Source organism: Camellia sinensis, chromosome 15 (genome assembly GCF_055761805.1).
Source record: "Camellia sinensis isolate YWXY chromosome 15, ASM5576180v1, whole genome shotgun sequence".
NCBI lineage: Eukaryota > Viridiplantae > Streptophyta > Magnoliopsida > Ericales > Theaceae > Camellia > Camellia sinensis.
The window spans coordinates 124,977,920-125,050,008 of record NC_138975.1 but is presented as its reverse complement, the minus strand read 5'-3'; the positions used below and the strand labels follow the sequence as shown (position 1 = coordinate 125,050,008).

Below are 72,089 nucleotides of genomic sequence, written 5' to 3'. Positions count from 1 at the left end.
GGACATCTACCAGCACCTGTAATATTATATAAAAATATTCTCTATACACATCTTTTTAAAAACAAAAAAAAATCTCAATGTACATCTTTTAAGTAAAAAACATTAAACAATAATTTTTCCATTATTATTACTTTGCTTGCTACACATTCTATAATTTTCTATTGTTTGCAAAGCGATATTCTCATAATGACTCTCATATTACTTTAATTTCTAAGTTTATACCCTATTAGTGAAGAAAATATTAATTTTGTCGTACATAACTACTTTTTTTTTTCTTTTTGCGATTTTCAGTCAGACAATCAGTACCGAATTATTTCACTATATTCAAACATCAACTGCCTAAAGTTTTTTATTTTTATTTTTTTAGAATAAATTTGTCGAACTAATCACTTTTATTCGAAAGTTAAGTTTTGAATTAAATGTCCAATTTCGAAAAATTAGTACCAAAATCCCCAAACCAAAAAAACATTAAGGTGCCGTTTGGTAACACTTACGTTTTCAGTTTTCTGTTTATATTTACAAAAATTTTAAAAACTCAAATAAAAACTTGTTTGGTAAAATTTTTGATTTATAAATCAGTGGTCTCAGTTTATAAATTTGGCCAAAAAATGAAAACACAAAAAATGTGTTTCCATTTTGAGTTTTCAGTTTTTTTTTTTTTACCACCCAACACTAGCCACCACCCGCCACCATTTTCCACCATCGTCTTCCGCCTCCGCCACCCCCACCCACCCCCACCACCACCACCACCACCACCACCACCACCACCACCACCACTACCCACCACCCACCACCCACCACCCATCTGCCATCCAACCGCCACTACCGACCACTCGCCACTACCATCTACCGCCCGCCACCACCACCTACTTGCCACCACCACTCACCAGCCACCTGCCACCACCAGCCACCAGCCACTCACCCGCCACCACCACCCACCACCCACCACCATCACCATCACCTGCCACCCACCTGCCACCACCACCCGCTACCCGCCACCACCACCCACTCGTTACAACCTATCACCCGCCACTGTCACCCACCTACCCACCCACTACCACCACCACCACCACCATCCGCCACCACCCACCATCCGCCACCCACCTGCCACCACCACCCACCACCCGCCGCCACCACCACTACCACCACCCGCCACCATCACCCACCCACCCACCATCACCACCCGCCATCCGCCACCCACCTGCCACCACCATCCACCACCCGCCACCATCACCACCACCACCCACTGGTTAACACCCACCACCCGTTGCTGTCACCCACCCACCCACCCACCATCACCACCCGCCACCACCAACCACCACCAGCAACCCACCACCCACTGTCACCACTTGCCACCACTCGCCATTTCTCACTCTTTTTATATTTTAAATTTTTTTTAAACATTTTGTTAATTACCAAACGCGTTTGTAGTTTATGTTTTTCTAAAAATAAACAAAAAATAAACAAAAACCAATTTATAAAATTTTAATAAATATAAACTGAAAACGTAAACTTTACCAAACACACCCTAAAAAAAAGAAACGAGTTTTATGACAATGATGTGCACAGAGATCTAAAAATGGTAAATGCAATAACAAATTGGAAAGATGTTTCATCTTCAACAATATTTTGGAGGGTTTTCAATGGTGTTTTCAATGGAAGATTTTGTCTTCACTTCACTTTAAATGGTCTTCACGTGGGTCTATAATGGGTCTACAAATCTGAAAGTAAGGTCACTAAACAAATGTGTGAAAATGAGGGTTGAGTGGTGTGTGTACAATAGTTATTAGTGAAAGGTATAATTGTAACTTTTAGTGTGTGAATTGAGAAAATTAATTAATAATAAAATTAATAAGTGTGTGTATTGAGAGAAGATGTGCATTGAAATAATTAAGTGTGTGAAAATAGAATTTCCCATGGGATTCTAATGGATTCTAATTCCACTATTTCTATCCCACATCCTCCCTGGCACACTTCTTTTATTTTTTTGAGTCACATCACCTCTTTATTTTTTTATACATCTTTTCTTAAAAATCTAAAAAATATATTTATTTAGCACTTTTCAAACAACTCCTTAGTTGCCTTTTGTCAATATTTTTTTGAGTAGTGATACATAATTCTAAAATAGTAGCTCTAATGGGAGCTCTAATGAGATGAAAGAGAGAGAGTAGAGAGAGATAGAGAGAGGAGTGTAGAGGCCCCCATATTGCATGGGCACTCTCCACAACATTCGACCTCTATTAGAGCTCTCAAATTACAGCTCCCAAACATTATTGTATTTTATTTTTTTTGCCTAAATAAGCACAAAAAGATAAAATAGCAACCATTATCATTTTATTTTTCTCTCACAACCATCACATCAAAACCCCCCCCAAAAAAAAAAAAATCTTTCCAAAAGGAGTTAATATAACCAAGCTAAATTAATTAAAAAGTCAAAAAATCAAACTAAATCAGTTTTTTCCAAACGAAACCTAAGTATGTTGTGATTGGTGAAATAAAAATAGTATAAATTAAATTGATGAAGTATAAGATTTAATTACTAATTTTTTTTTAAAAAAAAAAATTTAATTCTAAGTTCATAAATTTGAGTTTGTAGTGTTATTATTAATAAAGAGGATAAAACGCATGATTTTATAAGTGATTGAGAAATAACAGAGAATATAATGATTTATGATTAGTAAAAAAACAAAACAAAACAAAACAAAACAAAATAAAGAAAAAAAAATTAACCACGTGATATCCTCAATCACGAAATAATTTTTCAAGAAACCAAACTTTACTTGTACTTATAGTTTTGTGCTTATATATAAAAAGGAAATGGAAAATTTTAATATATACATTTTTAAAAAGGATGTATCACATGTATTTTTAATTATGTTATTTTTTTTAATTATAATTATTTTTTTTTCTTTAGTTATGATATTATTTTAGTTATAACTCGTGAAATTTTTAGTTATACCTTATGTTATATTTAGTTGAGACATTTTTTTTATAATTATCACTAAAAAAATATGAAATTAGGTTTTTTTTTCTTTTTTTTTAGTTATAAAATGCATATGTATACGTTTCCCATAAAAAATAGAATTATTGTGTTTGGTTATTAGTCTGGCTTGGGACAAGTTAAGTTTTTTTTATTATTTTAGTCTGGTTTAAAAAATTGTGTTTGAGATAAATTTTGAGTTTTTTATGTAGTTGATTTGATGATCGTGAAAAAAAAAGTGAAATGTTTATAATTTAGATTTGATATTTTATTGACTAAATTAGTATGTTTTGTCTTTATTAACTAGTTCAGCCAAAATAGCTCAAGTCAAACGAAGCCTGATGTTTTGGACTTATTTCAAGTTCAAATAGAATTTGCCAGGATGGTTGTCAGGCAAATAATTTGAATTATTCATATTATAAAGTACTCAATGTATATTATCGATAAAAAAACTAAATTGATCGAATAATCATAAGATTTTCATTTTATCATATTTGTCTTTTAAAAAATGAATGATAAATATATTTTTGAAAATTGATTATCTATTTTTTTTAGAGACAAGTACAATAAAATAAAAATGCTACGATTATGAAATCAATTTAGTTTTTTTCATAAATAATATGCATAAACAACCTTAAAAACTAAACTACCCGGATTAATAAAACGGAATTCCTGCCCATCCAATGCTCTGAAATTCAAATTTTAACTTTAGTATTTTTTTTAAGGTGTAGTTAATGTTGTTAACATTAGTACAATAATTCATTTACTAGTTTTTACTTTTTTAGAGATGAATTTAGGTGCACAATAAATAAATATATATTTATTTATTTAAGGCAGTTGAGTTTCTTTAATATCTTAATTTAAGAAAACTTAAGGGGCCTATGACATCTATTAGAGCATCAGTATCAATCTTTTCAAAATTTTAGTCAAATTATAACTTAAAAAGTCATTTTTCTATTTTAGCTAGTCACCCCACTGCATCAAACTCTCTATTTTAACTTAATCTTATTAAAATATTTGTTATTTTTTTTTATAATTAAATTGATAAGTTATAAACTAAACAATTCTTATATTTTACAAAAGGTAAAACTGGAGAGGGGGGGAAAAAAATTGCCGTTAACCGGTTGATCGGCCGGACGTCTGGTAACACACAACAAGCGATGAACAGTACCTCGCTACAACAAGCGAGGTACTGTAGCGCTCGTATATTAACGATGAACAGTAGCGAGACTGATACAAACTATTTTTGATGAACAGTATCGCTAATCTAACTAAAAAATGAGCTTAGCTAGTTTGATATGAATGCTCTTACGGTTTTGTTTTGATTATCTGAACTGTTTATTTTGTTAGAGTCTCAATGTATATCATCCATAAAAAAATTAGTTTGATTCGATAATAATAACATTTTCATTCTATCACATTTATTTTTGAAAAAATTGAGTATAAATATATTTTTGAAAATAAACTATTACTATAAAATAAAAAAAGTTACAATTATTATATTAACTTAAATAAATAAATATATATTAAAATTTTTATAAAATAAGTAATTTGAATTCTGAAAACTCAGGGTGAGTTCGTCGTACCCCTCAAATCCTCTCAAATTAAAATGCAAACATGAAAAACGCATAGCTCCTTATTTAAAGTCTTTGGTGGAAGTAGCTCTATATAGGTTGTGCCCGGACCAAATGAAATGAATCTTGGGATAGGTTGAGCCCTAACCTTACGATAGGATCTAAGGCCCACAAGGTTAGGCCAGCCAGTCTGTACATATTGTGCTTGGTACTTGGCCCAACTAGCCCATACCCTATTATAGTATTATACTCACCATCCTCAACATGATTAAAAAAAAAAAAAAAAAAACTCAACTCTCAATTCATTTCATCTGGATCATAATGTTTGGGTAAATTACATTCACTTCTTGAGAAAATATAATGGATTTTATAATTTTGATGTAATTATATTTGACGCCCGTAAAGTTTTAATTCACTTAATACTCAATTTTATTTTTATCAGCAATTCATTAGTTGTATGAATAAAAAAAATAAAATTATCATTTTTTTTACATTGAAATATATGCCTTACCTTACTTATTTTTGTATTTTCATACTTTTTGAATTAGTTTTGATTTTTTTAATCTTATTCAAATAAAGGTTGATATAATTATATCAAAATTATAGAAATTGTTATATATTTTATAATTTTCAAGGGAAGTCGATGTAAATAATTAAGTTCTTTCATGAATTTTAAAGGTGTTAGAGAATATTATTATCAGGATATTTTATTTCTTATTTTTTTTTCTATAAAAAATGATTTCCTCATACAATTTTTTCTTACTTGTCAGAAATCCATTCGGGGGATTGGGGAGGAGGAAATTGCATGAATGTAGAAGTATCCTTTTCTTATTTCTTTCCTTAGGTTTCTTATTCACTATTCTTAGGTTACTTTATGGGGATTTTTTTTAAGATTCTTGATATTAAGATTTTATAGCATAAAGGGCATCTAATATTTTCATAATATCTAAGGTCTTTCAACATCAATCCAGAAAATTTCTTTGAACTTCCCAGAGAATTTCTTTGTGCTTTGACTAATTTTTTTTGGTTTGCTCATAATTTTCGCCGTGTTTTTGATCAAATCAGAGAAAATTGAACACCCACCATTTTCATTTTGACCAATTTTTTCTAGACTGTAAGACATTCAGATAACAGCAAACTAGAGAAAATTGGACGAACACCATTTTCATTTTAATCAATTTTCTCTAGACTGTAAAATATCCAGACAACAACAAATTAGAGAAAATTGAACAACCACCATTTTCATTTGCTCATAATTTTCTCTGTGTTTTTTAATCAAATCAAAGAAAATTGAACAACCACCATTTTAATTTGCTCATAATTTTCTCTGTGTTTTTTTATCAAATCAAAGAAAATTGAACAACCACCATTTTCATTTTGACCAATTTTATCTGGTTTGTAAGATATTTAGACAACAGCAAACTAGATAAAATTGAACAACCACCATTTTCATTTTGACTAATTTTTCCTGGATTGTAACACATTCAAACAACAGCAAACCAAAGAAAATTGAACAACCACCATTTTCATTTTGACCAGTTTTCTTTGGACTGTAAGACATTCAGACAACAACAAACCAGAGAAAATTGAACAACCACCATTTTGACCAATTTTCTTCGGACTGTATGACATTCGAACAACAGGTACACCAATGTCGATCGAAGTGATCTTGTTTCCAGTGTACGCATCAAATTTTGCACATACAAATAGAGCAAATAGGAGTTACCTCGTCAATTTGGGCGAAATGACGAGATCCATTCCCAATTACGATGTGCAATACACAAATCGATCACTCAAATAAGCAACAATAACTACAACCAATACACACACACACACATATATATATATAGAGAGAGACTCATTGAAATAAGAATTTCTCTAGGTTCAAACCAGAGAAATTCAGAGAAAATTGAAATTTCTATGGCTTTGTTCATAGAGAATTTCTCTGGCTTTACTAATAAATTTCTCTATATTTGTTCACAATTTTAAACTAGAGAAAATTACTTTAACCAAACCAAAGAAATTTTAGCACAATAATTTTCATTGGCCAAACCAGAACTTCATCACAAATGTGGGTGAATAAACAACAACAACAACAACAACTACCAATATATATATATATATAGAGAGAGAGAAAGAGAGAGAGAGATTTATGTAATTGTTATAAACCTGTAGACGTCCCCGAACGTTCCGGGAGGAAATCCCCCCTGTTTTGTTCATTGGGCTCACTACAGTTCAGGACTCGAAGTCACGGTCTTGTATCTAATCTCACAGAGTGCAATGCAAGACCGATGAATCATCAAAGAGTCCAAATCCGACAAATCGTTTTTGAAAACAGATTTTTTGAAAGAAGTACCAAACATAGACTGTTTTGCCAGATACAGAGTCGCCACCTAAATATTTTATTTTGAGAAATTTAGGAAATCTTGACTCGTTGCCTAAGGCCACGTGTCCTTCATCACCAAAATTGCCTCGGCTCGGGAACTTGGGTACGATTGGGAAAGGTCACTTCGTGAGCACCCCTGCTCGCCCGATAAAAGATCGGCCTCTACTAACCATGATATCTAGTTTTGAAAACATTATGCGTTCTTATTCCGGTTATTAGCCTAGATTTACTATGTGATGCACACAGCATACAAGTATAGACTGGATCGCCTGAATTGGAACAAAACATCTCATGTTTGTTTTTTAAAACGGTTTGCTACTCGCAAGTAGGCTAAAATGTGGATTTGCCACCCTCAGGTGGGCTTAGAAAACAAGGTGATTTGCCACTATCTAGTGGGCTTAAAACTCATAATTGATGAATTGTTCCAATCCAAATAACCCAACCTTCACCCACAGGCATTCAGGTAGGTATATTATATAAGCAAATAGCCTCATGGTAAGCATGCTATCATAGCAGTCACTCACACACATGCAAGGATGCTAAAGCATAAAACTTACCGAGTACTCCAAGCCAAAACAGAAGCTATGTCAGAAATCCATGCATGATCCTAACTATACAAAAATGTCTAATGCAACACATGTAAAATACAACTAAGATAGGCTCGGCTATTCTAAAGATGACATATGAAATGCTACAGCTAACAAGTATTTAACTTGGAATTGAAATACAAATGCAGTTAGTATGGTGCGCCGAGCCTGGTGCATGTAAGATAGATGAATGATGCAAACATGCTATCATACTGTATGCTAATTGAAACATGCCCTAATCTAACCATCATAAGCTGGTAAATAAAAGGGAGAAAGACGTGGGGTTGGAAGACACACACCACACTCACGCACACTTATTACAACATTGCCCTCGCTCGGAGGGTCCGAAAGAATAATACAGTCCGCATAAATAGAGAACCCTAATTAATTAACAAAATAATCTAGAAAAGCAAGTAAATTGGCACGCAAATCCATGGACCGCCTCAGCTCTGTTCCAAATGATGAATGATGCATGCTCGAGTTGCCTTGCGTAGAAATCCATTACGATGCCCTGGTTTGCTTCTGTTTGCAATTGTTTTCGGAATATTGCGTAACGCTCCAGAAGGCCGCTGATTTCTGATTTACTGCAACAGAGAGCAACAAAGGGGCATGACAAAGTATTTCACATATGTATGCATGACTACTCTTCAGGGAGTGTAGTCCTCGATCCTCGTGCCACCAATCACGCATATCGATGCATGATGGCCGAGGAGCCGAATTGCACGACTCAATATGAGATGAATGCACATGAAAACACAACAAGACCTAAACTCCATCATGGGTAATCCAGAGTGTCGGCGACAGGGAAATGAGACACGTTCCGTCACTCGGAGTACGAAACGTCCCTCGTTTCCCGTGCTCGGGCTAAATCCTATCCCAAACACAATGCAAATGAGATGGCACACACAATGCGACTAACATATAACCTAGCATACGCAATGCTATGAAATGACATACACAATGCTCGATGTAACATGGCATACACAATGCTCTAACATGCAACCTAGCATACGCAATGCTATAAATTGAAAAGGCATACACAATGCATAATGGACTTACACCAACATGAGTGGACCTCAGCCACACTCACATCAGTGGCCATTAGATGAAAATGAGACAACCGAAATGTGTACACACATGCACGAATACCAAGGACCGAACCTAAGGCATCAATTTCTAGCACTGAAATATGATAAACAATGGTCCCGAATTATGCAAACATGGCACACTATGCAAGCTAGGGGGCCCGAGTACCGAAACTAGTGAAGTGCGTTACCCTTGAGGTACCCAAAGCAATGCACAAATGACAAAACCAACCCCAAATAGACCCTAGGCAGGTCTGAAACAGTGGGAAATTTGCCTAAAATGATGGCTCGGAATGTAACGAAATGGAGCTCATTCAATGGTCGGTAAATGAGGCATACAAGCCCGACTCTCAAATGCATTTAAAGAGATGAAAACATGGCAATATGGCATTCAAACCAGCTCTGAAATATGATGAAAAATGACCTCAAAACATGAACATCCCTCAGCACATGCATGCAATGGACCTCAAAACTCAAAGTTAAGCATGGGTATTGAACTACAAGCATGCAAAACAAACATCATTCGACCATGAGGCCTAAAAACAGAGCTAGGGTAGTCCAAAATAAGCACATTATCAGTTTATGACATGGCCAAAAAGTGCTAACATCAAGGGTCCACAAAGCATGCAAAGAAAGCTAGTGAACCATTAGTTGTTCTACAGCTATATGAAGCATATGAAGGCTCACCCAACCAACCAAAAACATAAGCATTTCATGCCAAAATATGCCCAAATACCCACTAAAACTCAGTCAATGCATGCGAAAATGAGGGGCTCCTTTGGAAGGCCATGCAAGGAGGTATTCTATACCTATATGATAGGTAAAAAAAAGGGCAAAACCACCTCTTGAAATGAGTTATGACAACCCTCAAAACCACCAAATAGGCCCTGAAATCAGTCTGGGAAACATGCAAAGAAAGGTCCCTTTGAAAGGCCTTGAATGGGATTGCTCTACACATGCATCATAGACATAAAATGTGGCAAAATGAGCTCTTGAAAGAGCTTAAGCAGACCTTAAAACCCAAAAAATGAGGCCTGAAACATGACTTCAATGCATGCAAAATAGAGTCCCTTTGGAAGACCAACAATGCTAGTAAAGAGAATGAGGGGTGAGAGGGTCACCCCTCTATGATTTTGGAGCTCAAAGACACATCAAGGCTACTGAAAATCCACTGGATTTCAGTGGCTAAGAGGCCAAGACAAGGCCAATGCAAATGCTCACATGCATGGCTCAAAGCATGGGGAAATGAAACATGCAAGGGAGAATATGACGCCAAACAGAAAAAAGTCCTTAAACAAACATGTTTATAATATCAAAACAAGACTTTTTCTAGTTTATGTCGAAGTCCAAAAATGCTTTCAAGTAAGGCTAAGCTAGGATGCAAAAAACAGCCCTAAAAGAGAGATGAAGCATACAAGGGAGTAGATGACCCTTAACAGAAAAATGCTCTGAAACAAACATGAAGAGGAGCCCAAAATAAGACTATTTTCAGTTTACACCAAGACTCGAAAATGCTTGCAAGTATAGCTAATAGATGAAGCAAGATAATGACCAAAAAAAGGGAATAGGAGTGTTACCCTTGTAGCCAATGACTCCAGCAGCTTTTGAGGCCAAAAACTCAAATCTTAGGACTTCTCAAGACCTTCCAAGAAGCTTAGGTTGGTATTGGAGGGGTTAGGCTAAGAGATGTAGTGTAAATATGCAAGAAAAATGGACTTTTTAGCACAAAAGAGAGAGATAGAGAGGGATGTATGTATATCTCTTAACCAAAAAACTTGAACCCTTACAATGGAAGAAGAGGCCTCCATTTATAGAAGAGAGGGGCTAAAGCTTCTCAAAGAAGCTATAAAACTAGGTTAAATATCCTCCATACACGTGTATGGAGGATGCAGCAAATGGCAAACAGCTGGCACAACTGGAATACACTTACTGAGACAAAGCTGGCCGACCAGTTAAAAAGGTCCAAGGTGGTCGGCCGACCACTTGGCCTGGTCGGCCGACCAGGGGTCAGAAGGTTCAAGCCCCAAAGATGGTCATCCATGAAGCCCTTGAAGTTAGCTTTCCAATGCCGCAAACCTTGCATTAAAATTCCTCCTGTGCAAAAAGTTATGCCAGTTTTGGTGAAGCCGCGCAGATTTGGTCCAAACGGACTTCAGCCAACCATATCTCCCCCACCCGGACTTGTCCTTAGTATATTCTTGAGTGAAAAATGAAGCCCCAGAAGTACTCTTTCCAACGGTGGTGGCCTCCTATCTTAATTCCTCCTGTGCAAAGAGTTATGCCCATTTCGATGAAGCCGCGCAGATGTTTTCTCTCCTTCCCAGATTCATGCTGAACCACTTTTGACCAAAAAAAGCTGGTCAGCCATCTGATTTTCTCGTTTTCCATATGATCACATTGAAACCCCAAAAGTTAGCTTTCCAATGGCGCCAACCTCGCATCAAAATTCCTTCTGTGCAAAGAGTTATGCTCGTTTCGGTGAAGCCGCGCAGATTTGGTCCTACCCGGATTCATGCTGAACTTCTCCCAAACTAGTTTTCCTTTCTCTTCTCCTCTTTTCTTCAACTCCAAACCCCTAGACAAGGTGTTTTGAAAGATTTTTCAAAGATTTCATCTCCCTTTCGTTCATTTCCACTTTGCCCTTGCTCGGTTTACCAAAAAGTGCAACATTTGACAAAATGCGAGCCTCGGAACATCGTAAAAACTTTATTTCAAAAACATTTTGAAAGAGAGGGTTTTAAAGTCTAAAATATTTTGATAAGATTGTTTTGGTCCAAAAAGGGGTATGAAGTTGAGATTTGACTCTCCTCTTGCCGAAGAAATCGACCTTTTGCACTGCACACCTTTCTCCACCATGTAAACCATCAGTCGCGTCCAAGTCTTAAGGGCGGTCAAAAATGGGGTGTCTTCAGCTGCCCCTCTTTGACAGAACTCAGAAGTCAAGAAGTGACGGGAGTGAATGTCAAAGCCCAGAGACGACCGATTTTTGACAAGGCCGTAGACTTGGACAAACAAACAAAGTACAGACAAATAAATGGTTGCGCCCGTAGGCTGCCTACGTATCCCTCTGCAAGGAATCAAACCAGCGTAGTTCAGGGGCAGGATGCAAAATGATATGTAGAAAGATTTTGATAATTAGACTTATATGCTACGCAAAGCTGGTTTGAAAATTGGACTTATACGCTGCGCGAAGCCGGTTTGGTAATTGGACTTATACGCTACGCGAAGCCGGTTTTGAAAATTGGACTTATACGCTATGCGAAGCCGATTTTGAAAATTGGACTTATACGCTACGCGAAGCCGGTTTGAAAATTCAGGATTTATGCAATGCACTGTAATGACTAAAACGCAATGTGATAGCTAGGAAAAGGGAGGTACTTTACAGGGGCAATTGGCAATGACTTACCTCGGCAATGTCCTACCTCAAGCTGATGTGGGAATCTTCCTCTTCTTCTCAATTGAACCACAGTAATACTTTTCTCCCTGGCTATGGTTACAGCTTTCCCTATTCTCCAACAGGGTGGCATACTAGGTTGGCTCAGTATCCAGAATTGAGGCGCATACACATGCTATCTCAACCTATGGGGCTGCCATATAGATTTCAAGCCGAGGATACATCCCTGGGTATTTAAACCAGACTTTAGTCTCGGAAATCCTGAACCTTTGCGTTCTAGGCATGAGCCATTCGAACTCTAGTTTCCACCGTCTCAGTTAGTCTCCTAAGAACTCACCGCTAACACAGGCAAGTGGCTATACTAGACCATTAGAAGTCGTTCGGGCACGACAAACACCAAAGGAATTGCACCGTTAGAGGATTTAAGGTCTCCTAGACTGGAGAGTGCACAAGACAGTGCGAATGAAGATGCGAGATTTAAGGTCTCCTAGACCATACGATAAAACAGATATGATGCAATGGATGTAACAGATGTGATGCAATAGATAATAGATGCCATGCAACAGAGAGTACAATAGATGCAAAGGGTGACATACTCCAACCACGTTGGACTCGTGAGTGGAGGCAGAACAAAGAAAATCAATCAGGAGCGTGTTCCACGCAACCTAAGATAAATTCCAAACACGCTGAAAATCGTGTGAGGAAAGAGATACTCTAACCACGCTGAAATCGTGAGAAGAGGTGCGAAAGCAACCACTCGGGCTCGCACTTCACGCGTCCCGAGATAAATTCCAAACACGCTGGAATCGCGTAAGGAACGGGACACTCAAAGCACACTGAAATCGTGAGAGGAGGTCCAACAATCCACCCAGCGTGTCTACAACGCAACCTGGGATAAATTCCGAACACACTGAAATTGCGTAAGGAATGGGACACTCAAACCACGCTGAAATCGTGAGAGGAGGCCTAAAAATAACCGCTCAAGTGCGTACACAACGCAACCTGAGATAAATTCCAAACATGCTGAAATCGCGTAAGGAACAGGACACTCAAACCAAGCTGAAATCGTGAGAGGAGGTCCAACAATCCATCTAGCGTGTCTACAACGCAACCTGGGATAAATTCCGAACACGCTGAAATCGCGTAAGGAACGGGACACTCAAACCACGCTGAAATCGTGAGAGGAAGCCTAAAAACAACCGCCCAAGTGCGTACACAACGCAACCTGAGATAAATTCCAAACACGCTGAAACGCGTAAGGAACGGGATACTCAAACCATGCTGAAATTGTGAAATGAGGTCCAACAACCCGCCCAACGCGTCTACAACGCAACCTGGGATAAATTCCAAACACGCTGAAATCGCGTAAGGAACGGGACACTCAAACCACGCTAAAATCGTGAGAGGAGGCCTGAAAACAACCATTCAGGTGCGTACACAACGCAACCTGAGATAAATTCCAAACACGCTGAAATCGCGTAAGGAACGGGACACTCAAACCACGCTGAAATCGTGAGAGGAGGTCCAACAACTCGCCCAGCACGTCTACAACGCAACCTAGGATAAATTCCAAACACGCTCAAATCGTGTGAGGAACAGGACACTCAAACCACACTGAAATCGTGAGAGGAGGCCTAAAAACAACTGCCCAAGTGCGCGCACAACGCAACCTGAGATAAAATCCGAACACGCTGAAATCATGTGAGGAACGGGACACTTAAACCACGCTGAAATCGTGAGAGGAGGTCCAAAAATAACCCGCCCAGCGCGTCTACAACGCAACCTGGGATAAATTCCAAACACGCTGAAATCGTGTGAGGAAAAGAACACTCTAACCACGCTGAAATCGTGAGAAGAGGTCCGAAAACAACCGTTCAAGTGTGCGCACAACGCAACCTAAGATAAAATCCAAACACGTTGAAATCGCATAAGGAACGGGACACTCAAACCACGCTGAAATCGTGAGAGGAGGTCCAACAACCCGCCCAGCGCGTCTACAACGCAACCTGGGATAAATTCTAAACACGCTGAAATCGTGTAAGGAACGGGACACTCAAACCACACTGAAATCGTAAGAGGAGGCCTGAAAACAACCGTCCAGGTGCGTACACAACGCAACCTGAGAAAGTCCCGGAGGACAACGATCCCAAACGCTGCTCAACGTAAAAGGATAAATGGTAGAAGATAACACAAGATGAAAATAAATGCAAGTAAGGTCTGCACGACAATACAACAAGTGTGCGTGACAACGCAAGTAAAGGTGTGCATGACAGTACCAATGGAAGAATGCATAACAATGCGGGTGGAAGGGTGCATAACTTTGAAGCAGGCTTGACCTTGCGCTTGAGGTAGAGGCACACTCATACTTCGGAGCATTGACAAGGCTTGAAAAGGTACATCCGGAATACAATCACGGAATTTTCTGAAGTTGAAGCACACTCAGATGCTTCAATTTTTCCTTTTTTATGTTGCTTTGCAGTCTGGAACCCACATAGCTTTAGATAGGTCCTTGTTTTACTGTTCATACTTATCGAGGGTGGACCCTGCAGTTTTATGAAAGAACAAATACTGTTTTGCACAAATGTGGAGAATGGCACAACACTCTGAGCACAAGATGATTTTTTTTTTTTGAATATTGAGAAATGAGTTCTCGACCGGGTATTGAGCCTACAACTGAATATAGCGAAAAAAACTCAATAACGAAAAACAAAAAGGTAAACAACCTAAACACATCGAGACACACTCGGAACGACTCAAAGCAAGAATCGAGACAAACAAAACAAAAGACATGACACACAGACGTGTTACAAAGACGAGAGACCTCTCAGTGCACGAGGAGCCAGTTTCTCCAAGTATTATTTCCCACCCTTTCTCATTTGTGGTTCTCACATCACTCGGCCCTCAGGCTCTGTTTTTCTGAAAAAGACCTTTTCTCACTTTTTCTCTCAACGCACATCTCTCTATTCTTTAATCTCTCATTTTTTATCCCTCCCCTGGGTGGTTGATGGATGAACAAGAAATTACGGGCTTTTGCCCCTAGCATGCTGCTAGATCCTTCTTCTTCTACACGCAGCTAGTGAGTTCCTCCCACAGAGGGGTTGTGCTACAACTGGGTGTGTAGCGAATCTGCAGCTAACATCGGTTGACGATGCTCTGCCGGGGAGTTTGGACGCGATCAAATATGTCCAGATGAGGAAGTGGAACATCTTGATCCATTCCAGTTTGGTGTGTCACACTTGGCTTGATACCTCGTTGCTCAGAGGATGTAAGAGCTTTTCGGCCCTTTTGTTGTCGCCTTTAGTTGTGCCTTTTTTGGCAGGTAGAGTGCCCTTCTTGGCAAGTATGGTGCCCTTTCTGGCAAGTATGTTGACAATGGGGAAAAGACAGAACACATGACTCAACTGTGCCCCTAGTTCATCATTTCGACCATTTTTTGTTTTTAGCTTCCTACTAAAACAATTTTGACCAATATGAGAGTTAGATTAACATGCTTGTTCAATTTTCTGATTTAAAATCATGCAAGTCAGGCTATGAGCACTGAAAATTTTTCTTTTTTGGGTCCAAGAAATGGTCCAGTTTTGAAAAATGGAATACTTTTCGAGAAAATTAGTCAACCTCAGTAAAAATTCTCAAAAGCTATTTCACAAACGACCACTACTGAACGAGCACGGAACCTACTCTTGAGATGCGCAACCTCAGATCCGAAGGAAAATTGTCCCTTTCCTGAAGGACACTGCATAGTAACGGAAAGTTGCCCCTTGTTTGAATGGCACCGCAGCGCATTGTAGTCAGTCCTCAGAGTAACGAACACAACCAAATCCTCAGGCATAGAGAAGACAAAGATGACCAGAACCATCGCATGGACACAGTCGAATTTGAAGTGTTTTATGGCTGAACTTCAGAATGAAGTTGCCTACGTATTCCATAGATGGGAATCAAGCCTTACTTAGTTCGGGTTAAGGTACACTCGTGTATTAACCTCTCCTTTTGCACTCTAACTTTTGCCAAAGCCGCCCTTTTGGGTTTTCAACTTTGCGAGCTATGTTCTTCTTTTCTTTTCAATTCTTTTCATTTCTTTTTTTTCTTTTTTCATATTTTCCTTACATTTTCTTCATTTTTCTTCTTTTCTTCTTCTTCTTTTTTTCTGCATTTTTTTTTCTTGCTTTAACTTTTGCTTGGGTCGCCCTTCCGGGTTTTCGGCCCAGCGAGCCTCTCAAGGGTAAAAGTGTAGCTTTGTCCATGTTGAATGGTTTGAGATCTTGAAGTCATCTGAATCCAGGAGAATGGCTGCTGTTCACTGACGATACAGGAGTCCACCCAATGGGGGGGCTGAATTTGCTCCTAGTGTTGTGGGTAGGAACTCAGTTATCCTTCAGCAATACTTTCTTCTATCCTCCCTTCTGGGATTTGGCATTCTTGCAGATCTTTGTCTTTGACTTCTTCGAGCACATCTGACATTTTTGCCCTTAGTTTGAGGGGTGCTCCTGATCTAGCTTCACAAGCTTCTTGATCTGACTTTTCTTGCCCCTAGTTCGCGGGCTGCTTCAAATCTGGCCACACTGGCCTCACATAATGATTGGCCTTGGAACAGTCTGAATCCAAGTTGAAGGTTTGAAAGTAAGGGGTCGAGTCTCGAGGCTAAGAACGATCCTAGGCTGCACAATCTTAAGAGCGATTCCACACAGGTCTTCGCGGGACTGCGTAAAATATTTTTTGAAATCTTTTAAGAAAGCGACTAATCACTCGCGCGGAAGACAATGTGAAACCAATCTAGATCAAGCCAGGATCCTTCTCAGTACTCACATTAATAAGCATGATCTCAATCATTAAGGGCTTAGCATGCCTTTCTTTCTCTAAAATGATCAAATTTTTTGCAAATCCCGAGAAATTCCTCCATCTTTGTTTTCATCACAATAATCAAAAAGTTTTGAAAAACTTAGGTCGATGCAATGACTTCAAGGCACAGAAAAGTAGGTGAAAAGCACTACTATTTCATTCAGAACTTCTGGTACAACTGGCACAAGGCAGAAGTAAACACGAGAGTGTGAAAATCACTGTTGTTCATTCAAATCTGTTGGCATTACTGGCTCTAAGGCAGAAACAGACTCAAAAGAAAACGAAAAGACAAACACAAAACAAGCAAGTGATGCCCGAGGTAACACCCCCGAAATCACCTGACTTCAACAAAACAGGACTGACTCGGTACAACAAGACAGACCCAACTGACTCAGTAAGAAAAGACTGACTCTATACAAAATAACAAGACTGACTCAATACCCAAGTCAGAAAGCACAAAAATTGGTGTTTGCATATTGCTCAGAACAGTGCGTGCCATTCCCACGTCTGGAGTTAATCGAGCGCCACCCGCAGCTGGTTCATCCCCCGATCACATCACGTTATCCCCCAAGTTCACTGATCCAGTGTTGATAGACTTTGCTGAGCTTGGCGGGAGGATGACCCCGTTGTCAAATAGATCCTGTACTTCATGGCGAAGACGGAAGCAGTTGTTGGTAGTATGGCCAGTTTGCTGATGGTACGCGCAGTATTGGGTAACATCATGCGTAGCCGGAAGAGGGTTCGGGAGAGGCCGAGGCTCAAGGGGTTTGAGATGGCCTTGTTCAACAAGGATTTGGAGAGCTTTGGACAAAGGCATATAAAGGGCATGGAAGACCCTCTGTCCTCGGGGTAGATACTTCGAGGTTTGTGGATTTTTGCTGGACGCACCAGTAAAGGGATTGGCAGGCGCTGACTGGGTTTGCTGATTTCTTCCGAGCACGGGATTAGAGCTGAAAAGAACATTCTTGGTACAACGGCCCTTCTCCCGGCTTGCTCCTTGATTCAAACTACCCCCAACTTGAGTGGCGAAAATGTCGTCCACAGTTTTTGCAACAACTGCGAGCACTTGCTCTTTGTTCAGTCCCTCGACTTTCAAAGCCTCAACAGCCAACATAAGATGTTCATGGGGATCCATGTCTGCCCCTATCTCGTTCTTTCCACTCGCCTCCACTTTGCCAAGGGATTGATATTCCTCGAATGCAGCCCGTTCCAAGACTGGGGAGCCTTTTGACATGAACTCCCTGGTATGTGATGTGGTTGATGACGGAGCCAATGTCCCGGAGGCCAGATCTGTCACAGTTCTCTGAAGATCTTCGATCATCCTCTTCAGCTTAGAAGTAGTGGGCTCACGGGTTTGAGATGATTGGGGTCCAGGTGCATCCATCATGCATAAGTCCATGCTTTCTAGAATGAACATCTCAGGCTTGGGTAGATGGGCTGGGGTGATGTATACGCTGGAGTCGAAGGTGAATGGTAGTATATGGATGAGGTTGAGGTGGGGAGGTGACGAGTCAGTACTAACCTGAGGTCCTTTGGGTGGAGCTAGGGTCTCTTCATCAATAAGATCCTGAATCTTATGACGGAGGCGGATGCAACGGTTCGTATCATGACCATGTTGTTGATAATAGGCACAGTATTTAGCTAGGTCATATCTTAGTGGAAGAGGATTTGGAAGGGGTTGGGGTTCTAGGAGTTCTAGGTGCCCTTCTTCTCGTAACTTTTTCAAAGCTTGAGAGAGACTCATGTAAAAAGGATGAAACTTTCGGGCTTGGGGCCGATTTGAAGTGGCGGTTTTTTGGCCATTGAGGGAAGTGGTGATAGTGTCTACTTTTGAGCATTTCGCAGCTGTGCTACCATCAGTAGTAGCATTGGAACTGCGAGCAACATTCCTCTTCAAAGGCTCATTATCTTCTGCAAAGATCCCTTGTCTGTTGGCATCCTCGATTTGAACCCCCATTTCATGAAGGGTTGGAAAGGTAAACAGAGGTAGAATGACCATCTTTTGGAGTAACTTGCCATGCAAATTCCGAACAATCATCCTGATCTGATCTTTGTCGGAAGGTTTTGTAGTCATCATTGAGGCCTTTGCTCTCCATCTTGTCACGAACTCTGAAAAACCCTCATTTGGCTCTCAGCGGGTGACTTCAAGATCACGAGTTGTGACCTCAATCTGCGTGTTGTAGGAGTATTGAGCAATGAAGGCCTCAGCTAGCTCTTCCCAGTTCTATTTCACAGAGTTCTCTAATTTTGCATACCAGATTGCGGCTATCCCAGACAGGGTTCGGCCGAATAGTGACAATTTCTGGGCTGTGGTCAAACCCATTAGCCTCAACATATCAGAAAACAGTTAGAGGTGCACCATTGGGTCTTCAGAGCCATCAAATCGATCAATATGTGGCATCTTGAACCGATCTGGTAATGTCACCACTGAGTCGGTATAACCATCTTCTATATCAGGAATAGAGTGGGCCCCCTGAGACTTTTTGAACAATTTCTCAAGCTTGCTCACTTTCAATGCTGTGGGGTCCGTCTCGAACTCAAAGGGGGAGTCTGGTAGGTTGGTGGGTGTTTTAGATAGCTGGGGTAGAACCGGGGGCGGAGCTGGCCCGCCTGGAATGTTCGTATCATCTTGGACGTGGGTTGCCTCCCCGAGTATGGGGACTCTCGGTGGGGGAGAAGCCTGGTGTGAAGTAGATACTCCAGTTTGCTGCTCTAACCTGGCAATTGTCTCTACTTGTTGGGCTATGACCACGGCCTGTTGCTTGGCGAATTCCGCTTGACGGACAGCGTCTTGCTGCATGGCTTTCATACTATCCTGGAGCTGGCGTACCATCTCTTCTAAGCCTGACATATTGTCCTGATCTGATTGAACCACCAGTATATCTATCTCTGCAGTAGACTCGAAAATCTCAACCTGGCTGTTCAAAGACCACTAAGCTGGTAGCTGCTGTACTGGTGGTCTGTACCTGACTGACCTTTTCACCCTGTCTCTAGTAAAGGAACACTGATTGCCCTTGAACGGAATCTCTGACCCGACAAAGTCTATCAACACAAGTCCAATGAATCTGGGGGATCTCAGAGCCTCCTGGAGCTATGGTTCCAAGACTACCCTAGCAAAAGGGAAAACAGAGAGCATCTCAGCCTGATTTCACGATAACCCATATGAGCAGAGCTGAATGACTGTGCCCCCTACAGAATTCTGCCCAAAATTCTGCCCGTAAACTGATACCCTCAGGTAAACTGAATCCCAAAATACTGAACTGGTGCCCGCAGGCCTGATGCCCAAACTTGCAAACTAATACATGCATTCCTGTAGAAACGCACTCTAAAAGCACATAACAAGCAAGTGAGAGCCAAAACACCCCTATGTTAGGGTAGGGTTTCCCTGTCCTATTTTGTCAGGAGCTAGGGTTTCACTACGCACGCAGCGGTTTCAAACAACCTATAATCGGGTAAGCAACCTGTCCTAGCTTGGAATGGTCACTATGGATTCCAAATATGTACTAGGTCGAATGGTCAAAAAGGGTGCCCCGGTAAAACCGGGGTTTGTGTTCCCGTCGTGGCAGAGCCCGCAACCGGTCAGCCTTATGGCACGCTTTGCAAAGTGAGCCTCTGGCAAACCGTTCAGGAATAGCATACGGCAAACACGGTGTCTTAGGCGCACCAAGGCAAATGCAATGCAAAGAAACACATAAGTGTAATCAAAACCAGATATCATGAGTTCGAGTCAAGTTTTCTAACTCCCCAGCGGAGTCGCTAGAAACTGTAGACGTCCCCGAACGTCCTGGGAGGAAATCCCCCCCGTTTTGTTCATTGGGCTCACTACAATTCAGGACTCGAAGTCACGGTCCTGTATCTAATCTCACAGAGTGCAATGCAAGACCGATGAATCATCAAAGAGTCCAAATCCGGCAAATCGTTTTTGAAAACAGATTTTTTGAAAGAAGTACCAAACATGGACTGCTTTGCCAGATACAGAGTCGCCACCTAAATATTTTATTTTGAGAAATTTAGGAAACCCTAACTCGTTGCCTAAGGCCACGTGTCCTTCATCACCAAAGTTGCCTCGGCTCGGGAACTTGGGTACGATTGAGGGAGGTCACTTCGTGAGCACCCTCGCTCGCCCGATCAAAGATCGGCCTCTACTAACCATGATATCTAGTTTTGAAAACATTATGCGTTCTTATTCCGGTTATTAGCCTAGATTTATTATGTGATGCACACAGCATACAAGTATAGACTAGATCGCCTGAATTGGAACAAAACATCTCATGTTTGTTTTTTAAAACGGTTTGCTACTCGCAAGTAGGCTAAAATGTGGATTTGCCACCCTCAGGTGGGCTTAGAAAACAAGGTGATTTGCCACTATCTAGTGGGCTTAAAACTCACAATTGATGAATTGTTCCAATCCAAATAACCCAACCTCCACCCACAGGCATTCAGGCAGGTATATCATATAAGCAAATAGCCTCATGGTAAGTATGTTATCATAGCAGTCACTCACACGCATGCAAGGATACTAAAGCATAAAACTTACCGAGTACTCCAAGCCAAAACATAAGCTATGTTAGAAATCCATGCATGATCCTAACTATACAGAAATGTCTAATGCAACACATGCAAAATGCAACTAAGATAGGCTCGGCTATTCTAAAGATGGCATATGAAATGCTACAACTAACAAGTATTCAACTTGGAATTAAAATACAAATGCAGTTAGTATGGTGCGCCGAGCCCGGTGCATGTAAGACAGATGAATGATGCAAACATGCTATCATACTGTATGCTAATTGAAACATGCCCTAATCTAACCATCATAAGCTGGTAAATAAAAGGGAGAAAGACGTGGGGTTGGAAGACATACATCACACTCACACACACTTATTACAACATTGCCCTCGCTTGGAGGGTCCGAAAGAATAATACAGTCCGAATGAATAATACAGTCCGAATAAATAGAGAACCCTAATTAATTAACAAAATAATCTAGAAAAGCAGGTAAATTGGCACGCAAATCCATGGACCGCCTCAGCTCTGTTCCAAATGATGAATGATGCATGCTCGAGTTGCCTTGCGTAGAAATCCATTACGATGCCCTGGTTTGCCTCTGTTTGCAATTGTTTTCGGAATATTGCGTAACGCTCCAGAAGGCCGCTGATTTCTGATTTACTGCAACAGAGAGCAACAAAGGGGCATGACAAAGTATTTCACATATGTATGCATGACTACTCTTCAGGGAGTGTAGTCCTCGATCCTCGTGCCACCAATCACGCATATCGATGCATGATGGCCGATGAGCCGAATTGCACGAGTCAATATGAGATGAATGCACATGAAAACACAACAAGACCTAAACTCCATCATGGGTAATCCAAAGTGTCAGCGACAGGGACTTGAGACACGTTCCGTCACTCGGAGTACGAAACGTCCCTCGTTTCCCGTGCTCAGGCTAACTCTTATCCCAAACACAATACAAATGAGATGGCATACATAATGCGACTAACATATAACCTAGCATACGCAATGTTATGAAATGACATACACAATGCTCGATGTAACATGGCATACACAATGCTCTAACATGCAACCTAGCATATGCAATGCTATGAATTGAAAAGGCATACACAATGCATAATGGACTTACACCAACATAAGTGGACCTCAGCCACACTCATATCAGTGGCCATTAGATGAAAATGAGACAACCGAAATGTGTGCACATATGCACAAATACCAAGGACCGAACCTAAGGCATCAAATGTCACTCTACCAAAGCATGGCAAGGGATGAAAGATGGCATACAAACATGCAATTTCCAGCACTGAATTATGATAAACAATGGTCCCGAATTATGCAAACACAGCACACTATGCAAGCTAGGGGGCCCGAGTACCGAAACTAGTGAAGTGCGTTACCCTTGAGGTACCCAAAGCAATGCACAAATGACAAAACCAACCCCAAATAGACCCTAGGCAGGTCTGAAACAGTGGGAAATTGGCCTAAAATGATGGCTCGGAATGCAACGAAATGGAGCTCATTCAATGGTCGGTAAATGAGGCATACAAGCCCAACTCTCAAATGCATTTAAAGAGATGAAAACATGGAAATATGACATTCAAACCAGCTCTGAAATATGATGAAAAATGACCTCAAAACATGAACACACCTCAGCACATGCATGCAATGGACCTCAAAACTCAAAGTTAAGCATGGGTATTGAACTACAAGCATGCAAAACAAACATCATTCGACCATGAGGTCTAAAAATAGAGCTAGGGTAGTCCAAAATAAGCACATTATCAGTTTATGACATGGCCAAAAAGTGCTAACATCAAGGGTCCACAAAGCATGCAAAGAAAGCTAGTGAACCATTAGTTGTTCTACAGCTACATGAAGCATATGAAGGCTCACCCAACTAACCAAAAACATAAGCATTTCATGCCAAAATATGCCCAAATACCCACTGAAACTCAGTCAATGCATGCGAAAATGAGGGGCTCCTTTGGAAGGCCATGCAAGGAGGTATTCTATACCTATATGATAGGTAAACAAAAGGGCAAAACCACCTCTTGAAATGAGTTATGACAGCCCTCAAAACCACCAAATAGGCCCTGAAATCAGTCTGGGAAACATGCAAAGAAAGGTCCCTTTGAAAGGCCTTGAATGGGATTACTCTACACATGCATCATAGACATAAAATGTGGCAAAATGAGCTCTTGACGGAGCTTAATTAGACCTTAAAACCCACAAAATGAGGTCTGAAACATGACTTCAATGCATGCAAAATAGAGTCCCTTTGGAAGGCCAACAATGCTAGTAAGGAGAATGAGGGGTGAGAGGGTCACCCCTCTATGATTTTGGAGCTCAAAGACACATCAAGGCCACTGAAAATCCACTGGATTTCAGTGGCTAAGAGGCCAAGACAAGGCCAATGCAAATGCTCACATACATGGCTCAAAGCATGGGGAAATGAAGCATGCAAGGGAGAATATGACTCCAAACAGAAAAAAGTCCTTAAACAAACATGTTTATAATATCAAAAAAAGATTTTATAGTTTATGTCGAAGTCCAAAAATGCTTTCAAGTAAGGCTAAGCTTGGATGCAAAAAAAAAGCCCTAAAAGAGAGATGAAGCATACAAGGGGGTAGATGACCCCCAACAGAAAAATGCTTTTAAACAAACATGAAGAGGAGCCCAAAATAAGACTATTTTCAGTTTACACCAAGACTCAAACATGCTTGCAAGTATAGCTAATAGATGAAGCAAGATAATGACCAAAAAAAGGGGAATAGGAGTGTTACCCTTGTAGCCAATGACTCCAGCAGCTTTTGAGGCCAAAAACTCAAATCTTAGGACCTCTCAAGACCTTCCAAGAAGCTTAGGTTGGTATTGGAGGGGTTAGGCTAAGAGATGTAGTGTAAATATGCAAGAAAAATGGATTTTTTAGCACAAAAGAGAGAGATAGAGAGGGATGTATGTATATCTCTTAACTAAAAAACTTGAACCCTTGCAATGGAAGAAGAGGCCTCCATTTATAGAAGAGAGGGGCTAAAGCTTCTCAAAGAAGCTTTAAAACTAGGTTAAATATCCTCCATACACGTGTATGAAGGATGCAACAAATGGCAAACAGCTGGCACAGCTGGAATACACTTACTGAGACAAAGCTGGCCGACCAGTTAAAAAGGTCCAAGGTGGTCGGCCGACCACTTGGCCTGGTCGGCCGACCAGGGGTCAGAAGGTTCAAGCCCCAAAGCTGGTCATCCATGAAGCCCTTGAAGTTAGCTTTCCAATGCCTCAAACCTTGCATTAAAATTCCTCCTGTGCAAAAAGTTATGCCAGTTTTGGTGAAGCCGCGCAGATTTGGTCCAAACTGACTTCAACCAACCATATCTCACCCACTCGGACTTGTGCTTAGGAGATTATTGAGTGAAAAATGAATCCCCGGAAGTAAGCTTTCCAATGGTAGTGGCCTCATATCTTAATTCCGCTTGTGCAAAGAGTTATGCTCGTTTCGGTGAAGCCGCGCAGATGTTTTCTCTCCTTCCCGGGTTCATACTGAACCACTTTTGACCAAAAAAGCTGGTCGACCATCTGATTTTCTGGTTTGATATGTGACAACATTGAAGCCCCAGAAGTTAGCTTTCCAATGGCGCCAACCTCGCATCAAAATTCCTTCTGTGCAAAAAGTTATGCCCGTTTCGGTGAAGCCGCGCAGATTTGGTCCTACCCGGGTTCATGCTGAACTTCTCCCAAACTAGTTTTCCTTTCTCTTCTCCTCTTTTCTTCAACTCCAAACCCCTAGACAAGGTGTTTTGAAAGATTTTTCAAAGATTTCATCTCCCTTTCGTTCATTTGCACTTTGTCCTTGCTCGGTTTACTGAAAAGCGCAACATTTGACAAAATGCGAGCCTCGGAACATCGTAAAAACTTTATTTCAAAAATGTTTTGAAAGAGAGGGTTTTAAGGTCTAAAATCTTTTGATCAAGATTATTTTGGTCCAAAAAGGGATATGAAGTTGAGATTTGACTCTCCTCTTGCCGAAGAAATCGACCCTTTGCACTGCACACCTTTCTCCACCATGTAACCCATCAGTCGCGTCCAAGTCTTAAGGGCGGTCAAAAATGGGGTGTCTACAAAACCTCAATCAGTGTAATTTACCCTTCAAAATATTATTCAATACAATGGTGATGAACTTCATGTAACATGCCCGGGGGATACCTGTGTGTGTTAAACAGTTTAGACCATCGATTTCTTTGATCTAGTCTCACGAGTGCAATGTGAAACATAGATGAGAGTCCAGTTATGGAAAATTTTATAGAAAATTGATTTTATTACAAAATCTTTGCCAAAAATGGATTACATCACCAGATCTTAGAGTCGCCACCTAATATTTTGGGAAAATAGGAAACCCTTGACTTGTGCCAAGACCACTGTTCATTGTCACCAAAGATGTTTGGCTCGGAACCTTAGGTATAGAAGGGAAAGGTCATTATTGAGCGCCCTCACTCACTCGATCAAAAGATTGGCTTCTACTAAACCATGATATGAATTTAATTTTCTTTATAAGTTCATGTTCTGATTATTTAATAAATCTTAAAATTTACTATGTGAAGCATACAAGTATAGACTATGACATTAATTTTGGAACAAATTGATTTAATGTGTTTTGAAAGAATTTTGAAGATGTACAACTCATAGAAATTGAGTTTACAAAAATGAAAATCAATATCATTTCAAATTAAGTGACACAACCTCCATCCACTGGCATTCATACAGTTATATCAAGTAAGCACTTATCCTCATAGAAGGATGCTAAACATAGTTAAAAAAACACACACACACAAGCGGTATGCTAAAGCATAAAAACTCACAGGTTTGCCGACGTCGTGCGAACAGCTACAAAACAAAGTTAGCAAAATATGCATGATCTTACATACAACATTCTAATGCAGTTCACTCATAAAATGCAACCAAAGATTTAGCTTGTGAGAGATGATATGTGAATCATCTCAAGAACATGAGGTAGTGCACGTAATCACATAGGAATTGATTAAATCCATAAATGCAAACTTAGCCGAATCAATATGCATGAAATATGTATGCAAAACATGGATATAATAAAAAATATATATGATGCGTATTCATAAAGGGAAGTAAGTAAAAGAATGGGATGGATAGAAGCGGGACGGGGAATTATTATAACACTTTGAATAAATAATTACAAACCGAATGAGAGAAAGGAAGAAAAATTACAAGAAAATAAATCTCACAAAACACTCAAATTAAAAAGAAAAGCAAAAACTACATAGGCCTTGGAGACCATCCATCGAAAATTTGTTTGCTGTTCTATTTCGCCTTTGGAAAATCATTTGGGAATTCCTGTTTTTCATGTAACAAGACCAAAACAAAGCAAACAAAACATTTCCAAGAGAAATGATATAATACATACAAAAATTATCAATTGAAAAATCTAACAAATATTCACAAATTATCTCATTTTGTTTGTGGCCAAAATTATAGCTTAATCTGACAATCTTTAAAAATCATTCAGAATTTCATAATTCTAACTTCACAATTGCGTCCGAAATGGTCCTTTTAGCTAGAAATAACTTCGCCGCATTTCTAGGGTCCTTATTGAAAATCCTCCCAGAAAGTCGGGCCACACCACAATTATTTGAAAATTTTGAGCCATAGTGTAATTTTCAAAATTCATGAGATATTTCGTTAACACCAAAGAATATTCTGTGAAACAAAGAATATTCTGTTTGCTGATGTCAACGGTGCATCATGCTGACATCATCATCTAAAAATAGTAATATACAAAAAAATGAAACAAAAAGACAAATATGTTACTATGGAAGCTTAAACCCCTAGCCTAAACTTCAAAACCTAAAAGCTTAACACTGAGCCAAACCAAGTCTTGTGTTAAGTTTCCTCGCAAATAATATTTAAACACTAGGATCAGTAAAAGAAAGATTAGCTAGCTTTTATATATTTTAATTTTATGAAACTTGATGTGCGCAGTGGTTTCACCTACCACTGCTCCAAAGGTAAATTATATTAGGCGATTTAACCAATCATTTTTAACAATCTAAATCACATATTTAAAACAAGAAAAACATTTTTAACAACCTAAATCACATATTTATATCACATATTTAAAACAAGAGAAATAGAAAGAATATAAATGAGAAAATTATAAAAAATTTACCTTTGGAGAAAATGATGAATTTTTTGATTATCAAACTTTCTTCATTATACCCTCACAGTTATGGAGTATTCTTTGAAATCTCAGCAAGATATGTTAAATTGTAGCTTTAATGTGGTTGTGGACGGTGTATATCAATGAATAGGAAGGTTGATTAAAACAATTTTTGATCAATTTTCTCAAGAATAAAATAATTTATTTCCTTCTCTTTTTTCTCTCTTTTCTTTTCTCCTTTCTCTCTTCTCCGTGTTGAACTCCTCCAACTCTTTTATTATCTCTTTTTCCCCCTCTGAGCATCCCCCCCTTTTCTTCTGAAGTCTTACACCATTTATAGCCATGTAAAGTAAAAACAATAAATAAAAAATAAAAAAACAATCGACACCTATCATCAAAGAAACATATTTATATATTATATTAATTATTATATATAAAGATATACATGATTGAATCAAGTGCGTCTCCGCCGCGCACTTCGTCCTTTCTTTATTTATAATATATATATATATGCATGATTGAATTAGGTGCGCCTGCGCTTGCGCCGCGCACTTCCTTTTTTATTTTTTTATTATTATATTTTTTTTAAAAAAATAATTTATATAAAAATACAAAAAATACGTACAAATACGGTCTAAAACATTTGGCCAAAACAATTGAAGGTTGGGATTAAAGCTCATATCTAACTTTTCTGTTGAGAAATTTGTAATATAGTATATTTCAATTTTCATCATCAGATGTTCAAAAGAAAACGTCCAAGTCTTAGGATCAGTCAAAATGAGGTGTCTACATCTCACTGCAAGTTAGAACACCATATCTTGATGGTCGATCCAGAGAATTTCTCTGGACTTCCCACTCTCCAGAGAAATTTTGGACTTCCCAAAGAATTTCTCTCCGGAGAAATCTGGGAATTGGATAGAGTTTAGATTGAAAAAGATGAAGTGAATTTCTTTGGAACCACTCCTTCAAAACCCACCCCCACCACCACTCTCCTCTTTATTTCTCTCCTCTTGCTTTCCAGAGAATTTCTCTTCTCTGGATTTCAGAGAAAATTACGAAATTGAGGTCGATTCAAAAGCGAACCCCACACAAAAATTAATTACTTGCCTCAAATTATCAAAATTGGATAGAGCTTAGATTGAAAAAAATGAAGTGAATTTCTTTGGAACCCACTCCTTCAAAACCCACCACCACAACCATCACCACCACCCTCCTCTTCATCTCTCTCCTCTAGCTTTCCAGAGAAATTCTCTAGATTTCAGAGGTCGATTTTGTAGCATAAAGGACACTCAAATCAACAACAATAACACCCAATTTATGAATCCAAAAGATGAATATGAATATACATATATAAATATATCATCATCACCATGAATCTGGTAATGATGATATATATACAAATCACTCAAATCAACAATACACAGAGAAATTACCTTAATTCCAGTTTAGAGATTTTTTCTAGATTTTTAGAGAATTTCTCTGGTTTCTTAATAATTTCTCACAACTATTATTGGTTATTCAAAATCTCAAAATCAAATAATTTCTCTGGTTACCTACCATGAAAAATTTCTTGGTTATCTAAACTCCTTTATTATTAGTCATTCAATATCAAAAAATCACAGCCAGCCAAACTAGCCTTCTACTGTACTGTTGCAGTTTGTTTGTTCATATCTCTCTCTTTAACCTTTCAGAGCAGAATTAGAAGCTTCTCTCTCTCTCTAAAAATTCTCTCTATAGCTTTCCATGGGGTTCCCGGTAGGTTACGTAGAAGTCTTCCTTCCAAAGCTCTTCCTCCACAGTCTCTCTCTCTCTCTCTCGGGTTTCATTAGAAATATCATTTTCTCTCTCTTCCACTTTTTGAGTCTTTTCGATTTTCTCGAAATAGATGTCTCTTCCTACGAAAACCCAACCCGAATACTTGACAACCTGTCTAAATTCGCTTTCTTGATCCGAAAACTCCTCCTGGTGAAGTTCGAGAACGTTGTCGCCGCTGTAGGAGAGAGGTGCGCAGTCTAATTTGAGAGAAGAGCAGAGAGAGAGGAAGAGAGGGAGAGACAGGTTTGATTTGAGAGAATCAAATTTCTTTGTGATATATGGGTATCGCATTGAGGGACCTTAGACATCACAAAATAATATTATGGACCTTTTCCATTACTAAAAATAAAATAGGGACCTTAGACTAATTTTCTCTTACTTCATTGGCACTCTATTGATGCTTATGAATAGGCCATTATTGTAATAGTTAAATATCAATCTCAATATGACGTTTTTGTTTTTATAAATTTAACATGTTATAAGAGTTAGTTCTTGGATAGTCTACATTAGGTCAAGGCTATGCTCAAATTTATTCTTTTATCTCTCTATTATCTTTAGATGCTACCAGACTACATGTGAAGAAGAATATTATATTTGTCCTATATCATCTTTCTATGTCATCCAAACTTAATTAATATAGGGGCAAACTTTACTTTACCCCCTATAGTTTGGGCCATGTGCGGATTACCCCCCTGACATTTGAAAATCACCGCATAACCCCCTTGTGGTTGGTGGACTAAAACGCACATTAATTTCTGTTAACAGAAGTTATAAATTGACAGTTGTACCCTTCTCCCACTCTCTCTCTCTCTCTCTCTCTCTCTCTCTCTCTCTCTCTTTCTTCTCTTCTTTTTCTTCATCATACCCAGAAGTGTTATACCCTTTTTCTTCTTCTTCTCTCTCTCTCTTCCTTCTCTTCTTCTTCCTCCACATCCATTCAACAAATTTCCACTTCCATTCAACAAAACACTTGATTTAGCTTCATGCTACCAACTCTAACACACACACACACACACACATATATAAACCTGCAAATAGCATATATATCATCTATATATATTCCTAAAATCTATTAAGATGCTTAAGATCAAACTATATTAAAATAAATATAAAAAAAAATATAGTTTTTATGAAGTGTATATATATGTACATATTCACTGTTATATATTTATGAGGTTTGATCTTCAATTTAAGAATGAGCTTAAGAAAAAAAAAAATACCTACAGATCTAATGATGTAACTGATGCTAGCTTCGAAAATTAAAACCAAATAGGCCTTAGTTTGTTTATGTTGAATCAGATGTAGCCTTGTGAATTTGATTGTGGAGGTTTGTTGATTTGGGTTATGTGCAGAAAGTGTGGTTGGATAAGAATACAAGAAAGCTTTTGTTTGTCAATTTCTTCAAACGAGTTGGCAATTACTCGAATTAATGATCGGAGATATTGGAACCGTATTCCAACCGATGAATCTAAGTGAGGACTTGAAGTTGTTGATTTTTGTTGCTTCTGTGGGTACTTTGAATATATACATATATATAGCTACAGATTATATATGTACATATATATACATTAATTTTTTATAGAAATTATGTTGTTTAAATTAATTTAGGTTTTTGTTGGGTTGTAATTTTAGAGAGAGAATGAGGAAGACCCATGGCATGCCTTTGCAAATTTAAAAATGTTTTAGGGATATTTTGGTCTTAAAATGTAACTTACTCTCTGTATGGGCGTTTGAACTACACATCCCGTTCGTTAACTTGGATGGAAAAGTGAACGGTGCGTTTTAGTCCACCAACCACAAAAGAATTATGTGGTGATATTCGAATGTCAAGGAGTAATCCACACATGGCCTAAACTATAGGAAGGTAAAGTAAAGTTTGCCCTTAATATAGTTTAGAAGCATACCCTAAAATGAAAATCAAGCCCTCCATAACTTTGGCTAATTTATGACCAAGAAATGATATACAAATAAAAAACATAAAAAATATATGAAATTTAAATACAAAATGATTTGGCTGCATTAAAACTTATAATTTTTAAATAAATACCTACTAAAATAACATTTAATTAAAAAAATGGGACATGCGTGGGCCATTGAATGCCCTCTTGATGCATCGATGTACCGACAGTGTTAAGTTTAAAAGAAGAATACATAAAGGTGTCCTTTGGCAATTGGGTTGGCGGTGGTTTTTAGTTTAAGTCATAAAAATATGAAATAAGTTAAAAAATTAATAAGATAAAATGTAATATTTAAATTATAATTATTTTTTTTTTATAAAAATTAAAAAAATCAACTGAACTTTTTAATCTGAATTAAAATAGTTAAAAAACTAAAAAATCAACTCAACTTTTCAAACAAAGCCAAAATATATTGTGTGGTTGACATTTATTTTAAATGTAACTCATGTTATACGTAAAATAAGTTTTAATAACACAATATATTTTCTTTATTCTATTACTGTCGATTTAACATTATTGTTTAATGTGCAGCTCGATCGGCCAGCCTCTAGAAGAGCAAACATCATTATCAGAAAATGGGTTCATGAGACTTCAGACCACATGGTGGTTGCCTAATTTTTTACTAGGCCACAGAATAGGATCTTATATATGTGCAATTGACGTGTGCAATTGATTTGTCACTAACATTTGATAAACTTTGCCTTGGATGTGAGTTGATTTTTAACTTTTTAATTTTTTAATTTTTTAGTTTGTTTGGTTATTTTAATTTAGGGTTAAAAAGTTTATTTGTGATAGGTTTTTTGACTTTTTAAATTTTTTGTGAGAGAAAAAATAAAATAATTATAAATTAGATGTGACATTTTATCTTATTTGACTAAAATAACATATTTTATCTTATATGACTATTTTAGCCTAAGTGATCTTCCCAAACAGACCCTTTGAATGTTTTTACTCTCAACCAAGAATTTGACAAGTTGTCTAGTGCTAAAGGGCTTGCCTTTGGGATGAATTATGAATTCAATAGGAAAAATTAGTCTAGGGTCCCTCTCATATATTTAGTAATGGAAGAGATCCATAATTTTATTTTATAATGTCTAAGGTCCCTCAACTCCCACACCCATATATCACAGAGAAATTCCCACCTCTCTCTCTCTCCCCCCGATCTCATCACTTCACCTCCACCGCAGTTGCCGCCTCCTCCACTGTTACACGAACTGTACTTTCTAGCCAGCTCGGAGACCGATCCGAATGCGGTTGAAGCCAGTTTCTCGTCCCTGATAGCAGTATCAACAACATCGAGACAGGTCAAAAAGGAACTCGTCCGGTTCGGAATCGTAACAACCGCAGGGGTGGTGCATGTAGATTCTAAAGAGATGAAATGATGAGACGTTGGGAACATTCTGAGCTTGGCTTTTTGTGTAAACATGGTGTTCGCTGGAATGCCTGTGAAAAAAGATGAGCCAGCAACAACTCATCTTTTAGTGGGAGAATTTTTGTGTGTTGTTGTTGGGTGGTTTCTGCTAGTAAATCCCTAATCATGTACTATTGAAACAGCGGGCTATATCATTTATGCTACAGGTGGTTCGGTGCTCCAATGCATCGGAAAACAAACAGTAGCATGTAACAATTTTTTTAATTATTTAAATCTAATTAATAGAAGTCACAAATTACAATTAGCAATCATGAACTTCATGTATAAAATAGTGGCTGTACACATGCACCATTTTCAGCAGTACCGAATAATGCAACAAAATTTCTGATCCCCACCATTTTCACCATGTATAAAATTTCTTTGATAGCCTTCATCATCATCATCATCATCATCATCATCATCTTCTTTCTACATCAAATAAGTAGTTGTAGTAGCACCATGAAAGCCATATAAACAAGAGTTGCGTGCTACATACACCATCTCTTTGCGAATTTCTCTGGGTTTGGGAAATTTATTTGGTTTGAGTAAATTTCTTTGGGTTTGGAGAAGGGAAATTTCTCTGGAGAGAAGGAAAGGCTAGGAAGGCCAGGGAAATTTTCTCTGGAGAGGGAAATTTCTTTGAAGGCCAGAGAAGGAAAATTTCTTTGGAAAGAAGGGAAGACTAGAGAAATTTTCAAATTTTCTCTGGAGAGTTGAGTCTAGGAGAGGCAGGGAGGGCAAAGAAATTTGTTTAATTTTCTCTGCCTTTAACTGAGTAAAATTGGTGAAGTCAATTTTCTCTAAGCTTGGGAAGTCTAGAATTTATCAATTTTCTCTGGTTTGAAAGTTGGTCAAACTGAACCTAGAGAAATTTGAATTTTCTCTGGGTTGAACCCAGAGAAATTCTTTGGAAGTCCAGAATTTCTCTGGACTAAATTTCTCTGGACCAATTTTCTCTAGATCAACTTGAGGGACCTTTAGACATTATAAAAATATTAGATGTCGTTTATGCTATAAAATCTTAATATGAGGGACCTTAAAAAAAAATCTCTATTCAATAATACATAGGATAAATTACAAATAGATTTGATTAAAATACAAATTGCTCCCTGTGATTTTGGAAATTACATTTCACCCACTGAAGTTTCTAATTTCATAACAAATCTCCCTTTTTATTAATAAATCATCAAGTCAATTAACAATTTTTAATAATGTTATAAATATGTTTCAATTAATAATTTAGGTAATTTTATTATGGATAAATTACACTGACACCCACTGAAGTTTATATTTATTATAGTTCATTCCCTCACATTTGGAAAATTACACTGACCCCCCTGTTAATTTAATTTTATGTATGATGATCATTACGGTGAGGGGGGAAACTGTTATAAAACTTCAAATCTCAGGAGGCAATTTGTAATAAAACTTTAAACCTCGGGGAGGGGAATGTAATTTCCAAAAGGTGAGGGAGAACTGTAATAAACATAAACCTCAGGGGGTGTCAATGTAATTTACCCTTTTATTATCGTATAGGAGAACAATTATGAATTTCTTTTTTTTAGTTAATTCAGTTAAATAATTTTTTTTAATAAGGGAGTATTTATAATTTTTCAAACTATATGGGGTAATCTGTACTTTAAGCAAACCTCAGTAGGTGTATTTGTAATTTATCCTAAATTATATTGATAGTTTTTTTTATTTTGGCTCTTGTATCATTTTGATTCCTATAATTTCTATTAGCTCAATTTTGACTCTTAATTTTAGATTTAATGTCAATTTAGTCCAATTGATAACGTTGATTAGGATTTTTGAAGGAAAATGGCCATTGAGTTGATTAAAGTTAACTCATTGAGTTAAAAAAAATTATTATTTTGCCTATGAAAGCATAACATATGCTGCTTATGTTATGTGCGTATTTTTTCATTTAAAAAAAAAAAAAAAAAACTAACAATTTTAATCAATTGGACCAAATTAAAACAAATTCATAAATTTAGAATCAGAGTCGAATCAATTAACATTATAACTAAAATGACACAAGAGTGATAATATAGAGACTACCAATGTAATTTGCCCTAAATTCAAATATTTTAAATTTTCACTTTTTCTTAGTGTTATGTCAAGTTTTTTTTTTTTTTTAATATATATGGTTTGTATACAACTTCATGTTCTCTGGAATTGCTTTAATGTGATCGAAGCTTGAAGTGGTTGCTTATAAGAATATAAAAATGAATTTGATAAGAGAGTAAATTATTGATAAATTAAAATCCAATTATAATAACATAGATTTAATTTTTATTAAAAAAAATCAACTCATAAAAATTGTAGTATAAAATAACATTGCATTGTGCTATTTTAACACTGTTACACTTCAATAGTACATTACAGTAGTACAATTTGGTGTAAATTTTATGAAAATTGAAAAACTTGAAATGTAATAAAATTCATTTTTCTACCGGCAAAAGGAAATAGGAATAGGGTTTCATTTTTTAAAATTTTTTTCTTGTTTTTTTTAAAGACTTCTGGGGTCCCTGGTTCAGGTCTGGAAATAAGTTGGCAATTATACACTGCTTTGATGATAAGTTTTTGCTTTCAAAAACAAAATAGTAGTTTGCATTTGGCTGATAGATTTGAAAATAAGAGTTTTATGTTGCATTTGGCTCATTGAAATAAAAGTAAAATGAATCAAGACAATCATTCTTTAGCCTTCATGTAAAATGATCATTCTCTTGTAATAGTAAAAAAGAATTCGATTTGTAATACACTTTTCATCATTTTTTAAAAAAAATCAACTAGACGTAATAATTGACATTCTAATGGAATGATGATGTTTCCACTATATTTTATTATATTAAATCAAACACTAAAAAATAATTTCATTTGTAATATATTTTTCATCATTTTTTTAATAAACTAAACGTAAGAATTGACATTCTAATAGAATGATGATATTTCCACTCTATTTCATTTTATTAAATTGAACACTAACTAGTCAAATTGACACCTATAAAAAGAGAATTGAAAATTGGATTGGAGAACCTAAGAGAGAGGGTAAAATAGAACTTACAAGCTCACTTTTTTTATTGTAGCTTTAAAAAAGTGATTGTTATAAAGTTATAAGCTCACAATAGAGGTTTTTTTTTTTTTTAGTTTTTACATGTTGAACAAAAATTCCCATAGAAGTCTTACCCAACTTTTAAAGGTATTTTGGACATTTATCAAACAGATTCAACTTTTTCACAACATAAAAACAAAATGCCCCAAATAATCTTACAAAACATGTCCAAAACCAAGATCCTTGTGCAAATATATAATAGGATTTCAAATAACTTCCTTCACCTTGTTATAAATCCCACCCATATAACAGCTATAAAATCCATAAACTCATTCATTGGTGAAATCTAAATACAAACTAAATTTCTTGAGCCTCCGTTTGGGAAGTGGGTTGGCTTTTTGGCTTTTTGATTTTTTTGGCTATTTTAGCCTGGGCTTAAAAGCTTGGTTTGGGAATGACTTTTTGACTTTTTGGCTTTTTTGAGTTTTTTTGTGAGAGAAGAATGTAATGATTATGGGTTGGATGTGATGTTTTGTTTGTTATGGCTAAAATAGCCTATTTTGTTTTTTGTGGTTAAAATAGCCAAAAAAACCCAAACCATAGCTTTCCAAACGAAGCCTGAATTATCATAACTAAATTTCAAATCCTTTTTTATTTTTATTTTTTAGTACTAAGGATGGGTGAATTATTTTCCCTTAACACATAGAGGCCATGGACTGAAAAATGGGAGTCTTGTCATGTAAGACTTGAACTTTTAACCTTTTTAATAAGGTACAATAGTTTGTAGAGCAACAAATTTAACACTACTTTTTTTGAACTCAACAAATTTAACACTACTTGAATAGAAATTTTGTGCATGTAATTTATGTGCAAGTAATGTTTTCCTAATTTTTAACTAACTATGTAGTTGCAATTAATTTTCAAATCTTTCAATCTGGAAACATCCATAGTCTTGGGAGGAAAAAAAATTGAGTATAACGATAACACTGTCTTACATGGAATGACCAATTAATAAAAAGTCGCAAAGGGATTAAGTGGACAAGTCTTATCTTCCACCAACCTAACATTATTATGATCCCTATCGCAAATTAAAATTGCTCATTGAATAATAATACTGTTACATAATATTATTGTTGCATTTAATATTGGGTTCAAGAGGCCATCCTAATTGGTAAGGGAGTTTGTTCATCTCCTTATTGATCAGAGTTTGAATCCCAATCCCCTACTATTCGAATAGAAGTCTGACGGTTTAGGTGGATCAACTAGCATTTCCTAATTTGGCTTATAAGGGTAGATTCTAAGGGTTCCTACCTTTAGGGTGTTCTGGGAAAGCAAAAAAAAGAAAAAAAAGAAAAGAAAAAGAAAGTTTCAAGGGGCATTATGAGATTTGGGCCATTAATTATACACTAAGCAACTTATTGATGGTTTGATTGTCAAAGCTACATCTCATTGATACAACAAATGGAAGTGTTGGCCAAAGCCAACCTGCTTAGGCTACTCTGCAACAATTATTATTCCATAGAAGTTGAAGTCAGGAAAGCAATTAAGATGATGCTTTCAAGATTTAGTAATAAAATACAAAGAAATTTATATATAGTATCACATGACACCTTATACCTCTTTATCATGCTTTATGCAATGATTTTAAGCTTCAATATCTTATGAAAAAATAGAATTTAATCGGAAAAAAAAGAATCGGTTGAATTTTGTAACCAATTCGCCTATGAAATAAAAATTCAATATCCTACTCGTCACAAACAAAGGAAAATAAAACAATACAACAAATTTTATAAGATAAGAAAATAGTATAAAAATATACCTAATAAACAACAGTATACGAAAAAATGAATAACTAAAATTTTACTTTTATTAATATAATTTCCTGTTGAATATGGATTTTACATGATCCCTTTGTCCTAAAAGTCTTTAACCCATATTTCATTATTCACTATTACATAATATGATTTTAATTAAAAAAATAATATCACGTGTTTGTAGTATTGACAGGGCGGTACAAACAACAAAGGATCATCTCAACATTGGTTAGGTAGAGACAGCATTGTGTAGAAAATAATAATAATAATCACTGTGTTTGGTTTGAGTTTTTTGAAAATTGAATTTTTTAATTTTCGTATTTTTTTGTTTTTAGTGAATATTTTTAAAATTTTAAACATTTTTTTTACTTTTTTAGATGCACTTTACTAGATGTGTCTAAAAAGTAAAAAAATTATGAAAAAATATTTTAAAAAATTAAGAAATACATAAAAATATAAAAAATGTATTAAATTCTTGTATTTTTTTTTGTATTTTTGGTATTTAGTAAATTTTTAAAAGATTTTTTTTACAACTTTTTTACTTTTTAGGTGTATTTATATTAGGTGTGTCTAAAAAGTAAAAAATTTGTATAAAATATTAAAAAAATTTAGTAAAAACAAAAAAATACGGAAAATAAGAGTGTAAAATTTTCTGAAAATTGTTTTTAAAAAATGGGAACCAAGCAAAGTGAATAATTATTAGAGTATTTTTATAACTATCATTGAATACTATTTATATATATACATTTAATTTTGAAACTTTAGATTTAAATCCTCAATAAATTATGAAATATATTGTACAAATGTCCTTTAATAATTGGGGTAATAACAAATCAATTGAGAGTTAAATTTTTTTTAATAGATTAATAACAAAGCTTATAAACTTTAATTATTAAAGTCATAAAATTTTCTCTGTATATGTAATTATTTTTAAAAAGTTTAATTGATTTTTAATTTCCCCTAAATAATTCAGGATGTATAAATGCATAGTGAATATATGTAATGATATATATAGTGACAATTAGACAAAAAGTCCAAACAAATAATCATTTAATTCTTTCTCCTTTTTTTTTAACTCGTTTTTTTTTTTTTTACAATAAAAATAAATTGAGAAATATCAAAAAAAAGTAGAAAGATGATAAAATAATTTAAAGTTCATGAAAATAAAAGTGGTTCATGTACTGACTTGTGTAAAAAAAAAAATATATATATATATATATATATTTTTTGTTGATATTTTTCTTCAAAAAAATTAAGAGTGTTTGGCATAACCTATATTAGTACACTTATTTACATAAGTATATTTATTTAGGTCACATCACTTTTTTATTTTTTTACATATTTTTCTTAAAAAATTAAAAAATATATTTATTTAGGTCTCATGTGATGTGATATTTTGGTCTTGCTTCTTTTTTTTAAAAAAAATTCACATCATTAATGCTTTTTTAAAACTTTCAAATGAGAAGGATGCATCATTTGTGATTTCCAAACAAATCCTTAATTTGGCTGTCAAAGTGTAATTATTGTTATTAATCTAAAAAAAACATAAAAAAATTCGAGGGGCATTATGGTAAAGTCGAATCACTCCTCTTTTTTACGTTGTAAGATCCCTGTCAATTTTCAGTTCTCTCTCTTCATACCAAAATCGAATTATTCCCATAAAACTTTTCTCTAGTCTCTCTCTTTCTCGATTTCAAACTCAACTTTGTTCTTTGTTCTTTGTTCTTTGTTCTTGTTCTTGTTGTTGGAGAACCACAACAACAACAACAACAATGTACGAGCCCCAACATTTCCTAGATTTACAGGACAATGCCAGTTACGGAGACCCAAAATCATGGCTTTCCTCCGAAGATCACTCCCCTTCTCGTACTCAGTCTTCTCTCTCCAACGCCATCTCCACCGCAACTTCCGGCACTGTCGACCCTGTCCTCTTCAACGATCTTGTTCAGATTGTTCCTCTCGTTCAGTCCCTAATTGTACTCTCTCTCTCTCTCTCTCTCTCTCTCTCTAATTTACTAGCTTTTGTTTGATTTTTTGGGGGTTGAGTTTGGATGTAGAGAAATTGAAAATGACCCAGCGGAAATTTTAGTGGGAAATCACTGGGTTAGTGGAAGTTTTGCTTTTTGGGGTTTTAGATAATTTGAATTTGTAAATTGGGATAATGTTACTTCTTTCATTTTCTCTGCAACCAAACGAAGCATTTGTTACTTTGCGCAATTGGGTTTTTAAATTTTGGGTTTTATGTGTGGATTTTGTAGGATCGGAAAGCGAATTCATCATTTACTCGTCGTGGTTCAATGATCTATACCAAGACGCCTTCTAGAGAATCACTTTCCAGAAAGGTAAGATTTTTTTTTTATTTGTGGCTTTGATTTATCTAACTATTATTTTTTGGATTAAAAAAAAAAAAAAAGAACTTTGGAATTGTCCAAAATTTTGAAATTTATTTGAAGTTTGGGCTGCATATCTTCGTCCGTCACCGAGAGTGCAATTATGTTTTGCTTGTGTCAAACATGATTAATGAGTATTTGTCTGAATGGTGTATCTCCTCATTGCATTTTATCTTTTAATCCATTTTTCCTTATCTTACTTTGACATTTATGATGATGAAGTAATAATATGAGCTTTTGGTTTTAACGATCAAAGCTAGAAGTTATTTGCAGTTCATGTGCTAAATTTACTTCAGTTGAAGCAACTTGGCAATGCCTTGGTTGACCTTTGTGATTTATGCTCAAGGATGTGCACAGGGGTGGAGCCTCCAATTGCGACGACTAAAATCAACATATCACTATTAAAACTACGCCAAAAAGTGATTAAAAAAATATAATCCGTGAACTTAAATTTCAATGATAGAACACTAGAAAAATGCAAATGAGAAGTAATATCATATAGTTTATCCAATACATGAATGGTAATCTTTTATAGATTGCTATACAACATTTTTGAAATTGTCATGTACTGATGAATGAAAGATGAAAACACTTTCAGTTTTTTATTTTTATTTTTATTTTTATTTTTTTTTAAGCAATAAAATGACCAAAACTATGGTACACACTCTTAAAAATGCATACTGTATGCCCTTTTAAAATCATACTACAATGATTGGTTACAAAATCACAAAAGTTAATAACTTTTTTCAGCATAATAGTACGTAATATTTAATATTCATAACATAATTATAATAGTTCGTTATATAATCATAATAATTTGTAACTAAATTTTTTTTTGTGGTGCATCCCTTCATAACATAATTATAATGATTTGTATTAACACTACAAAAACTCAGAACTATTCTACAAAATATAGTATATAAGTAAAAAAAATAAGAAGTTTGGTGGGGCGAAGTGCAATTAAGTAACACATGAATCCCCGCCCGATGTGCACCTTAAGTTGCCAAAGTATACTTTATGATATGATTGCAAAAATACTATATAGGAACACAAGTGATGTTGTTTAAATTTGGTATGATTTCAATGTGCAGTCAGCTCTTGTGGCCTAAACTTAGTAAAGATGAAATGAAATAATTATAAAGACGAAAAGCAAAAAAGCTAAGTCGAGTAGAGAGTTCTAAGAATGGTCTATGCCCATTTACATATATAAATTGTAATGTCTGTCAAATATAGTCTTCTTAGGTGTTCCCGGTTACATATTTTATTATTTCTAATGTGTCTATTAAGTTTTGAAATAATTTTTTGTGCATTTGCAGTTTGATAAAGTTTTTATTGAAAGTTTGGTAACACATTGTCAAGCAATTAGAAATGAATTTTTATCATGACCCTATATTAGGTGTTTTATGATGCGCCTCCTTTGGGAGAGAGGTGCATGATTATTGAGGTGTTGATGAAGATACTTTGTATTGAGATGTTGGTTTGGGAGAAGAAGAGGGCAAAGTGTGTGGGTTGATCCATGTCTGGTAGATTTGAGGTCATCCTATGATAACGTGTTGACCTGTATAACTAAGGCTGAATTTCCTTAAAAGTGAATTTGGACTGCAAAAGTCATCTCCAATGTTGCATTTTTGTGTTGGACCTTGTCATGGAAGATCATTATAGTGAACAACCTGATTTATAGAAGCCATATTATACCTAATTGGTGTTTTATCTGCAAGGAGGTGTGAGAGTCTGGTCCATTGCCTTACTGATAGAATGGTGAGGGAAATGTGGGTGCTTGTTTGTTTGGTATGTCTTAGACCTTCCTAGAGGTGTGGCTAATATTGTTTCTTGAGGGAAGCAGAGTACAATTGGCAAGAAGAGAAGGAAGATGCAGAGAGCAGCTTCCTTTTGCTTGATATTGGGCATTTGGGTTGGGGGGGAAAGGAAGCTAGTATTTTGAAGGAGTCTATGTTACATGGACTCGGGTATAGTTGTCGAGTACGATTATGTGTAGTTTGTTATAATTGTATTCTTCTAATTCTTATGTCCAAGGACACCAGGACACAACTATGTTCATATTTCTTAAATATGTATTTTATTTTTTAGGATAAAATGGCTTTTAAAAGCCAACATAGAACATTTTATGCACAAAATGGGAATCTTATGTATACTTCTATAGTAACATTAACTACTTAGGCATGTTGAGTGCATGTCTTATTAGATATGTTGAATACATATCCATACGACCCCTACTCAAATGTCGAGTATTTGACACATGTACTTTACAAATATAGAAGAGTCCACATAATATGGGAACGAGTAAAGGAGCCTAGTCAAGTTAATGACAAGTTTTTGGGTGTTTTGTATGGTTGGGTTTCAAGGAGAGTTTAAACCCATATCTTAAGGATCTTTTGTGGGGCATTTTTTCTTTCTCACATTTCTAATAAATAGTTTTGTTGCATAAGGGAGGCACCTATTTGGGTGCCCTAATAAGGTTGTATTTATACAAAAAAAAAAGTAATACCATTATTTTCATGATCCAGTTCCCCGTAACATACTAGTTTTAAATTTTTTTGCTTGTTTTATATTTATAAAAGCAAATTGTTTTGTTAGAGAGAAAGAGAGAGAGAGAGAGAGAGAGAGAGAGAGAGAGAGAGAGAGAGAGAGAAGAGTTCATATCATAATTTCATGATCATGTTTCTTTGTAGGTGGTAATTTAAGTTTGAACCTTCTATCTATTCGTAGTTTTTGTTCTCATGCAAGGTGATTTGAATTTCTGTTCATGGACCTTTAAGTGGGAGCTTATGTTAGATTCTTAAAATGTTTTAGCTAACTGAACCAAAAGGAAGGAATGTAGCTCAATCTATTCCAACTAAAAAACGGAGGGACCATGCAGACAAGGATCAAGGGAAGATTGCCAGTGATAACCAAGATGGATGCTCCGACAGTTTCTCAATTTTCTCCTCCAGGGCATTACCAACAGAAAAGGACCGAGAACAGTTGACTGCATTAAAAGAACAAGTGGAAGATCTTCAAAGGAAATTATTAGAGAAAGAGGAACTTCTGAAATCAGCAGAGATTTCAAAGACCCAGATGACTTCCATGAATGCAAAATTTGAGGAGTTGAAACACCAGGCTGCAGATAAGGATTCATTAATCAAGTCTACTCAACTACAACTATCTGATGCAAAGGTATCTGTCTTAATGCTTTTATGCTTTCTCTTAAAATTCTTTATGTGTTTTCAAATTATGTGTAATCCATTTGCTTGGACATTTAGTATAATTTAATGTAATGGATTCTTGTTTTGATAGAATATTAGTGGAAGATATTACTATTTGACCACATTGTTTTGACAGAATATTAGTTCACAAACATGATCTAAATTCCAAAATTTGGTCTCAAAATCAGCAAATGGCCCATTTTAATGGCAGGGTGACTTTACCTAGCAATGGTTTGTGACATCCAACATAAACTAAGATAGATACATATAGAAGGTGATATAATAATTTTCTTCAAACCAAAGGGAAGTTTACCAGGCAGTATTTATGTCATCCATTACAAGACAACATAGGGAGCTTCAGTAGTTTCTTTTTAAGGCATGTTTTTTCAATTATGTTTCTGTTACTTATTTCTCTTTTTGTCTTTTCAGATGAGTTTGAAATTTTTGATGTGCAAAATAATTAAGTTAATTTTACAACTTAGGCCTGGTTTGGCATGTCTTAAAATTACTAAAAAAGTCAAAAAGTTATCACTATTCACAAAAAAAATATATATAAAAAATCATGACAGTGCTGTTACACAGGACAGTGTGCAGTGATGGTACACTGTCAACTGATGCTACAAATTTTACCCGGTGGTGCACAAAAAAGTTGCACAGGACAGTGTTGTTCAGCTCGTGGGGGCCCATCACGGGTCTCGTTTTGATAATCTGAACCGTTCAATGTATAGAACTTGTTGGATACTATATGCCTGTAAAAAATCATGTTGTTTGGATATCGATAGGTATATGATCAAATCAGTTTTGTATAACAAAATGGACGATGAAGAAATTAATGGTTGACAAAAAAACTAATTTGATCAGATAGCTATCGATATTCAATCAATGTGATTTTTTACAAGTATAAAGTACTCGACGAGTTTTACACATTGAACGGTTCCGATTATTAAAACGAGACCCGTGGTGGGTCCCCATGGGCCGAACAGTACCGTCTAGTCCGATCTTGGACTGTAGGCAATCTGCTCCTATAATGTTTGCTACCAACCGACTGGCTTCCAGTACAATCTAAGTCAGTAGGTATTTACATATAGTAGGGGTAAAATGGTAATTTTGTTATTTTATACAATATTTTAATAATGTAAAAAGTCAAAAAGTTATCCCAAGCAACCATCTTTTTTCTCTCAACTTTTTAGTCCAAAAAGTGTACTTATTTAGGACATCCCAAACAACCCTTAATGTGCTAACATATTTCGTTTGATAAACTCAACCCAACAAGCTGTTGTGTTCCAATTACTTGGGATCAGCTACAGAATCTTTTTTCCAATTACTATTCGTAGTCAAACCCTCAATTTTAAGATAGTCATTTTTTTTTTCCTTTTCACCTCAAACCACAGTTCTCTGAAGCCTGCCTCCGTTTCTTTTACCGCCCTCCATGTTGATTAAATCCCTCCTCTGTACAAGCAATTTAATTGGTCTACGATGCATATGATCGTACCGTCTCAAAGACAAATGGTTTTCTCTAATATTGTCTTCAATTTGTGTCACTTCTATCTTATTTCTAATGAGTTCATTTCTTAATTTATCTTTTCTTGTGACACATAGTCTTTTCAATATTATCATTTAATCTATACTCAATTTTTGAACATATTTTTCCTTAGTTGCCTAACATTTACTACCATACATTATAGCAAATCTTATAGCAGTAAAACTTTTCCCTTAACGTAATCGAAATCCTATGATTGCACAACACTCTTGATATATTCCTTAGTTTCATCCATCCTGCCTAATTATGTACGACAAAAATGGTCTGAATTGAGACGAAGTGTGGTGTGCAAATAGAAGCTCCCTTGGCCCAATCTACCAATCATGGAGCATTGCCTTGAGAAGTACTCCTTTTTGTGGACAGTCTAGTAATTGTTTGTTTCTTCACTTCAAATTAACCAGTTTTCACAAAAAAAAAAAAAAGGAAACAAAAATACTGGTTTTATAATTTAAACTCTTTCCTGATATTGGATAATGCTTGGTTAGTATGCGCATCAGTAATTTGCACGGGAAGACACACAAACAAACACGGGTGGGTGCGCATCCCTTCTGTTGGAGAATTCTTGCATCATTGTTACTACCTTCCTTTTATCTGCAGATTAAACTGGCTGACAAACAGGCAGCAATTGAAAAATTACAATGGGAAGCAATGACTTCCAACAAAAGAGTGGAAAAGCTCCAAGAAGACCTAGGTTCCATGCAAGGAGAGATTTCATCATATTTGTCATTGTTTGAAGGCTTGACAAAGAATCATCCCACCATGTCTGCTGAAGATTATGATGTCACACCTTATCATTTGAATCATCTTCCTCATACGGTAAGCTCATTAACCCCCCCACCACCATCACCTCTTCTGTGTTTCTGTTTTATTATTATTATTTTCTGAATTTTTGGTTGCATTTGAAGCATTAAATTCATGCTTAATTGGTAATTCTTAGGGTTTGGCAATTGCTTTTTAGCAGTTTTTTTGTTGGTTTTTTTTTTTAGTGAATGTTTTCATAAAATTTAAAAAAACTTCATTTTTAGATTCTACTAGATTAGATGTACTTGAAAAGTAAAATAAAAATAAAAAGATTTTGAAAAAAGTCTACTGCGGACATAAAAAAAAGTTTTAAAAGTTTACTGGTTTTGGCCCTTTTTTGCGGTGGTGAACTTAATTTGGGTTTTTTCAACAAAAAAAAAACCTGATTTCTTAGATTTTTCTAGAATAGATGGACTTGAAAATTAAAAAATTTTGATTCAAATTTATAAAAATTTCACAAAAGACAAAAACAGTTCCAAAAAAAAAAAAAAAGTGACTTTTTTAGTAGTTGCCAAATAGAGAAAAGAAGACAATTATGACCAACTTATATAGCTACTCATCAGCTTACTATGTATTGCCATAATAAAAGAATATATATTGTATTGTTGTATATATGATATTTCTTTTACTCCTGTATTTGCATAACTTATATTTTTTTTTTGTAGTTACTATTGGCGTTGGAGAGATTATCAATTAGCAAGTACATTATTTTATTTTATTTTTTTTGTAAGGTCTTAAAAGGAATTGATGTAGGTCAGCAATTCATTTATCTTCGGTTTGTTTGTTGGGTTGCCATACAATATGTAAGTTGAAAAATCTGAGATGGTTTGAACAGGACGATTGGGACGAGACAGAGATGCAGAAGATGGAGGAGGCTAGAGAAGCCTACGTTGCTGCTGTTGCTGCCGCAAAAGAAAAGCAAGACGAAGATTCTATTGCCGCTGCTGCCACTGCAAGGTTACATCTTCAATCATTTGTTTTTAGAAAATCTGAGCAGCGGAAGTCCCTAGTCGGGATTCCAAGCAACTACGCTAAGAATACATAAAATTTTCACAACGGGACACAAATGTGAAACAAAGAGGTGAGACCCACCCTTCATATCACTTATTCGTTCCATTCTGTGAACTTTTTTTGTGCACTTAGATTTACTCTCTTGATAAACATATGATTATTCACTCAAGATTGAACTCTCTTTGTTGTCCAATCTTTTATATTATGTGTTTTTCAAATATTTAATACAGAACACATGCTTGTAGATGTTCTCATGTGTGGGGTTCATCATTTGTCAAATGAAAGTGAGGGAGGTGGGTTGGGAAGTTATATTAGTAATGCATTTTGGTAAATGAGATATTTCTTGTTTTCATTGGAAAGCATGCTTATTTATGAACTTTTTACAGTTTAACTGTCTCTTCATGAAGTTAGTTTGTTCCTTTCTCTTCATAAGCACTACATGACACTAACAATTTGACATTTAAAATTAAAAATAATAAATAAAAATGAAACAAATAGTGTACGCATGAACTTAATTCGCACGCTATGGTTAAGTGTGTTTAGCAAACACATTTTTATAAAAACATTATTGCTAATCACGTTGTTTACTTAGCATATAACACTGTTTGAACCATCTTTTCGGATTCTATTTTCCCCAAGTCTTTAAATTCAAGTAAGAAAAAATGCCGTTAACAATGCTTTTCAAGGAAAACGTGATTGTTAATTAGGAGTTCTCAAAATCTTGTTAAAACATTTCACAATTGTCAGCAAAAAATGTGCTGTTAAATGGTCTAGTTTGTATTTTGCTTAGCCTCATTTGAGAACAGGTTATTTTAGTAATTTTTTGATTTTTTGATCAAAATATGAGGTAAAAAAAATAGTATGTTTAGAATGACTTTTTGTTTTTCTATGAAAAAATGTGCAAAAAGTAGAAAGAAAAAGAAAATTTTGACTTTTTGATATAGATTATTAACTTTTTGGTTTTTTTTAGTAACTTTTTTGCTTTTAAACTAAATAGGTAGTTTCCAAATGAGACTTTAAATAGTCAAAAAGTAACTAAAAAAGTTATAGCTAAACAGAGCTTGAGTTGAGTTGAGCATGACTTGATCGTTTATGTTGATTCAAACAGAACTTTCGATATCATGCTACATTATTCTATATAAATTTTTTATTAAATTTGTATTATACTACTAACATTTTTTTTTTAGAACACATCCTATCATCATCAAAATCACAAAAATGCTAGTTGCACAGAATATAAAAATTATAAAATTGCATAGAAAGTGCATTGTGCATTGGATTTATTTTAAATAATTACACTATAAACTCAAATTTATGAACTTAGAATTTACTCAAAAAAAAGAATCAATAGTTCAAATTTATTTTACTTATGGATTCTATACTTTATCAATTTAATTTCTACAAATATATTTAGGAAAAATTATGAATTAATAAAGATGGGTTCATTGCATTTTTGTATTTGAAATATTACTCGGCACACCCAATGAATCTAAGCCCAAAAATGCACTATTTGTGTACTTTTATGTGCCCCAATTCTGTGTATCTAGCATGTGACCATGATTGATGAAAACGACAAAGGAAAACAACCACCGAGGGTGGTAGCCTAATGGAGAAGGTATCCTTCTCCACAGGTGTGACTCAGGTTCGAATTAGTGGTGGATTCCTTTTTATGGATTGGGTCAAATCAGGTCGATAATCGGTTATTCCGGGACCTAGATCCATGGATACAGTGATGATATCCTGGAGTTTTTTGTTTTTTCATTCGAAAAAAAAAAAGAAAAGAAAAGAAAAGAAAAACAATTGTACTACATACCACTCCCCCCTAAAAAAATAGAAAAACAAAATGAAAAAATAAAATTATATTCAAAATTTAAATGCGGGCAATTTATTCAACATATGACTCACACTAACTCTAAATGTACATCCTATACTTCATGATCATGATAAAATTTTGATTAAATTTTTATCTTAGATAGAATTGTTTGAAGAAAAATACCAAGAGAGAGAGAGGGGGGACAAAAAAAGACAAAAAGAATGAAAGAAAGAAAAACGAAGTTTTAAAAACGACAACAGTAAAGACGAGCAGCCAAGGCCTTGTGGTGCTTCCTAAAGTGGAGTGAGTCTGGTTTTGGCATTCGGACAGGACTTCCCATCCCTTCACTGCACAATCTGCATATTTAATTCAAATTTCCATATTCATAACTATGATTACACAAACTAATAATAATCCCAAAAAAGTAAAAAAATAACAAAAATTAAAAATAAAAAATGTATAGATTTAGAATAGTTGGTTGTAAGTTATAATTGGGAACTTACACAGGGAAGGCAAAAGAACTAGAGCTTCCATCAGATTGATCAGTGGAGGATTCACTTGATTGGGTGGTGGTGGTGGATAATACCATTTTACTTTCTTTAGGGATTTCTTCTTCTTTTTCTTCTTCTTCTTCTTCTTCAATGATATCATTCTTCTCATCCCCTCTCCAAACACCCTTATGCAATGTGTTGTCCATTTCCAAGTTCATGTTCCATTTTCCCTTTCCCTACAACAACATAATATTACTTTTCTCTTTAACTTATTTTATTTATTTTGATAAGTAAGCATTTTGTTTCCAAAATAGAAAAACATATGCAATGATGAAACTCAATACAAGTCATTCACTAATTTTAGAATATCAACTGTCATTTTTTTTAAAATTCCCAACCAATAAATATAGTGAAAATTTTCACATATTTGACAATTGCGACCCACCTTTGTTAGACAGCTAGGATGAGAGATATGATAACCCACTTAATGTTTTTTTAACGTTTCTCATTTATTTGGAACACTACATAAATAATGTCATATGGTATTCTAGGACGACTTAATAATTTTTTCGTTGTTAAATCATTTGCCAAATTTGGTAAAATTTTCTCTACTTTTCTCGTGATAGGTCCACAAACAATATTTTATTTGGCATTGGGGGAAAAAATTAAGAAAATAATATATGTTTGCACCATTAATTAGAATAAGAATTTTAAATACTGTAACATATATATATATATATATATATATAATTTGAGTTTAGCATATATACCAAAGTGTGTAATGAACTAGAAATCAGAATATATCACTATTAGTATATTACTCTTATTTGAGTATAAGGCACAACATCAAGAGGCATTTTTTCACCTTTTTGTTATAGGAGATAGAAGGTGACTCATTTGTAGGATAAATATATCTTCCATATTCTTCATTCAACATATGATCATGGCCATGGCTTCTTGTACTACTACTGCCACTGTTGTAAGCTTTCTCCGCATGCTCACTACCATATCTAAGCTGTTTTTCAAAACAAAAAAATGAAAATAAGTGTATATTTGTTCTATTTCAAAATCAAGTTTAGTTAAAAAGTAATAAAATTCTATACATTGATAGAACAAAAAATAAAACCTTATTTGTCATAATCTAAAAAAATCAAAAAGTCAAAAAGTCACTATCCTATTTAAGTCACATCATCTTATTTAAGTCGCATCACCTCTCTACCACATCATTTCAAATCCAATCTACACCCAACTCATATTTAATAAAAAGTCAATAAGTGCACTTATTTAGATCATCCTAAACCACCCCTAAATAAAAATAGGAAAATGTTTGAGGGCCACAATTTTTGTGGCCACAATGGTTCAAAACTGTCAAAACGACGTCGTTTTGGTATGTTAGGATGTCTATGAAAAAATATTTTTAGAATTTGTGATATTGCATAATGTATAACAATTAGAAAATCAAATGTAATATATGATTAATGCAAAACATAATTATGTTAAGCATCAATGATCATCAATCCTAATTGGTTGATCATCATAGATAGTGAATGAAAAAAAAGAAAAAAAAACTGACAATAAGAGAGATCAATGAATCTCTAGCTAGTATTTTATAATTTTATAATTACAAAAATACCTTATATTTTTAATATTTCTAAAAATAAGCACAATATAATTATTTCACTATCTTTATTTTCTTAAAATTATATTTATATATCAACATAAAAATAAGAAGAAATACCAAGTATATATTTTGAGCAGATTAAATGCACACAGTCTTATTCTTGAAACCTAAGTTATAATAGAACAACTTTACTACAGTGCCAAATCCCGTCCTTAGTGTTTGAAACACAGTTAGGCGATTAAAAAATTAGATGTTGCTAACCTTGTGATTGATAGGCCTTGTTGAGCTTCGGGTCATGCTATCAACATGATTAGACACTTTTGGCTTCCCATCCTGCACCACATGAATCGCTCCATCCTCTTTGAAGGAAAAGACAATGTAATCCTCATCCGCAAAGTTTGGCCAGCTCGACTCATCGATCTCCTTCTCTTCTAACTCGATATTGTTACTTTGTGTCGAACTTGGGACTGTTTCTTTGTCTCTATCGCATTTGTTATCGCACGAAGCCATTTTGTTCATCTCATGAAAGGCTTTTTTGTTGTCACCATTAGAGTTAAACACCATGGTTCCTCTGGGAGCTTGAGCTGATGAAATGCAAAATGTATCTGGTTCTTTATCTACCTCACACCATTTTAATTAACTCAAGTAGTGTATAAGAGATAAAATGGGAATCACTTTGAGAAAATCAAAAAATAATTAAAAACATTTTTTTAAAACTAAAATGAAGAGTTGGGTTTTTGATCTTTTAAATAGGGTTCCATTTCAAGTGATAGAATTGACATCAATGAAAGATATTGTTATAATTGGCTGTACATTTTAATATATATATATATATTTAATTTTTTTTTTTTATTATCACAACCATACTATTCCATTTCAATTGCCTAAGCTAAAGAATCTTAAGCTGAGGCAACCAAAAATATATAAAAAAGAAATACACAAAAAGGTAACTTCAATAGAATTCTTCATCAAATTCAAATTTGATGAATAAAGAGCTAAAAATGAGCTCTAATCATTTCATTAAACTTGTATTAAATCAAGGGAGAGACAAACCTTTTCCCAAATCAAGAACGAACCAACTCCTTCACTAAATTTCTAACAATAATATTTCTACTCAAATTTGATAAAATTTTAAAAACAATAAGGATCGGGGATGATTGTCTTTAAAAAAAAAAAAAAAAAAAGTTAAAAACATTTTGTAGAATAAGTTTTGAATTTTTCCCCCCCAAAAAAAAAAATGATGAAAAAAAGAGTAGAGATTGAAATGTTCCACATCAGAGTTATGCTTTTAACTAAAATTTTCTTCAAAGTTAATCAAAACAATAGAGAGAGAGATTGTAAGTCTGCATGAAATTAGAACTCTGAAACTTTGTGTTGGGTTACCTAAAGGAAACTTGCATGCGAGGAAACATGTTGTCCAGTCCCTTATCATCCATGGTGTGCACATTGTTTTAGAGAGAGAGAGATAGAGATGAGAGAGGGAGGCACTTGAATGACAAGAGAAGAAGAGGTTGGAGTGATAGCGTAGAAGAGGAATGGCAAATTTGAATTTGAAAAAAACATTGCATTCATGTGGCCAAAGAGAGAGAGAGAGATTTATGGAGATAAACATGGCAACATATTAATGTTCAAAACTTTATTGCAAACAAAAAGTCAAATTTATTCATATTTCATAATAATAATAATTATTCAAAAACAATCGAAAATCTATGCACCTGAAAAATATCTCGAAAATTACCTCAAAATTGAAGTATATGCCATAGATTCAAATTTTGTGGTGGTCATAATCAAATTATTCACATTTTATTTTTGAGATAATTTTCAAGATTTTTGTTGGGTACCCAATATAAACTATTTAGAATATATCAATTACCTATTCTAATCCATAAAGTCAACATAAATTTTGTCACGCTTATTATTCATCCAGTCGACTAAAATTTTACATATAAAATTACAAGCACATCGATCGCTAGTATATATAAAAATCAAGTGCCTCTGCTTTTAATAGTGTAACAAGGTAACATTGTATCCAACAATTGCATCCATTTGGTTCGTCGAATATGTCTTGGCTAAGCAGTATCCGCGAGCTAGCCTGAACATTCCCGTGCCTCCAACGACCGGCATTTCCCTAACCTCATTTGCGATTGGATTCCGACCAATGACACTGAATGAGCTTCCATTGTAGGGACCGGTAATGAAGTTGTACGTAAGGGTCATCAGAAGGCTAAGCTCATCGTGCTGAGATGACATACCATAAATGCCCTGAGCACGGCCCATCACGGTTGAGTTTAGAGCAGGAGTGATAGTGAGCGGGTTGTCCATCATGTAGATGGATCCAAACATGGCTGCAATAGGGTTTGAGCTAGTAAAGTTGGACCGGCCGGCTACCCTAACTGCAGAAGGGTTCGGACCACCCACCGTGTCATGCATGTAGAACTCGACCTGCGTTTGCTTGAGCTTCTTGGCCTCTGTGGCTTGAGAGACCACAAGGATTGCAATGGCAAAGAAGATCAAATGTTTCATTGCCAAAGCCATGTCAAGAACTCAATTGAATTGCTTATGTTTTTTGGGTCATATATATTGAAAACAGATGCATATAAATAGAGAGTAGTGAGTTGTTTTTCGACCAAGTAATGTTTGTTTTTTCAAAGCAGTTGAAACATTGACCCCCCCTCCATGTACGGATGTTATATGTTTCCAGACTGTCAAGGACAAAAATCTCCACGTGGCAAGTCCCCATTGGTTATGGTCCATAGCAGGTGGGATTAGAAGGAAATTTTGAGGTTTTTCTAACGGAAGCTTCTTCTGCCTCATATTATTCAAATTTTCTGAATGATTTAAAAAAGACAGAAGACCAAAACAGTGAGTCAAAAGATAACACCTAAATAAATTTGAAGCTTGTATGGATGTTGCTATCGAAAATAAAATTGCCTAGAAGATTAATAAGCCTAGATTAATCACACCCTCACATAAGTCATATGCATGGCTTTGGGATGATAGAAAGTTGTTCAGATGATTTTCATAATAAAACACACATTGAAATAAAAAATGAGTTTCACATTGGATTCTATTTGGACAGGTGTCCCACTTTTGTCTTTTTTTTTTCTTTTTTTTTTTTTTAAATATACCCATAACACCTCCAAGGCAGGATCCTTAGGATTCACTCTTATAAGTCAAATTGGGAGAAGTTAGCCGATCCACTTAAACCATCGGATTTTCACTTGAGTAGTAGGAGATTCAATTAGTAAAGAGAGAAGCATACTCCCTTTACCAACTACGATAGCCCCTTGGTGGTTTATATGTGTTCTAGGGAAAAAAATTGGGAGTTCTAAATTAAGAGCTCTAATAATTTTAATTGCTGTGTGAATCCCATGTGACGTGATATTTTGGCCTTTTTTTTTTATTTTTTATTTTTTGATTTTCCATATCATTAGTGCTCTTTTAGAACTCTCAAATTAGAGGAACGTATCATTTCAGTGGGTTCTAATATGTAAAAATCTTCTATATTTCTACCACAAATGCTTGAGAGAAAGATCTTCCTATTTGCTTGAGCCTTACTAAGAAAGGTCCGTATAATTATGTACAAAGTTCATTATATATATGATTTACACATCAGAGGTGGTGTGTGTAATTGGCCATTTTCATTTTTAGATATTTGGAAGTTGGATCTGTTGTTGGCAAGCTATTATCAAACTTGTAATGCTCAATATAATTTTTTCAAACCTCAAGAAATAGTAGTGTAATTTAGTGAAATAAAAATTAATATAAGAAAAATGTTAATGACCACCCTGTAAAAATTATATAAGAATATATAAGCAGTTCATAGAAATATTTAAAAAGATGTTAAAAATGCAATAAAATTGTATATATTTTAGCATTTCCTCCACCGTGTGATATTGTTAGCACAACCCTATATTTAAAAAATAAAACATAAATAAATAAAAGAGTAAGATAAATTACACTAACTTCCCTCATGCTTTTGAAAAAAAAGACAACAAATTCTACAAATTTAGCTTAATTACATTGTACTCCCTGGAGATTTAAATTGACATATCACTTTGTTTCCTTATCATCAAATATCTGATAATCATATGAATGAAAATAATATTGTCCTATTTATACCGAAATATATATTTTATTTTAATTATCTTCCATGTGTCCACACACCACATGCATTAATCTAGTTTGCTTTACCTTTACTAAAAAGGAAATCCACATAATTATGCCAAACTTATTATGAGGCTTGTATTTTTTCCAAATCTCAAGTGTAATTTACCCTAAAAAATCAATGTTATAAAAACTAATAAATTTCATGAACTTTTGTTATTAAATAAATCGCATTTTGCCAAACAGCAACCATCTTTCTCAATCAGTTGGGTATTAGTTCACCTACTCAAATCTCAAAAATGTGATAAAATACATCAGCAAACTACATGCGGAACTTTCATATGTGAAGAAGAAAATATGTCAAAAATATGCAGCCACCGACATTTTTATAGGATTAGGCAATTATTATTTACAATTTTAGAATGGAAATGATCATAAATTCAAAGAATAGTAGTTTTAAGAACATGGTATGGGATTGGATGTAATAGAAAACTATGATAACAAATAAAAATAAATCAATTAATCTATCATCACCCGGGAAATTCAGCAGAAGTCGCTCGGTTTGCCAATTTTAATGTCCTGCTCAGCTAAAAAGCCTGTAATGGCATTTCTTTGCCAACTTTTGAAACTCCTGCATCCATCGGTAAATAATTGACGACCTTAGTTAGATTACCGGTAAAACAAATGAACAAAGTCCCTGCCAATTATGCTCATAAAAAGTAAAAAATAAAAATCATTCCACCATGCAAGATTATAGACTAAATTACGGTAAAATACGAGGCTGTGGAAAAATCCCACATGGAACTCTTAGCTCAATAAAGTATGATTAGACACGTATTCTTCACATTACACATTAGACAAATCTGTGTAATCAAGCCAATTTGATATTTTAATTACTTTGTATAACTTCAAGTGGTTGGTGGGGTAAGACTTTTTAATTTCCAAGTTTAATCACTCCCCTAAGCCAAAGTCAAGTACAATGTTTAAAATTCAATTTCTTGACCATTCAAGGCTCAAGTATGACTTGTACAACTAATTTTTCAATTTAAAAAGGTTTTAAAATAAATTTCTTGACCATTTAAGGCTCAAGTATGACTTATATAACCAATTTTTCAATTTAAAAGAAGTGTACTCAATTTTCAAGTTTGTACTAGATGTACTTTCCTTGTAAAGGTATATTTGGTGAAATATCCTTCATAAATTGTAAATATTTAATATGTCACACATGAATCACATTTATCTCAAGATCATAAAAATGCAAAGTATAGAAAGATGAACATCAAGATTTTTATAGTGGTTTGGTGACTTGCCTATATCAACTCCTGACATCCCTACCGGCATTAATCCACTTTAATCAAACGGATTTTCACTAGGGTAACCCAAAACCTTTACAATCACTCCTTCAAGGATTTTAACTAGGTACCTCTTCCACAATCATATAATGGGTTTAGGCTCACTCAAAATCACAAACTTAAAATGCTTTGCTAGACTTACAAAATCTAGAAAATGGATTTCAGGAAGGGGGCCTGATAACCTTAACCCTTAAGCCCAAAATGACTCCATGTAAGACTAGTGTGGTGTGAGATGAACAATAGTGTAAAGTCTATACTTAAGGGACAAGGATTATACCTTTCACAAGTGGATATCTTGAAAGATTCCCTAGGGGTAGGCTCTTGAAAGCACTTACTTTATGAATGAAAGCTACACACTCTTTCATATGTTAGATTTACGATCAAAATGCATATGTTGGTGTATAAGAGATGTATAAGGGTCTCTAGGTGCCTTCCTCTCATCAAAAGACCCCAAATGGGAGTGTTCGGGTATTTATGTCAAGACGTCTCCCGCTATTTTTTTCTAAAAATTTCCAAGGTATGGACAACCATACTGACTCATAGCAGTTGTTCACATCCATCAAGATGGTCAACCAAATTATAATCACTGTAGTCTACCACATTTATGAGCATAGTTGACCATACGATGAGACAGATAATCCTACTCTGTGGTCCTCTCTATGGTCATCCATGCTACACAACATGGACAAACAAGCTGAGAAACTTAGGTTTTTATGGTCTTTGTTTGTTTGTAGTAACTTGGTTCTATCCTAATTCAAAACCTTCTTCATGCCGATGAAGCTCTTCCACAACACTTAATGCATGCCGAAGAAAATCTCCCATCACTTCAAGCTTCTAAGGTGTTGTAGGTAGCCAAATGTGCTCTCTTCATAGTAGTGACTTCAGTTCTATAAGAGAGACCTATTTTGATTTGTGTGACGTCTCTAACAAATAATGCAGATGTCGAAACTAAGCATTTTATGGTGCCGGGCAAAATTAGCATCCCCACAATTTCAAGTTTATAGTAGTTTTTCTTTTTCCACAAGATGAGCATTGAAAGTATGATTGCAGGGCTATCTTTACATCAACTTCCAATGTACTTGGCAAATACCTAACTTGTTTAATCACCTTATGAATAATCTCATAATTGATTCATCCACTGATTGCTAATTTGCATTTATACGGTTCGATTGATAAGATTTTGTGAGAGAAGAAATGAAAAAGAAATGAAAAATGAGAGCTTGGGTTGGGGTCGCTCTTGTAGAAATTCCAGGTTTTATGCTCTTACAAAATCTTAGCAATCAAACACAGCATTAAGGTAAACTTGGTTTTATGTTTATGTATCAAAATAAAAAACTATTCCTTGGTGGGAATGACTAACTTATGATCAAGATGTGCCATAACTTCACCCCCTGGAAAAGCTGCCTTCGTAGTCTCACAGGCAACTTTGATTGCTTCTCTCCAAGTTCCACCAACACCCTCCACATTTGTCTGTTTAGATTGACCCAGATCTTCCATTGGCAATGAATACCCAGAAAGCAGATGGCCCACCCAAACACCACCTTTCCTGAATTTAAAAAAAAAACATGGAACTTTTTAATAACAAGAACCTTTACAACTTCAACTTAGGCATCAAAATTTGAGAATAAAATTTTTAAATGTTAATTTTATTAATTGCAATTTGAAGTTATTTTTGAACCCCCCAAACAGGACCAGGCTAGTATTCACGCATAATGAAAGCAATGCAGATATAGTTTAAGCAAAATGTTTAGTTTGTAGTGATAGCAACCATTTCAAAGAGAAAATTGAAAATATTGAACATTGACTTCAGGTGAAAAAAACACTGATGCAAACAGAATTTTCATCAGAATTTGAAACTGGCAATGGTGCCAATGGAATTTTCTTGCTTTTTTTGTGTGAGTTCTTTTTATTTATTTTTTTAGTAAGGAACTTCAGTTTGCTCGTTAATGAGGTCGTCAACTGAAACATGAGTTTTCTGTTAGGAAATAACACCAATTGAAACAAAAACAAATCTAAACGGATATAAATGTAGGAATTAGGCTGAGGACAAACCACTAGAAGCAGAGTTCTGAGTTATTAGAATCTTTTAATCTTGACTCCTTTTCACATTCAGTTGATCTAAATGGACATGGCTCAAAAGGATAGATCTATTTTATCATGACAAGTTTGATGTATTAAAATATTTCACTGTTTCCAGTCAAAACATTAACCTGATCTAAGGAATCTGTTCCATTGATGCCCTTTTAAACCATTTAGCATATTAGATAAACAAACTAATGGAATACTTGGAAGTTGGCAAATGTATAGTAACTTACAAAACAATATCCATATGCCGTGGTGCATAATGTCCACCACCAATTCCCAAGAGGATTTTGTTTTGACCATTATTCCTGCATCAGTGAATTTGAGTATAATTCTAAGTAAAAGAAATACATTTGGGGAACAGATTCTTCTATCTTATTTTGTTTCTATTTATACATGTAACATGGAAAAAGTTTACTCTGTTTTCCGAACATGTGTACTACAGCTATAGTAAAGATAAAAAATGAGTTTGACAAGCAAACTGCATTATGTTGATCGTACCTGCTCCAGTCTCCCACTGCAGCTCCTCCACCAAGCCCTAAACCTTCCCACACTAACTTCAATCACCACAACAGAAACTTTGTTAAATATTAAATAAAACAATATGGAAGAAAAATATATCAAAGAAAAACTTATATAGTCCTATAACCCATCCCAACCTTGAGGGGGGAAATGTATAATTCATGCAAACTTGTTACAGGATTTGTAGGGAGTAGAAAAAGCTAAACATGCTATGGTGAAGATGGTATAAAGTTTGAAAGAATATTTGCATTAAAACTTGGATTAATAGTTTGTGGGAAAGGTCTTGAAAGCTTAGCACACCATTTTACATCATGATTTTTCTCTTTTTTGTATTTGGTGGGGGAAAGAAATTTTCAAATATAACCCAACCAAATGGAATGCAGTGAATATGATGATAGGTCCTACTCAAACGAATTATCTAAAACTTCCCTACAATGAAAGAGGATGGAAAAGAAAGGACTGTATGGAAGCACCTGTGCAAAGCAAAGACAGCAGGTGGAAACCAAAATGAGAAATGTGAAGAATTTTTCAGCCAAACCCAACCAAGTGAAATTGCAATGATTATGATGATAGGTCCTACTTTGACAAAGTATCTAAAAGTTTCCTATAAATAAAGAGAATAGTAAATGCAGTAAGAGGAACCCAAATGACAAATTCAAAAACGACTCATTCGGTCACAAATTCAAAGTTTCCTATTATGATTAACAAGAAGATTTTGATCTCCAAAGCCAGCAAACTAACAAAAGATTTTCATATTATCCATACAAAAAGACAAAAAATTGCATGGAAAGAAATGGCACAATCCAAGAAGACAGTCATTGAAAATTGATCCACGTTCACCAACTTATATCCACTCCAGCTAATCAGGGAACGTACACATGTATATATATACATCTATAAGAAAGAAAGAAAGAAAGAAAAAGATACTCAACTAAAGCAATGGCTTGGGCAGCATCCTGCCTCTTCCAGTACTCTTCCGTACTGCCTAGAAGAAACAGAAGGAAGCAATTTGCAATGAATTAAATCATAAAAACATCCAACTGGAAATTAAGAATAACAAAGATAATTTCAGGTTTGACCTGTCTATTTGTTTAAAAACAAGCTATTGCATATCAAACATGAGGCGCAAAACAAAAAAAACTGTAAAACATAATCTTATCTTCAAAAAATTGCAAATTGTATTATTAATAAAACTGGCAGGATTTGTGAAGAGAAGTATACCGATTTCTACAAACATTGTAGGTGAATTAATTTCAGGTCCATGATGAGTCGCTTCCAATGTGACCTACACCGAGCAATACCAATAGGAAACAACCCACCCTATGTATGTGTGCTCACACATGAAAGTACACTTAAAATATAAATAAAAATATATATCTATCAAAAAAGGAAAGCCATGCAAGGTAAGGAATGATACACTGTAAAAAGATAAAAATATATGTTAATTATAATAACAGTAAAATTATTTTATAGGTAAAAAAGAGAAATGGCAGAACTCAAACGAAATTACATGCCAATCAAGGCTAAACTAAAACAAATTCTAGATAAACTCATGCTTTGGGGATATTTATGAAGTGTCATAATTACTTTCTTTTGAACTTTTGAGGCCATGTTCCAACTCTTGTAAAACGAGGTGGGCATAGAAAGTAAATGGAGAAAGGATTCAAGATTTCAAATTATTAAAAAATGGCCTTCCAAATTTCCGACAAGCAAATTTACATGAACAGAGTGCAAAACGAGATCAACTAACTCGAGAACATTAGTGGTGAGTGTCTACTAACCATATGCATGCATGCAATTTCATTTTTTCCTTCCTTGCTTGTTCAATTCACCACATTTGGGCACGTTTTGAATTTTATACTTTTTAAAACTATTTAATTGAATTTGGAAAAAAGTAGGTCACTACATTTTAGGAAATGAGGGGAAACATGGTTGAAGATGGGAGATAGTAGGGGGCCTGATAATAAAAATGAGAATTAGGTATAATTATTTGAATACTTTTAAAATGATGGAGGAGCCTAGAATCTAGTAATATAACAAAATAAGTGATAATAAAAAAGACTAACAATGTGTTACCTCAAATTCAGGAGTGAGATTATGTGCTTCAGCAATAGCCTTCAAGAGCCTCAACCACGGTCCTATTCGAGGATTAGGTGGTGCTGCCCACCCGGGCTTTCCACCTGCAGGTGGCACCTCGTCTTGCCGTAAATGAGGCACGCCTAAACCAAATGTCACACACAGAAAACATTGCACGACGACACATAATCAGTACACGTAATGCATATCACAGCAAGTAATTTGAGGAACAGTGAATCAAAACCTATCAGCATAGTTTTAGTACCAATTGGATGAACAGTAAGTGCGGGACGATTTGACGCTGCCGTGTGCTTGCTCAAAAATATGACCTCATCAACAACTTCTCCAGTCGCCTCCTCCCACCGCTTGTCCAAGTGATCCTCCCTCACAATACTCTTATCATGCTTCAGTAACCTCACTGTCCTATTCGTAAAACTCGACATATCCTATACACAAACCCATAAAAATTTAGTCCTAAACCAATATAATCATGATAAGAATTCATACATTTGTCATAAGGGGCTTTAACTATTTTACATTTTTCTTTAAATTTAAATTAAACAGATAGTATATGGAAAAACTTTATCATCAAACTACGAAAAAACGTGATTTGAACTATCTTTCCACATTCCATTTTTCCCACAAGTGTTAAAAACCAACAACACTTTCAAAAAAAGGTGATTGGTAAACACGTTTTACACTATTTATTTAATTTTGAATTTAGCAAAACTTAAAATGTTAAAAGCCCTTGTGACACCAATAACCCTTGCTATATGGGTTCAGAAACCATTCCAACATTGAACAATTCCATTTTTTGTGTACTTGGGTTGGGCCATGCTTGTTTGAAAAGACCGAGTTCCGTGGGATTAGCATAGCATTCCAGTTAGTCCGAGGATTATCAATCCTTTCGGATTATATTTCGTATTCTATGTTTGGATTGGTTTAAGATTACGAAGAGTGACGGACAAAATCCTATCAATTCTGCAATTTAAATTTGTATTCCACCATCTCTTGGATTCAATAGTCCCCACATGGGGATAGTGTGTCCGCATGGACTATTAATCTAAAAATTCCAATTTTTTTTGTTGGTTTATTAATTCAAATCTTGAAATTTAAATAATTAGTCCGAATCTTTTCTTAATCCTTCATTTTGTAACTATTAATCCGAATTCTAATTTTCTTGATCAGGATTAAGCATTTTGATACAGTGATTCCATTTTCAATATTTGAGGTGACAAAAAAACTGATTTGTGAAGTGTTGTTAAGTGACGATGAGCGGCGCAATATAAGGACTGAAGCGAGAGGAGATGCTAACCTGGAGGAGAGGACCAGGATACCAACCGGGCATCGATAGGAGGGCAGAGGCTGGGCCGATGGAGGCCGGGTCGAGGGTGGTTGCCACCACCAGCGTCACCATATCTCCGATTGTCTTGCTGAAATGCGCCCGTACAACCCTTGTGATGCTTGGTGTGTAAGGGCCAGAGGGAATGTTTCGCCTTAAAGTTAGCTGTCCAAATCCAAGTAGTGTCATCTTTCACCACTGAGATGATATTAATCTTTGCGAATTCAGAAAATAAATTTTTTGTCAAGCTGAAAAAGGGAAAATATTATATAAGGATTAGATGAAATTTTATTACCTTAAAAAAAAAAAGGGCTTAGATAGATTTTTAAATTTTTCTTTTTTTTGAAAATTAAAAATTAATTTGATAAAAATAAATATAAGATATTTTAACAATTTTAAAAATTATTTCAGTCATAATTACTTTTAAGAAAAATTGGAGAAAGATGACAAGGAAAACAAAATTTGCTACTCAATGCTATTCTCGGACAAATTCAAATTAAAAAAAAAAAAGAGTAGAGCTTCTCTCACTGGGAGATTTTTGATCAACAATGATTTATCCCACTAATTTGGAACTAATTGACCACTAATGATGTGGAAATTAAAAAAAAAAAAAAAAAAATTAAGACCAAAACATCACATCAATAAGTGGGACTCACCAATTAGTGCTCTCCTAGTACCTATGAAGCACGGGTACTCCAAAAATAGTGCCGTACACGCACCGGGTACTTACCGGGTGCGGGTACGCGTACCGGTACGGCTGCACGCGTACCAGGTACGGGAAAAACTAGTCGGGTACTTCTGCCTCAGTTGGGTACGGCTCGGGTACGGCATACGCGTTTGGTGCGTTTTGGGTACGGCGGGGGCAGAAACCAAATTTTCTGAAAAATTGAGGGATACCGGAGCAATATTAAGAAAAATTAAAAAAAAAAAAAAAGGAAAAAATGTCATCACTTTTGTTGCCCTAATCTCATCGAAGCAAAGAGAGAGGCGACTTCGACCATCTCCATCTCCCTCTTCTGTGACCCTCGAAACAGAGATCGACCCTCACCCTCATCTTCGACCCTCACCCTCGTCTGCGACTTCGACACAGCAGAGATCGATTTCGACCCTCACTCACCCTCGTCTGCGACTTCGAAACAGCAGAGATCGATCGACTTCGAAACACCAGAGATCGACTTCGAAACAGCAGAGATCGTCTTCGACTTCGACCCAGAGATTCGACCCTTGTCTTCGACTTCGACTTCGACCCAGTTATCGACTTCGACCCTCGACCCTCGACTTCGACGCAGGTATATCACTTCATCTGTATTTATTTATTTATTTTTCTTGTTTCTTCTTTAGTTATTAATACTGAAAATGCTAATAAATAATCATAAATGGTAATAATCATAAATATTATTATTAGTTATTAATAATAAAAAATTACATCATCTTTATTTATTTATTTTTTTTTCTTGTTTCTTCTTTAGTTATTAATACTGAAAATGCTAATAAATATTAGAGATGAAAATGCTAATAATCATAAATGGTAATAATCATAAATATTATTATTAGTTATTAATAATAAAAAATTAGAGATGAAAATGCAGGTTTGTAGGTTATTAATATTATTATTAGTTATTTTTTTATTTAACTTCAATTTGTAGGTTAGATCTTTTAACCATAATTATAAAAAATAAAAAAATATCGGCGTACCGCAGCCGTACCCGTACCCTACTTTTTTGGGATTTTGCCGTATCGCCGTACCCGTACCCGTACCCGTACCGTACTCGTACCCGCACCCGTGCTTCATTGCCTAGTACTCTTAAATTAGTGGTCTCAAACATTTTTCATTTTTGATGGTACTCCAACGACATTCTAACAACCCTTTTAACACTTTTAAAGTGTAGAACTAGAGTATAAATCTACAGTTTTAGAGTGTAAATTTAAACTTTTTATTTCTGCAATATGGGTTTTTGAGAATTTTCTTCTCCGATTTCGACATAAATTTTTAGATTTTTGACACCCACAATAGCTCATTCCTCTCTCAAACCTTCTCTCATATCATTGTGGGTGTGTTTTCTTCTCAATGCTAACTTCTAGTAGTGTCTGAAGTCCAGCGACGACAGTGACAGAGTTGGGCAACAACAACAGGGACGACATTAATGGAGACGAATGGCTTTTTCAAGCAGATCTTGCTTGGTTTGATACATATCTGACTTTTCAAACCACATCTTTGAGAAGATCAGTAATTTTTCTTAAATTGTAACTGGTTTTTTGGTGGATTTTTTATTTATTTATTTATTTATTCCCCTTTTGTTGTTTGGTTGAGATGGCCTTTAGGGTCTTGTTTATATCATGCATTTACAAAGACAAAACTGCCCTTCTTTTATTGTCTTTCTCTTTATCTCTTCTACAACTCCATCTAGCTAGCACCCCTAGCCTATCTTCTTGTTGGGATCGGGGATCCCTCACAAGACCTCCAGAATTCATTTCCATACATAAATCCATTGACACTGAAGAAGCATTATATTTAACGTAGTTTGACCCAATGCCTACATTCACAAGAGAGTAACCAAAGTTTTACTATTAATGGAGATTACAAAGATATTACAACGGAGGATGAGAGAATCCACATCCTCACACAACTCCTTCTCTCACCTAGAAGGAACTTCTCTCTGCCTAACTTTTTCTCATTTTTTTTTCTCTCTCTCTCTCTTGGCTCATGGTTCAACTCACTTACTTAGCTCTTTTCTTATCCTTTCTGTTTATACACAATGATAGAGGGTAAAGATCTTGGCTAGCCTTGCACATGGCCAGTTGTTCATTTGCATTTTAAATACAATCTTTCTTGACCAATAAAAGGAAAAGAAGAAAAGAGGATCACCCTTTTCACCTGGGCTAACCTCCTAACACCTCTACCGTCGCAACCCTTATTTTTTTCCACTCATTTGCCTCAATTCCTTATAACCACCATGGCTACCCCACATCTACTATATCCAAGGACAACAATTGTCATTGACCTCTCTCCTTCTTTCTGTCGCCCTCTTCAAAATCAAAATCCTAGAAAAAAAGAGAAAAACAAAAACTTTAGGCTTGTGATATGGTTGCTAAAGGTCAATGGACACATTCATGTTGGTAAATAGCAGTTGCTAAAGGTATGAGGTGTGTGGCAAGAAGTAGGAGAGAGGTTGGGGTTGTAATAATGTAAAAGGGCTAGGAGTTGGATTGCGATGGTGGAGAGATGAAGGTAAAGGGTTGCATAAGAGAGAGATTGAGTTGTTCAAAGGAAATAGTGTTATACAGAGAAAGAAAAGATAAAGAGGTTTTGTGAAGGTGAAAAAGGACTGGGAGTAGCGAGTAGAAGTAGGAGAAGGGCTAGGGACTTTTGATGGGACGTCGACTTCGTCGACTTCAACATAAACCATTAGTTTATTGAAGTTGAGAGTAAGAAATAAGTAGGGTAGAAGAAAAAGGGAAGTGTGATTTTGTAATTTGACAAAAAAATTCACCCAATTATAATTATTTGCTAACTTTCCATTTCTACTATTATTATTATTATTTTTTTCATAAAATTACAATTATTTTGGATTTCTATCATTTATCAGGTAATGCTAGTGTATACCATATGTAAATTATGTCACTTGTATGTTTAGGGGTTGTTTGGGGTGTTATAAATAAGTGCATTTTTTATCTTTTTAGACTAAAAAGTTGAAAAAAAAAATATGGATGTTTAGGTTAACTTTTCATCTTTTTATGAAAAAAATATGTATTAAAAAATTATATAAAGAAGTGTGTAGGAGAAGACTAGAGAGGGGTGGGCCACAGCCGTACAACCTGCGCAAGTGAAATGGGAGTAGGAAATTATTGACTACTTTTCGAACATTACACTGGATGATTTTGTTTGGCCCGTGGGGGTCATCACAGGTCCCATTTTGATAATTTGAACCGTCCAATGTGTATAACTCATCGAGTACTATATGTCTATAAAAAATTACGTTGATCGGATATCGATAGCTATCTGATCAGATTTGTTTTTTTTCAATCATTAATTATAACACCATCTATTTGTTGTACATAACTGATTTGATCATATAGTTATCGATATCCGATCAATATGATTTTTTGCAGACATATATTACTCAACGAGTTCTACATATTGAAAGGTTCAGATTATCAAAAAATGATCCGTGATGGCCCCCACAGCCGAATAACAATGTGTGAAAATCACATCCAATCATTTCTTTTTTGTCAACCGTCACAGCACAGCAGCTGCACATGCATCAATTCAAAGTTGTACTTTTTTGTAGAAAATTGATTTTTTAATTTTTTTTCGAGTGAATAGTGATACATTTTTAATTTTTTTAATAATTTTTTGACTTTTGACTTTTTTTAGGCTACGTCAAACCAGCCCATTAATTATTATAAATGGCATAACTCAATATCATGAGAGTTATAACTTAAAAAAAAAAGAAAGAAAGAGAGTTATTATCAAATATTATATAAGGTACAATTAAACAAACTCTTAAATCATAACTAAAATAATATTATAAATAATATCATAATTTGTCATAACTTACAACATAACATATCATAATTAAAGACACAAACCTCATAACAATAGAATCTCCCATTATTTATCTATAATGTCTTCTTATTTGTGTAGGTGTCTACAAAATTTCAAAATATTTGTAATTACTTTTTATATATTTTTAAATATATATATATATATATATATTTACACATTTTACAACATTATTTTTAACATTATCCATTTTTATTTATTAATCTTATCAAACTAAATTTTATATGTTCAATCTAAAAATAAATAAATTATATATATATAAACTGTTTTCACAACTCAAACAAACAAATTTTCATACATTTAATTATCGTAATGTACATATTTTTTAGTGTAACATGCTCATTTTCATGGGCCATTTCCCTAAATAAGTCAAAATATTAAATCAATTCTCAAACTAAGCATAGTTTTAAAAGAATTCCCAAAATAGGCTAAATCGTGGTTCACAACCACGATTTCAACATGTATGTGCCTATCTCGCGTGAAATTTGGGAAGTCTTAAAATCATGGTTACAAAACGCGATTTTGATTAAGAAATCGCGGTTACAAAAGGCGCTTTTAATTAAATTTTTTTTCTTCTAAAATTGATGTTCTGAACCACGCTTTTATCGAGAAAATTTTTTTTCTTCTGAAATCGCTATTCTGAACCACGATTTTTACCATTTTTTTTTTCTTCTGAAAGCGTGGTTGTGAACCACGCTTTCAATACACAAATGCAATAGCTGATAAAAAATGAAGTAAAGTGAACCAAGTGTTATTGGACTAACGTAAAGTGAACACTCATCGACATAAATTTCTAAAAATAAAAATAAATTTCTAAAAATTTACGCTACCTTAGTGTTTAGGGATAAAATTTATTTTTTTATTTTACTAAAATAAAAATAAATAAATTTTAAGAATTAAACCCTAAACCCTAAAATAAAAAAAGGGATTTTTATTTAAAAGTCCAATTTAGAAGTGTTTTAACCCAAGAAGTCCATGAAAGAATTTTTTAACCCATTTAGTCCCATGTATGTATAGTTTTATTTCATAAAGTCCATTTTCTTGATTTATACTATTTTCTTGGACACTTATGCCCTTATATTTAATTTTGATACTTAATTTTGATACCCTTATAAATATTTTTTGAACGATTAGCAATTTAATGATGTAAACATTCATATTTTAAAATTCGTAGGAATGTAAAATTACCCGTGGGCGGCCCGAAACCCGCTTGCGAGCCAGGGCGGGCCCAGCCCGTTGACAATGTGAATATTCACATTGACATGTTAACATTCACATTAATAGGAGTGTAAAATTGGCCCCCGTCCCGTGGCGGCGCGAAACCCGCCCGTGGCCCATGGGCGGCTCGGCGCGGGCCCGGCCCGGCCCGTTGACAATGTGAATATTCACATTGACATGTTAACATTCACATTGATAAGAGTATAAAATTGGGCCACGGCCCATGGGCGCCCAAAAGCCCGCCCGCGGCGAACCCGGCCCGGCCCGTTGACAATGTGAATATTCACATTGACATGTTAACATTCACATTGATAGAAGTGTAAAATTAGCCCGCGCCTTGTGGCTGTCCGAAACCCGTCCACGGCCCGTGGGCGGGCCCGCCCCGACCTGTTGACAATGTGAATGTTCACATTAACATGTTAACATTCACATTGATAAGAGTATAAAGCTGGACAACAGCTCAGGGCGAGCCTGACCCGACCCGGCCCGGCCCGTTGACAATGTGAATATTCATATTGACATGTTAACATTCACATTAATAGGAGTGTAAAATTGGGTCCCGTCCCATGGTGGCGCGAAACTCGCCTGCGGCCCATGGGCGGCCCGGGACGGGCCCGGTCCGGCCCGTTGACAATGTGAATATTCACATTGACATGTTAACATTCACATTGATAAGAGTATAAAATTGGCCCGCGGCCCATGGACGGCCAAAAGTCCGCTCCGCGGCCCGGGGTGGGCTCGGCCCGGCCTGGCCCGTTGACAATGTGAATATTCACATTGACATGTTAACGTTTACATTGATAAGAGTGTAAAATTAGCCCGCGGCCCATGGACGGCCAAAAGTCCGCCTGCGGCCCGGGGCGGGCCCGGCCCGTTGACAATGTGAATATTCACATTGACATGTTAACATGCACATTGATAGGAGTGTAAAATTAGCCCGCACCCTCGTGGCTGCCCGAAACCCGCCCACGGCCCTTGGGTGGTCCGGGGCGGGCTCGGCCCGGCCTGTTGACAATGTGAATATTCACATTGACATGTTAACATTCACATTGATAAGTGTGTACAATTGGCCCGTGACCCGTGGGCAGCTCGAAGCCCGACCTCGGGCCGGGGTGGACCCGGCCCGTTGGCAATGTGAATATTCACATTGACATGTTAACATTCACATTGATAGGAGTGTAAAATTGGCCCGTAGCCCATGGGCGACCCGAAGCCCGACCGCAGCCTGAGACGGGCTTGGCCCGACCCATGACAATGTGAATATTCACATTGACATGTTAACATTAACATTGATAGGAGTGTAAAATTTGTCCATTGCCCGAAGCTCGCCCGCGGCCCGGGGTAGGCCTGGACCTAAACCCGGGCCGTCCACGGGCTTCGGGCCGCCCATGGGACGCGAGTCAATTTTACACTCTTATCAATGTGAATGTTAACATGTCAATGTGAATATTGACATTGTCAACAGGCCGGGCCGGGCCCGCCTCGGACCGCCCACGGGCCGTGGGCGTGTTTCGGACAACCACGGGGCACGGGCTAATGTTACACTCTTATCAATGTGAATATTCACGTTGTCAACGGGTCGGGCCCGTCCCGGCCCGGGGCCAGACTTCAGGCTGCCCACGGGTCACGGGCCAATTTTACACTCTTATCAATGTTAATGTTAATATGTCAATGTGAATATTCACATTGTCAATGAGCCGGGCTGGGCCCGTCCTGGGCAGCGGGCGGGCTTCGGGTCGCCCACGGGCCACGGGCCAATTTTACACTTCTATCAATGTGAATGTTAATATGTCAATGTGAATATTCACATTGTCAACGAGCCGGACCAGGCTCGTCTCGGGCCGCCCATGGGACGCGAGTCAATTTTACACTCTTATCAATGTGAATGTTAACATGTCAATGTGAATATTCACATTGTTAACAGGCCAGGCTGGGCCCGCCCCGGGCCGCCCACGGGTCGTGGGCTAGTTTCGGGCAGCTACGAGGCGCGAGCTAATTTTATACTCTTTTCAATGTGAATGTTAACATGTCAATATGAATATTTACATTATCAACGGGTCGGGCCGGGCCCGCCCAGGGCAGCTCACGAGTCGCGGGCAGCTTTCGGGCAGGCCATAAGACGCGGGCTAATTTTACACTCCTATTAATGTGAATGTTAACATGTCAATGTGAATATTCACATTGTCAACGGGCCGGGCCGGGCCCGACCAGGGCCCGGGCTTCGGGCTACCCACGGGTCACGGGCCAATTTTGCACTATTGTCAATGTTAATGTTAATGTTAATATGTCAATGTGAATATTCACATTGTGAACGAGCCTACCCGGGCCCGCCTCAGGCAGCGGGCTGGTTTCGGGCTGCCCACGGGCCACAGGCCAATTTTACATTCCTATCAATGTGAATGTTAACTTGTCAATGTGAATATTCATATTATCAACGGGCTGGGCCGGGCTGGGCCTATTTTTTTGGCCTGTGGGCCGGCCCGGCCCGGCCCGACTCGAATTTTTCCTGGCACCCACGAGGATCGACATGGGCCGGGCCCTTACACATTGACGATATGAACATTTACATTGACGGTGTGAACATTCACATTAAGGGTATTTTGGTAATTATGTCACCCATAGGACTTATTGAAACATAAGAAAATAACGTGAACTAAATGGAACATAAGTAGATAAAAAGGGTATTTTGGTCTTCTTATCTCAAATTGGATCTAATGGAATAGTAAAAAAGAATATGGGTTGGATGGAATAAAGCTCTTAGAAAATGGATTTATCAAAAAAGCTCCCATAAAAAAAAATAAAATTTATCCCTAAATACTAAGGTAGCGTTTGGTAACGTTTATGTTTTTTGTTTATATTTATGAAAATTTTATAAACTGATTTTTATTTATTTTTGGAAAAACATAAATTACAAACGCGTTTGGTTTGAACAAAATGTTTAAAAAATTTTAAGAACATAAAATAAAAAATATGTTTGTTCGAGCCTAAAATATTTATATTTATTTTTATTATTTATGATAATGGGATCACACATATTATAATTGAAAAAAAAAAATTAAAAAAATAAAAAAAATAAAAATAATTGAAATAATTATTTATATTTATTTTTATTTTTTCAATTAATTTTTTTTAAAATTAATTTTTTTTCAATTATTTTTTAATTATTTTTTTTTATTTTTTTTTAAATTAAATTTTTTTCAATTATAATATGTGTGATCCCATTATCATAAATAATAAAAATAAATATAAATATTTTAGGCTCGAACAAACATATTTTTTATTTTATGTTTTTAAAATTTTTTAAACATTTTGTTCAAACCAAACGCGTTTGTAATTTATGTTTTTCTAAAAATAAATAAAAACCAGTTTATAACATTTTCATAAATATAAACAAAAAACGTAAACGTTACCAAATGCTACCTTAGTATTTAAGGATAAATTTTATTTTTTTTATTTTAGGGTTTAGGGTTTAATTCTTAAATTTTATTTATTTTTATTTTAGTAAAATAAAAAAATAAATTTTATCCCTAAACACAGGTAGCGTAAATTTTTAGAAATTTATTTTTATTTTTAGAAATTTATGTTGATGAGTGTTCACTTTACGTTGGTCCAATAGCACTTGTGTATCAGTTGGTCCGATAACACTTGGTTCACTTTACTTTATTTTTTATCAGCTATTGCATTTGTGTATTGAAAGCGTGATTCACAACCACGCTTTCAGAAGAAAAAAATTTTTTGGTAAAAATCGTGGTTCAGAACAGCGATTTCAGAAGAATTTTTTTTTTTCCCGACAAAAGAGTGGTTCAGAACAGCGATTTTAGAAGAAAAAAAATTAATTAAAAGCACCTTTTGTAACCGCGATTTTTTAATCAAAATCGCGTTTTGTAACTACGATTTTAAGACTTTCCAATTTCACACGAGACAGGCGCATACATGTTGAAATAGTGGTTGTGAGCCACGATTTAGCCTATTTTAAGAATTCTTTCAAAACTAGGCTTAGTTTGAGAATTGATTTAATATTTTGGCTTATTTAAAAAAATGGCCCCATTTTTATTTAATATATAATTGTTATTAAAATACTATTTCATTAAGGCCGTGAACTGTAAATTTCTCAAAACAAAGGCCTTGGGATATAATATATTTGTACACAGGATTGTGGGGAGCTTCTATTTGCAAACACTCATTCCCCTTTTTACCCATATTTTTTAATAAATAATTGGTTTGGAAGTAGATTTTCGAAAATAAACAATTGATTCGGAAGTAGCATTCCGAAAATAAATAACTTGTTCGGAAGTAGAGTTTCGAATTTATTTTTTATTTTTTCAACATTCAACTTCCGAATGTGTTTATTTAATATCT

The 72,089-nt window shown here is 35.6% G+C and overlaps 3 protein-coding genes and 1 pseudogene across 8 annotated transcripts; 1 reads left to right on the top strand and 3 right to left on the bottom strand.

Moving 5' to 3' along the window:
* The first annotated feature begins 39,154 nt into the window (after positions 1–39,154).
* MPB2C (movement protein binding protein 2C) lies at positions 39,155–46,933 on the top strand. Its single transcript, XM_028267637.2, has 5 exons — positions 39,155–39,573; positions 39,856–39,939; positions 42,799–43,161; positions 45,328–45,546; positions 46,367–46,933. Exons 1-5 carry the CDS (start codon positions 39,370–39,372, stop codon positions 46,574–46,576), a joined length of 1,080 nt encoding a protein of 359 aa, XP_028123438.1. The 5' UTR covers positions 39,155–39,369; the 3' UTR covers positions 46,577–46,933.
* Positions 46,934–48,477: 1,544 nt separating this feature from the next.
* On the bottom strand, positions 48,478–51,094 carry LOC145813267 (protein BREAKING OF ASYMMETRY IN THE STOMATAL LINEAGE-like). Its single transcript, XM_082908549.1, has 4 exons — positions 50,729–51,094; positions 49,712–49,861; positions 48,859–49,082; positions 48,478–48,711 (listed from the first exon to the last, which is right to left on the bottom strand). The coding sequence occupies exons 1-4, from the start codon at positions 51,029–51,031 to the stop codon at positions 48,600–48,602; spliced, it is 789 nt and encodes a 262-aa protein (XP_082764675.1). The 5' UTR covers positions 51,032–51,094; the 3' UTR covers positions 48,478–48,599.
* Positions 51,095–52,358: 1,264 nt separating this feature from the next.
* On the bottom strand, positions 52,359–54,817 carry LOC114263077 (dirigent protein 22 pseudogene; annotated as a pseudogene). The gene has a single exon (XR_014356699.1). The product of XR_014356699.1 is annotated as a dirigent protein 22 pseudogene (transcript).
* Positions 54,818–54,932: 115 nt separating this feature from the next.
* LOC114320565 (D-aminoacyl-tRNA deacylase) lies at positions 54,933–62,245 on the bottom strand. Of its 5 annotated transcripts, none has more exons than XM_082909090.1 (9): positions 61,922–62,238; positions 60,872–61,052; positions 60,607–60,749; positions 59,752–59,815; positions 59,463–59,515; positions 58,510–58,565; positions 58,242–58,316; positions 57,287–57,472; positions 54,933–55,271 (listed from the first exon to the last, which is right to left on the bottom strand). In XM_082909090.1, the coding sequence occupies exons 1-9, from the start codon at positions 62,135–62,137 to the stop codon at positions 55,244–55,246; spliced, it is 1,002 nt and encodes a 333-aa protein (XP_082765216.1). In that variant the 5' UTR covers positions 62,138–62,238; the 3' UTR covers positions 54,933–55,243. The 5 variants fall into 5 exon arrangements, with proteins under 5 accessions (XP_082765216.1, XP_082765215.1, XP_082765217.1 ...); XM_082909089.1 differs by having other exon boundaries at positions 54,933–55,205; XM_082909091.1 differs by lacking the exon at positions 58,242–58,316 and having other exon boundaries at positions 54,933–55,205.
* Between the last annotated feature and the right edge of the window lie 9,844 nt (positions 62,246–72,089).

Bases quoted from the DNA above. Each gene is read 5' to 3' on its own strand.
- LOC114320565 (XM_082909089.1), bottom strand. From the start codon at position 62,137: ATGACACTACTTGGATTTGGACAGCTAACTTTAAGGCGAAACATTCCC. The intron at 60,750-60,871 runs GTACTAAAACTA...CATTTGGTTTAG, and splicing joins ACTTACTGTTCATCCAATTG to GCGTGCCTCATTTACGGCAA. The intron at 58,317-58,509 runs GTACGATCAACA...TCACTGATGCAG, and splicing joins GCAGTGGGAGACTGGAGCAG to GAATAATGGTCAAAACAAAA.
- MPB2C (XM_028267637.2), top strand. From the start codon at position 39,370: ATGTACGAGCCCCAACATTTCCTAGATTTACAGGACAATGCCAGTTAC. The intron at 39,574-39,855 runs GTACTCTCTCTC...TGGATTTTGTAG, and splicing joins CTCTCGTTCAGTCCCTAATT to GATCGGAAAGCGAATTCATC. The intron at 39,940-42,798 runs GTAAGATTTTTT...AAAATGTTTTAG, and splicing joins GAGAATCACTTTCCAGAAAG to CTAACTGAACCAAAAGGAAG.
- LOC145813267 (XM_082908549.1), bottom strand. From the start codon at position 51,031: ATGGTGTTTAACTCTAATGGTGACAACAAAAAAGCCTTTCATGAGATG. The intron at 49,862-50,728 runs GTTAGCAACATC...TTTGAAAAACAG, and splicing joins CAAGGCCTATCAATCACAAG to CTTAGATATGGTAGTGAGCA. The intron at 49,083-49,711 runs GTGAAAAAATGC...ATGTTGTTGTAG, and splicing joins CTATCTCCTATAACAAAAAG to GGAAAGGGAAAATGGAACAT.